Below are 72,089 nucleotides of genomic sequence, written 5' to 3'. Positions count from 1 at the left end.
CCTCGCTGCGGCACGGAATAGTTTAGCATTATTTTAATTGCATTTGATTTGTATGTATATCATTGATTGTTTTGATTTCATTTGTATATAATTGATTATTTGTTTTATTCTTTTGTATATATCATTTAATAATTCGTATCTCTAAAGATTTCAATAGTGCCAAATATAAAAAATGACACATAATTCGTATCGCTAAAATTTGCATGCCTAGTTAAGTTAATTCCTTAAATTGAATTGTCTTTTACTGCAAAATTCGTATCGCTAAAATTTGTATGGTATTTGGTTAATAGATTTTACTCTTGGCGGTGTATTTAGTGTCGTGGGCAGTCAAAGCAAGATTACTTGTGTATTAAAAAAAAATAGCTTGAATTTGTTTTAAGCTAATTTTCGTATAATTTTCCAAGACTATGAAAACAAATTAGACATTTAAGTGTGCGTGGAAACTAGTATTATAGGTGTTTAAGACTATTTATTGTATTTAACTGTAATCGAGTTTTAATAAATAAACTTTAAATTTAAATTTTTAATAAAAAATTTTATACCTTATCTCAAAATAATAAATTAAATAAGAATAATCTACCTATCCAATCTCTTCCCCTCCATCATTCAAAAAATTATTATGTCACGCTTTAATTATATTTAAAATCGATTTTCAAATTTTTTTAACAGTCTCATCCTTGATGACTGGGGGGTTGTAAATTGAATTTCTATTAAAATTGTTTCTACGCAATAGTCCACATGCATCTAATAATTGATTTTTTTTATCAATCCCAATATAATTCCCTAATAAAATAATTTTTGAACCTGACTTAATTAGGTAACATTTTTTAATTAATTATAAATCAGTACAACAGTGGTACAATGTTATTCCATTTGAACATAGTCTAGAAGAGTTTGCCTATTCATTTCACACATGACTCAAGTTTTATGCTCTTGAAAATTGAAAAATTTTAAATAGAAATAATAAACAAGAAAAATGTTTTGATTGCTACACTTTAAACAGGAAAAGAGTCCAATAACTTAAACTCCTAATCTTAAATTGATTAAGCACCCATGAATTTTTAAAGAATACCTTAAATTAATTCATATATTATATTGAGAAATATATATATATATATATATATTATATAGTATTCCTTAAAAAAATTGTATCATTATTACAGACAAAACTCAGGTTGAGTTTTTTTTACTTTAATAAAATTTATTTTTGAACCTACTGACTGGCTGGAATTTAACTTTAAAAAAAATCTCGAATTTCTAGATCACTTCTTACTTTAGCGTTTATTTTTTATTATTATGAGTAGACAAAATCTCGCAGGATAATCCTGCGAGATTTTCCACGTGTCACAACGCTACTGGATTTCAGGGACAAATCTCGTAACTTGATCCTGCGAGATTTGTGCCACGCGTCACCTTCCCGCTGGCTGCTCTCTTGAAATTTCGCAGCTCCAAGCTGCGAGATTTGCTCTAGACCCGCCACGCGTCACTTGTTCGCTGGTTCTCTCCTTGCCACGTGTCGAAGGCTGAGCGGCCTATCAATTTAAATCTCGCAGCATGAAGCTGCGAGATTACGTGAGCATTACTTTGGGAAAATTTTTCTCAATTAGAGTGTTATTTTATATTTTATTTATATTTAATAATATAACGGGAAAAAACTAGTTACATTTTCATGCCCTTTTATTTTTATAGGTTGTGTTTGGGAGCGCATCAAATTTGCATTCATATAAGTTTGAATGAAATTTATCTAATTTTGCATTGAATTTTACAAATTCAAATTAAATATCCAAACTCTAAACTCTCAAACATAGAAGTAGCATATAAATGGACATAGATGGAACTGGCAAAAGCATGCTTGTCATCACTTTGTAACTCTGTAATTCTGTTATTATTCTCAAATGTACAATGCCAGCGTTAAAAGGATTCAGACTTCAGAACAGAGTTACATATATGTACAGCAAAGGGGTGATGTGATTTACACTAACAAGAAACATTGCAGAAATAGTACATGAGAGTTCTGTGTATACACTTCATGCTAAACGATTTCTTCATTTGCCTGCGCTTCTGCTTGAGGACTATTGATGCTAATGAGCTGCAGGTCCCATGATGAAAAGGGCAACCTGGAAAAGCAATAAGACAACGAGTGCCATGATGAGAAAGGCAACCAAGAAAAGCCATAAGACAGCAGCTGCTGCCAGAAAACGTAGCACGAAAATAATGGATCTCGATGACTCTTCCCCGCCTAAAGAATGTCTTCTGCAAGCTGGAACGGCACGGAGCACAATCACACATAAATACTGAAGAAATACCACCACTACCGCTCCCCGTCTCCTGTGTGCCAAAGAAACGAATGGTCAAGTCAAATGTAGAGATTCAAAGGGGATGTGGGGGAAACAAGGGGGTTTTGGTTATCAGAGCGTGGCCCTTGCTTTTGTCTTGCCTAAGGTCACATCCGTCTATGAGAAATCACAAGAGCAGAAAAAAGTATGCAAACATTAATCGAGTTAAGAATAATCTTACCAAAGCCCCCCAAGGGAAACATTGCGGGAGCGATGGCAATGAGCATAAACACAAGTGAACACTACACACAAGATAAATATGGTATCAGGGGACCTAGTGATATGGCACAGCTCTTGGAGACCATTCCTGAAAGCAAGACCCACAAAAAATGCAATTGCAATAAGCCACCATAGCAGAGACACAGAACGCCTTCGGCGTGACCGAAGAGGCAAGTCATCCTCCTCAACCCGTTGATCTTCTTCACCATTCCCCATCTGATCTTTTTCCATTGGTCTGCCTCTTAATTCTACAACAAATTTGATGACATGAGTACTCACCATATAAGATTGGTATACTGGGGACTATATGCTTAATAATCTTAACAGCATGCCCAAACACCAATTAGCACGCTTGCATAAGTGTCTGAAACAGTTGATCACAACTCATTTGCCAAAACAGGGAAATTTAATGGTTGAACCAACATAAAAAAGCAAGGTTCTATGCTACAAAAAAATTTCTCTAATTTAATTAACTCAAAAATATTCCCATCCAACAAACATGCCCTTGATATTCTCCGCCAAATCTACTTTCTGAATATCCATATATATATATATATATATATTTTTACCCACAAAGGTGTTAATTGGGGTCTTGTTTACAACCAAGGGTGGCTATTAGGTGTGGTACACTCTCCCATGTAATTAAGAATCACATCCCACGCTTCACCATGCAATTTAGATATCCATCATATTAATTTATACAGAACAAGATTTGAATTTGTAATCCAACACCAATATTACTGAATTAGACAGGCATAGACAAACACCCAGTAAATCAGTCCAAGAATTTCAATTTTGAAGAAAAGCTAAAACCCCGCACTTTTCCTCAAGATTAACTTTGCACTATAAGATTACATGACATTTTGAATTAGCAACAAGGAATAACTATACTGTACCAACCATTTGCATCAAGGATGGCTCTTAAAATTTCTTGAACAAGCCTTGATGAATGGCAAAGAATATAAACAATCTCTTGAACTGCACATACCTTTAAGACAATAACACAGATCCTAGGATGACCCCTACCATATCGCTAACAACTTTTTCCTAAAATGAACCACAACGAAGAGCAAAAAATGAAAAGATCCCCATTCCCCACCAATAAAATTTCTATAGCAATGAACAAAAATATTTATTAAATGAAAAATAAAGATGAATTTTGAAGCAATACATCAGAATTAATGTTGGGCATGATCCTTATCAATCTTGACGCGTGAACAAATTACAAAACCAAGAAATGCACAACAAAAAAAGAGAGCTAAAATTTTCTAAATATTTAAGTTGCGAGTAAAAAAGATCATTAAATTAAAGCAAGTGTTAAAAAACAAAGCCCCAGAGTAGCTAAAACTAAAATCCTGACCAAATGATCGTAAATTGGGTGATAAAGATATTGAAGAACCGTAAATTTTGTTTAACTCGAAATGGCAAACCCAGCCCCACAGACCAATACTCTTAATCATGACAATCATAAAAAATAAATAAATAAATGCATATCAGTAGTCTTTCTATTGTCTAAACCCTCCTAAAACCCTGAGCAAATCTTAGCAAAAACCCATTTAAGGAAAGACTGAGAACAGAAATCCAATACCTTCTTGCATAATCGATGGGTAATACATTTGAAAACGAGCATCAGGGAAGGAAATGGAATCTAAAGAGAAAGGGAAAATGACAGAAAGAAATGAACAGAGCCACAGAGGCATTGAGCATACGCACCCTTTCGAGTTTAGACGCTGCGAGACGGATCTTTTCCTTCTCTTGGTTTCGCTGCTCAGTGCCGAGTGGCGGTAGAAATTAACGAGATTTTGAAAAGCGCGATTGCGGAAAGAAATGAACAGAGGCATTGGGCCTGCGTATTATATATTTTGTCAATAGCGGGCTGCTCCATTTTAGGGTAGATTGCAAAGAAGTCCTCCAACCTTTCTCATATTAACACTTACCCCTTAAAAATTATTTTTTTACACAAAAATACCCTCAACTTTAAAAAAAAAAAAAAAGATAAGACTGAAAATTTTCTAAAAGAAATAAATCTCTAAACCACATATATATAAACATGAATCACTTTTAAGTCATTATCTGTAATAGGAATTCTTTTAAGAAAAAAAAATTTCATATTTTAAAAGTAAATTCCTAACTATAAATAAAAACATAAATAATTTTTTTCGAAAAAATTATCCTTAGTTTTTAAAAAGCACGTAAAGTATTTGAAAATAAATAAATTCAACTAAAATCGAATGAAACTACATTTATCATTTTAGAAAGTTAGAGCTACTTGACACGAAGAGTACCTCAAAGAGTTGTTCGGATTAGAGTTACTCGACACGAAGAGGGCCTCAAAGAGTTGCTTGGCACGAAGAGCGCCTCAAAGAGCTGCTCGAATCAAAGTTGTTTGGCATGAAGAGGGCTGCTCGGATCGGAGCTACTCGGCACGAAGAGCACCTCAAAGAGTTGCTCGGCACAAAAAAAAAAAAAAAACCCTTAAAGAGCTATTCGGATTGGAGCTACTCGGTATGAAGAGTGCCTCAAAGAGTTGGTCGGATCGAAGCTGCTCGACACGAAGAGAGCTGCTCAAATTATAGCTGCTTGGCATGAAAAACCCCTCAAAGAGTTGCTCGGATCGGAGCTGCTCAGCACGAAGTGTGCCTAAAAGAATTGCTCGGATTGAAGCTACTTGGCACAAAGAGAGCTGCTCAGATTGGAGCTGCTCGGCACGAAGAACACCTCAAAAAGCTGCTTAGATTAGAGCTGCTTGCCTCGTCAGCATTAAGGGCGACTCGGATAAGCCCATGAAGCCGCAAAGGAGTTCAAATGGCTTAGATGACTCAAACACGACTTGTCAACGTTATGAGTGACTCAAATAAGCCCATGGAACCACAGGTGGGCCAAAGTGTGCGAAGCCGCAGGTGTTAGAGATGGAGCCAAGAGACAGCTAGAGACGCGTTGCTAAGTTAGAAAATGCGGTGGAATTATCTCTCATTTAATCTCTTCATTTTAAACTTCCAATTGTGATTAATTTGATTGATTCGTATTTAATTATGATGTAAATTCCAAGCCTATATAAAGAGGGCTGTGGAAAGTGTACGATATATAGCACAGAACAGTGCAAAGAGAGCACAGAGAAGCTCAGGAGAGCTGAGAGGAAGAAGGGAGGAAGAAAGAGAGAGAGAGAATTGTAAAATTTTCCAACGAGTTTTGAATACTTGGTGTGTGCTTTGTGGACATAGGTCATTATTGACGGAACCACGTAAAATTTTTGGTGTCACTTTGATCTGGATGCTCACAAGTTCCTAACAAGTGGTATCAGAGCCGACGGTTCGTAACTCTGGGTGAGCGACATCGTAAAAGTCGAGACGGGAAACTAATTCTCCTGACGTGCTAATAGTTGGAGGACCAAGTGTGTGGCTGAGGCCAATAAGGATCATATATGCTGGGGATGGATCCGAATAGGGTCAAGACATGGGAGGTAGGATTGGTTTGGAGGCACGTGGAATGCAATCTGAGGCACGTAAGACGCCAGTGGTAAGGCTCACTTAAGCGACTGTAGGAGAATTGTCCTAGAAGGGAGACAGTTTCTGTTCAAGAGGGAGTAGGAACTCACAAGTGAGGGGGAGATTGTTGAAAATTCCACTTGTGACCTTGTCCCACATTGAAAAATTAAAGTGGATAATGGGTGCTTATATACATACATGGATGGACACAAGACCTAATTAGCTTGAGCTTTTGGGTCAAATTGGTGTTCACCCATGTGTATCAAGCCCACCCATGGACTCCTCCGGTCCTAACAAGTGATATCAGAGCCTGGTTGGAGCAGAAAATCCAGATTGAAAGTGATCCCGAAATTCAGAACTTTGCCCAGTAGATCAAAATTGTGTTTTGAGGCCACCATCGCATTCATCTCGCCGAGACGAAGAGAAAGGTGCCAGCCGGAGTTCCAAAGGAGTTTAGAAGAGGCTACACGCGCCCTCACGCATCTTGCCGGAGCAAGATGCCACTCCACGCGCCGGCGATGTGCCGCCCGTGTCTTCTTCACCCGTTCCATCTCAACCTTATCTGGTTCACTCCTAGACTTGATCCGAAAGGTGACTCAGACTTGGGTGAACCCAAGATCCAATCCATGAACCGGATCCGACTCGCAGCTTAGAACCGGCCACGCCAGCACTGCAGCATCAGCTGACACGCCATCCAGGCCACACCAGCAACAGTGTGCCACGTCAGCCGGAGGTGCCACGTCAGCAAGCTTGGGCTCCACTGCCACGTCAGCAAGCTTGACCAAGTTTGACCAGGTTTGACCAAAACTTTGATTGAACTTTTCAGAGTCGTTTTGGGTCTGTTTTTCGAGCGACTTGAACCATTTCTAGGGTTTTCGATCGTTCCAGATCCAACCGCACTATCCATTTGAGCTAATTCCATCTTTAGATTGGTGAATCGAGATGTCGAATGAAAAGAGCTCAAAAATTGAAATGTTCAATGAAAACAATTTCAGTTTCTAGAAGATGCAAATAGAAGATTATTTGTTTGGGAAGGAATTGCACTTATCGTTGAAGGGTAAGTCAACATCTATGAACGAGGACGAGTGGGAGTTGCTTGATCGAAAAGCCCTCGGAGCCATCAGAATGACGTTGTCGAAATCTGTGGCGTTCAATATCAAGCATATAACATCCACCAAGTCTCTGATGGATGTGCTCTCTAATATATATGAGCAACCTTCAGCCGCAAATAAGGTACATCTCATGAAAAGACTATTTACAATGAACATGTCTGCAGGTGAGAGTTTTAGCAGGCATTTGAATAACTTCAATGAGTTTTCTGATCAACTCGCCTCAGTCGGGATAACGTTTAATAATGAGATTCGAACTCCACTGATTCTCAGTCAGTTGCCTGAAAATTGGAATGGTGTCGTCACTGCCATCAATAGCTTTGCAGGAAAATCGAAACTTGTATACGATGAGGTTGTTTGCATGATTTTGACGGAGGAAATAAAAATGCAGTCGAACCATAGCTCCAATTCAAGTTCAACCTTGAACATGGAGATTTGAGGCAGAGGAAACAGGCATGGACGATCAAACAACCGCAGCAGATCTAGGCCCAGATGGTTTAAATCTGAAAATCCCAGAGGTACTCAGGACACAGGTTCTCAGAGCACTAAAGTTATTGAGTTTTGGAACTGTGGAAAGACTGGTCATTACAAGAACCAATGCAGGAGTCAGAAGAAAGAATTTGAGACAAGGGCAAAAATAGAAGCAAATATTGCTTCCGAGAATGATGAGATGTTGATATGCTCTTTGGAAAGCAAGCAGGAGTCTTGGGTCTTAGATTCCGGAGCCTCATTTCATGCCACTTGCTGCAGAGATTGCCTAAAGGAGTACACATTAGGTGATTTCGGTAAGGTGTACCTTGGCAATAATCAACCTTGCAATGTAACCGGCAAGGGAGTTGTGAAGATCAATATAAACATGTCAGTATGGAAGCTAAAGGATGTCAGACATATTCCAGACCTGAGAAAGAATTTGATCTCAGTTGGTTAGCTGGTAGATGAGGGATACACGACGAAATTCATTGGCGATGAATGGAAAGTTTCAAAAGGTGTGCTAACGATTGCGCGAGGTAAGAAGAGCGGAACACTTTTTCTAACCTCCAATACCTCCATGTCTATTTCAATTGCGGCAAGAAATGACGACAGCAACATCTGGCACCAACGACTTGGTCACATGAGCGAGAAGGGACTCAGGGTGATGCACTCAAAGGAAAAATTGAGTGGTCTACAGTCAGTGCAGGTTGACATGTGTGAGGATTGTATAGTTGGAAAATAGAAGAGGGTTAGTTTCTAAACAAACACCCGTGCCCCAAAGAAGAAGGGACTAGAACTGGTCCACTTAGAATGTGTTGGGACACATCAGCAAAATACCGAGAATCCTCAGGTGGAGGAACCAGTGGAGCAGATCGTCGCACCATCGTCTCCTACTCCAGCACTGGAGCTTAGGAGATCTACTCGGTCTTATATACTAGATAGAAGGTATATTGATTACTTACTTCCTATAGATGGAGGAGAGCCCGAATGCTACGATGAAGCATGTTAGGTGGCAGATACGAGCAAGTGGGAGCTTGCGATGAAAAATGAGATAAAGTCCCTCACCTCCAACAGAACGTGAAAGTTGCCCAAAGGCTTTCACAACAAGTGGGTGTACAAAATTAAAGAGGAGCATGACGGCTCCAAAAGGTACAAGCCTCGGTTGGTAGTCAAAGACTTCGAGTAGAAGAAAGGGATTGACTACACTAGCATTTTTACACCAGTTGTGAGGATGACAGCCATCAAATTAGTTCGCAGGAATCGAGCAGACAAGAAGATGGCGACTACAGAGGAGCTGAAGTTGTGCTTAACTTCAGTTGGTCTTCATGCTTGAAGACACATATTTTGAGCACATCATTTATTTATGATACTGGTTGAGAAAGTGTCTCTGTCTCCAAGTGGGAGATTGTTAGAGATGGAGCCAAGAGACAGCTGGAGACGCGTTGCTGAGTCAGAAAACGCGGTGGAATTATCTCTCATTTAATCTCTTCATTTTAAACTTCCAATTGTGATTAATTTGATTGATTCGTATTTAATTATGATGTAAATTCCAAGCCTATATAAAGAGGGTTGTGGAACGTGTATGATATATAGCATTGAACAGTGCAGAGAGAGCACAGAGAAGCTTAGGAGAGAGGAGAGGAAGAAGGGAGGAAGAAGAGAGAGAGAGAGAGCGAGAGAGAGAGAGAGAGAGAGAGAGAGAGAGAGAGATAGAGAGAGAGAGAGAGAGAGTTGTAAAATTTTCCGACGAGTTTTGAATACTTGGTGTGTGCTCTGTGGACGTAGGTCATTATTTACCGAACCACGTAAAATTCTTAGTCTCACTTTGATCTGGATGCTCATAGGTTCCTAATAGCAAGTGAGCCCGGAACGGCTCGGATAAGCATGTGGAGCCACAGATGAGCCTAGATAGGCTCGAAAGAATGAACGGTGACTCGAAGGATTTAAAGGTAGCATGGCCAGAACTCCTATGCAGCGGCTCATACAATGCCAAAGGCGAATATTTTTCAAACAAGACTTCGAACCTTGAGGGGGTGCGATTGATATATACAAAAAATATCCTCATTAAATAGGATTACCCTCACTCATTATAACAATTTCCATAAACAAGACAGAGAGCGATTCACGTCTGCGTAATAATGCTCCCATTAAAATCATATCAACACAAGGTCAAACTGTAACGACCCAAATAAAAATGGTCTTTAAACAATAAAAGAAAGGGAAATGGAAGCCGGAAATAGAAGGAAGCAGTCGACTTCGTCGACAAATAAAGGGGACTCGTCGACGAAGAAATATCAAGAGGGGGTTGAGCCGACTGAATTTCATTGACGAAATTAATAAAGAATTGGTCGACCAAGGACGGGCTCATCTACGAAATCCCTTGTTCTATAAATATGGGAAAATCCGGATTTTACTTAAAGATTAAGAAATTTATCATTTCTCTCTCTCCTCTTCAGTTTCCTCTCTCTCTTTCGTCGATTTTGGGCCAGATCTTTGCCGGATCGATAATCCGAAGTCACCACGACGCTCCTGGCGAAGTTCTCTATAAGTCTGCCGGAGCGGATCATCAAGGAAACAAAGTTGGATTTCATCCCAAATCCATGGTAAGACTTTATACTCAATATTTGGATTTTTGATAGTTGAAGAAAGTGATATACGCGTAAAAATACTGAACTTTAATTCTGAGAGTTTTCATTTCCAAGGTGTTAAGTTGAGAACCCTATAGATGCGGGACAGTTTTATTAGGGGCTTTCCAGGAATCAGGTAAGAGGATAAACTAAACTAGTTTTGTTTTGAGAAAATGCATGTATATATATATATATATATAGCATTTGGATTCAGGAAAAATAAATATATTTATATATATGATTTATATTTGCAAAATACTATGAAAATGATCGTATGTTGGATATGTGAAAATCCATTTGCGTGGCATGAGTAAAAATGTTGTGAAATATTGTTTTCTGGGAATGTGGATGATATGGATTTTTATGATGAAAAATCGGCGTGCGGGCCAAGATTTTATATGATTTGCCGGCATACGGGCTGAGCTTTGTGTGTGATCTGCCAGCGTACGAACCGTGCTATGTGGATGTGATTTGCCAGCGTACGGGTTGTGCTATGATTTGCCGGCGTACGGGCCGTGCTATGTGACTGTGATTTGCCAGTATACGAGCTGTGCTATGATTTGTTGGCGTACGGGTCGAGTTATGATAAAATGTGTAATACCGGCATACGGGCAGATGATTTTCATGATATACGTATGTATGCACAATGATATGATTAATGTGAAAATTAATGATATGAGATATCCATGTATCACGATTTTAGTATATGTATATGATATCAGAACCTGGTTGGCTTGGTCTAGGCTAGCACTTGCACGATACCGTTGCTATGTGTCCATGATCTTCGTGATCATGATATTTGTGTTAACGCCGCTATACGGAGTGATGTGAGATTGGATGGTCGATGTGGTTATTAAAGAAGTGTGCTGTGATCGCCCTTGGTATACGGATCAGGTCTGGCAGACCCATTGGACCTACAAACTACTGTTTGACTTGGCAGTGGTCGGCCAACCATTGTCAAGTCTCGCCTTCGGGCCACACAACCCGGTCATGTGGGGGTAATACATGACAACAGTCAGCTAACCTACTAGAATTGTTTTTATGTTATTATTAATATATGAGATGAGATATGTTTATGAAAATGAAATATGTTCTACTATGATTTGATATATACCTGTTTTCCCAAATTTGACAAACAGTTATTGAATATGTTATATATGGTATATGTAGAACACATAATACTTATGTTGCTACACACTGGTATTAGTTTATTTCCCTTACTGAGAGGTGTCTCACCCCTAAATCTTATAAACTTTTCAGGAGCCCCAGATAGGAGAGCGGGAAAAGCCTCGCTGATCTAGTGCAGGTTAATTGCCCTTTTTGAAGGGTAAGTTTTTGTAGGGATAGTTAGATTTTTGTGGGGAATGTCCCTAGATCTGATTTTGGGATGTATATATGGAAATACAGTGATTGTAGTAACTCTGGTGTTGTAATGCATGTTATGATGAGATGTATATGATTATATGTTTTCTGCTGCTTAGGCTTCTGCTATATATTTTGTTAAATCCCTGGTACCCACGGGTCCAGGTGGATGGTAACCTGTTGAACTGGGATGTATGATGTTGATATTATTATTATAAAAAAAAAATGTGGAAAATGAGTAGGTCGTGACACAAACTCCACCGCTATAAAAGGGGATTTGAAGAGGAGGAAAGGCATCTCATTTCAAACCTATTCTTTAATGTTGTGCAAAACCTCTCGATTTAGTCCCTTAGGCATCGGAGTCATCCCTCAGAGTTCACCTCAGGTCCTCCAACTCATTCATATTCTTTCTTTTTCAAGTGGTCGTGATCGAAAAACATCTCCAAAAATCATTCAAATTTATTCATCAACAAGACTTGAATTTGAATTTATACGGATTTTAAAGAAATTCAATGTAATTTGCATTAAGTTTTATCCAAATCTGCACAAATACAAATCAGGGTTCAATTCTATTCTTCTAGACTAGACACATTATATATAAAAAATAAAACTATGGATATGGTAACCATCTTGTGGCTATATTTAAACGCAAGAAAAAAAATTTAAAAAGAAAGTAAATTCAACAAATATTACATAAAATTGTATTTGGAAAATCTATTTTAGATAAGTTAAATTATTTAACCTAAAGGAAACAAACTACATTGAGGATTAAAACAAACCTAGATCGTATATGTGTTATGTGTGCAATACATAAAAGTATGAATAATATAAATTATTGTCTAAATAAAAATATCATTATAAAAATGAAACAAAACATTTTATATATATATAAAAAAAAAAAGCTAAATGAAAAAAATAGATAAAATTACATTTAAAATTTTGAGTTCAAATAGGTTATATATTTCGTCATGCATCTTAGCAAGCTATTGCATGTCACCTACATAATTATTACTTCATTTACTCTTTCTATCTAGGTTCGATATTAAGATTTTGTTGAATAAAAGATTGAATCATAAGGTAATCCCTATAACTATTAAGTGATATATTTAGTCTTTATATTTTTAATTGCACAAATTGAGGACTTATATTTATCAATTTAATTTATTTAAAAATTTTTAATGGTGTCTACGAATAAGAGGGTATGATTTAAGAAAAGACCCGTGAGTCAAGTAGATATGATTGTTTAGAAGATAATATATATAATTTTTAAAATGATTTTATCTAATGCATCACTTCAATCCTTGAAGCCTAAGTGAAAATCCAGCCACGTCACAAACAAACTTGTGTGTGGGACGCGCATTTTAATTTTAAATAAGACCAAACTCCAAGCAAATTAATAGTAATGTCATCTTATGTAAACATTGATAAATTTTCGCGCATTAAATCAGTGAATACAATTAGTTATGTTCGGAGAGGCCTTAATTTGGATTTGTATTGAATTAGGAGAAGATTTAATATAAAATTATATTGAAATTTGTCAAAATTCACTCAAATCTAAATCCAAAGTTTGAAATTCATGTTCTCAAATACGGCGCTGCAAAAGTCCTTAATTTTACTAATTAAAAATGGATGGGACAAAATAAGACTTCACTTAATTTATGGAATGCTTGTTTAAGAGGTACTGACAGTCTGCCTCCCAATTATAAATTCTCATGACTTCTTATCTCTGTAATCTTCTATTTATTCTCAAATGTACATGTATGCACAACACTTAATAGGCTAACTTGAACAGCAAAGGGTGATGTGCTTTATACTAACAAGAAACATTGGATAAATAGAAAATGAGAGTTCTATCTGTACACTTCGCGCTAAACCAATTCTTCATTTGCCTGCTCTTTTGCTCGAGGACAATTGATCCTAACGGTGATGGCCATCGCCCAAGATGAATGCGGCATCTGTATACAACCACAAGAAAGCAGCTCGTACCAGCATAAATTGGATGAAATTATTGAATTTACGTGAATCTTCCCCACATAAAGAATAATTTTTGCAAGCTGGAATGGCAGGGAGCACAACTGCACATAAGAACTGAAGAAATTCCCCCATCAACGCTATCTGTCTCCTATGTGCCCAAAAAAAATGATCATGTTAGAGAAAGATCGCTATCTTTTGTATAGGGATTCGAAGGGGAGGTGGGGAAGCAAGTAAATATGGGTATATTGGATCGTGGCCCTTGCTTCTTTTCTTGCCAAAATCTAAATGGGGTGAATCCGATTTCATCCAGCCTCAGGTCACAGCCATGATTTATCTTTGAGAAATCACAAGAGCAGAAAAAAGGCATATGCAAAGCTAGGAATCAACTTACCAAATCCTACCAAGGGAAACATGGTGGGCATAGTACCAATGAGCGTAAAAACAAGCCAACATTACACACATGACAATGATGGTATCACGGGAGAGATTGATATGGCACAGCTCTTGAAGACCATTCTGGAAAACAAAATCCGCAAAATATGGAACTGTACCAATCAACCATAGCATGGCTGCAATACAGGCGCGACATGACAAAATAGGCGACGCGTCCTCCCCAACCCATTGGTCTCCTTCACCATTCCCCATCTGATTTCCTTCCATTGTCCGCCTCTTAATTCTACATCAAATGTGATGCAATGAGTATCAACCATAGAATGTTAGAAAACTTGGGACTATATGCTTTATATTCTTAGCTCGAGTTTCACATCCCACACTTTCACAGAGTCCAGGTTCTATGCTACCAAAAAAAGAGAAAATCTAATTCATCTTGTTTACAGTCAAGGGTGGCTGTTAGGTGTGGTACACTCTCCATGTAAGTAACAATCACATCCCACACTTCGCATCGCAATTTGGAAATCCACCATATTAATTTGTACAGAACCAATATTACTGAATTAGAAAGGCATAAACAAACACACTGTAAATCAGTCCAAGTGTTTTCAATTTTGAAGAAAAGCTAAAACCCTGTACTTTTCCTGAATGAACCTCAACAAAGAGCAACAAAATGAAAAGACCCCCATCAATAAAATTGTGATAGAAATTAACAAAACTGTTCATAAAAATATTAAAAGAAAGATTGAATGTTGAAGCAATGCATCAGAATTCACAAGAACCATGGTCAAGGAGGCCTAAAATTTAATATCCAACCAAATATTCCTCCAATGGATCGCAATTTTATATTCTAATAAAATTATATGTATTCATGTTGGGCATATTCTTTATCAATCTTGGCGCATAAACAAACGCCAGAACCATGACAATGTAAAATGAAAAGAGAGCTACAGTTTTCTATAAAAGATTATAAAATTAAAAGAAAATGCTAAAAAAACGTATGCCCCCAAGTAGCTAAAACACCAAATTAGGTGATAAGCATATGGACGAACCCTAAAATTTTTCTAACTCAAGATTTTTCATAGAATTGAATATTGATAGCAACAGGCCTAGCCAAACAGGTCGATAGACTCAATACTCTTACTCATAACAATCAGAAAGAGGACAAGGAGACAAAAAAAAAAATATCAGCAGTAACCCTAGAGCAAATCTTAGTGAAAAACCCTCTATGAACAGACTGACAAATATCAAACCTTCTTGCGTTCTTGATTGGTCATACATTCAAAAAAAACAAGCATCAAGAAAAGAAATGCAATCTGAAGAGAAAAGGAAAAATAATAGGAAGAATCGAACAGAGGCATTAGGCAAACGAACCCTTTTCTAGTTTTGACGCTGCGATTCGAATCTTTCTCTTCCCTTCGCTGCTCAGTGCTGAGTGGCTCTGGGTTTTAGAAAAGCGCGAATGCGGGAAAGATAACCGACAATTGGCGCCTGGGTTTTAAATAGCCTCCTACTTGATTTTAGGGTAAATTGTAAACATATCCTCCAACCTTTCCCATATTAACATTTGTACCTACATATTTTCAAAAATGCATAGTAATTTCCTAAAACTTATTTCTTTTGCAATTACATCCCCGATCATGTCATGTGAATTCAATGAATGACTATTAAAATGTATCTAAGGCTTCTCTTCATTTAAATTAGGCAATGTGGGACAAGTGAATGCAAGAAGTGTACACTACAACAATACAATGAAGATTTTAAAATTTTTTTTATTAATTGTTCATTTCGGTTCAGCCCATATAATGACAACAGTTAATTGAACCAAACTAATATCTTATAAATATAAAAATATATTATTTTGATAATTTAAAATAAAAATTTGGGTTGGTTATTTTTATGCTATTTTTTTAGAATTGAAACTTGAATTATGGATTTTGTTAGTATTTTAAGTCATGGGACAGATGGTTTTGAACTTATCTAGGATATTCTTTTAAAATTTATAAATGAATAACTTCTTATGGATGCTTGAATTTTTAATATTTTAATTTTATAATTTGCAATTGATAATAATGAGATAAAAATTATGAATTTATAGTGATTTTAAAATTTTAAACTGTATATAACAATCCAAATCAATTTAATTTACTGTTGAATATTGATCTTAAAATTGATTAATCCAAATTTCAATTAACTATGAAATGTAAAGCCATTCGTTTTCAATAAATGTGGAGCACGCTGCACAAGGCAGTGTCATGCATGTTGTCACGGGCTAAGCTTGTTCAGGGCATTATGCTTGCCTATGACCGCTTATCTCGTGTGTTTGGGATGGGTTTCTATCATGTAAATACTAGTGTAGGGTTATTTTCTAGTATTTATTTTATTGTAAGCCAAATAAGGCAGTATGACTCCTCGGTCACTTTAATGTTTCCTAGTGCTAGAGTGAGAATTGCCTAAAAAGCTCTTTAGGAGAGGGTGAGTGTTTATCAGTCATTGTAAAACTCACTAGCAATTGTCAACGTGCTTAGCCTACTTGCCTCCCTCGCTAAGTATAACATGTCAACGGAGGATTTGTTAATGAATTACGTTTGCTTCAATATTTACTGCTTGGTTGCCACGGCTTTCATGAATTGATTATTATTTCCGCTGCTATCTGATTGAATGTTAATGAAAGTGTTTCGTGGATGAATGTTGGTAAACAAAAGGCTGGCTAGTTAAGCAAGAGTGCTTTAGCTAGCGCCACACGGCCCTTCACAACGGTGTGAAAAAGGCGGACCGTGACATTTGGTATCAGAGCCAAGTTGGTGACACTTGGTGAGAGCCCAAGTTTGAGTTGCTACGTGAATTCGATTGCCTTCGTTGTTGGGTTTGGAAAGCTTTGGTAAGTGACCATGGCACCAAACAATGCTGAGAGGTTCAGCGTGCTGGAAGCACAGGTTGAAGAGTCAACCAACACTATGGCCGCGGAGGTGGCCCAGATGAGAGAACTTGTTGATGAAGTGAGGGGATCACAAAAACATCAAGCAGGTTTGATAGGCGACATGTCAGAGGACTTTCGCCACACTGTGGAAACTTTGCAAGCCTGGATGGCAGATCTGGATGCAAAGGTAAATGTGATGATTCTTGCTATGGGGAACTCCAACACTCCGGGAGTTAGCAAGACCAAGGTGCCAGAACCCAGGACGTATGGGGGTGCCCGAGATGCCAAGGAATTAGAGAACTTCTTGTTTGATGTGGAGCAGTACTTTCGCGTTGTGAGGATGGCCTCAGAACAGGCAAAGGTGGATACTGCGACCATGTACTTGGTTGGTGATGCCAAACTGTGGTGGCGTACCAAGTACAGAGAAATTGAAAATGGAAACTGTGTGATTGATAGTTGGGCAGACTTGAGGAGAGAGCTCAAGGCCCAATTCTTTCCTGAGAACATTGAGTATAATGCAAGGAGAAAACTGAGAGATCTGAGCATACGGGGTCAATCAGTGAATATGTGAAACAATTTTCTACTTTAATGTTGGATATTTGGGATATGTCGGAGAAGGACAAGTTGTTCTATTTTCTAGAGAGGATGAAACCATGGGCAAGAACTGAACTTCATAGGCAAAGGGTTCAAGACTTGTCAACTGCACAAGCGGCTGCAGAGCGCTTGACAGACTACGCTGGTGATGAGACCACTTCGTCCAAACAGTTTGGCGGAGAGGGAAACAGTGGAAAGTCTTTCAAGAATGGCAAACCCAAGAGTGGGGGAGCCGACTCTAAATCATCAACCTCACAGGAAGCTTCGTCGTCTCAAGGGTTCAACACACCTAATGGAAAGGGGAAGAGTAAAATTGAGTGTTTTTTGTGTCGAGGTCCTCATAGAGTTTTTGAGTGCCCTCACAAAGCATCACTTAATGCCTTACAGGCTTCCATTGTAGAACAGGCAGTGGAAGACGATGGGGAAGAGGATGATGCCCCAAGGGTGGGTTCAGTGCGGTTGGTGAACGCATTGGAAAAGCAGGCAAAAACACCGAAAGTTACACGAGCAAAAGGGTTAATGTTTGTGGACTTGAAGATAAATGGGAAGAGTACTTGCGCTATGGTGGATACGGGAGCTACTCATAATTTTGTTTCGTAGTTGGAAGCAGGAAGACTCAACTTATCCTTAGAGAAGGATACAGGAGGCGTAAAAGCAGTTAACTCTGTAGCCCAGCCTACTCTGGGAGTAGCCAAGCAAGTGGCTATAAAGCTTGGACAGTGGGAAGGTCATGCGAATTTCACAGTGGTGCCATTGGATGACTATCCAGTCATTCTAGGAATGGAGTTCCTAATGGGGACGAGGGCAGTGTTGATGCCTTTGGCTGGTTCCCTGTGTCTAATGGGAGATCACTCGTGCATGGTGCAAGTCGTTGCAACGAAAGGAGACGAAGGGAAGTCCCTTTCAGCCATAGAACTCAATGAAGGATTGGGTCAGGGTGAGCAGACACGTTAAGCCACGGTGGTGGTAGACAAAGAAGTAGGCCAAGAGCTGGAGCCTACGACCATCCAAGCGGTGTTGGATGAGGATAAGGAGGTGTTGCCGGATAAGCTGCCTCAAAATTTGCCTTCACGACGGACTGTGGAGCAAGAGATCGAGTTGTTATCAGGAGTGAGACCACCTGCTAAAAGGCCATGTTGGATTGCGCCTAGAGAGATAGTAGAGTTGGGGAAACAACTTGATGAAGTGGAAGTGGGATGTGTTCGCCCTTCCATAACACCGTTGGGAGCATCGGTGTCGTTTCAGAGGAAACATGAAGAGTATCTACGGAAGGTGTTCGACAGGCTGAAGGGAAACAGCCTGAATGTGAAGAAGGAGAATTTCTCTTTCGCTCGGTGGAGCAACAAATTCCTTGGTCAAGTCGTTGAACAAGGTCGTATCCGGAGGGGTATGGAGAAGGTAAGGATGATTCAAGAACGGAAGATCCCCACGACAGTGAAGGAGTTGCGTTCCTTTCTTGGCCTTACTAGTTTCTACAGGAAGTTCGTTAAGGGGTATTCGCGGAGAATGACTCTAATGACAGGACTATTGGGGAGGTATTATTGGCCGCACACGCGGGATGATGTGGTTGATTATACCAAAACTTGTCTCACTTGCCAACAAGACAAGGGGGAGCGAAAGAAGTATGGTACTTTCATGGCCGCACCAAAGTACTGTTCGGCAGAGGGGACGACACAATTGTTCCTTGTGACTTTTGTGAGATATTGGGGTGTTCCCCAAGTTATTATTTGTGACCAAGATTTAATGTTCACTGACAACTTCTTAACAGAGTTTTTCAGGATATTCAGGTCACACCTTGACATCTCTTCGAGTTATCATCGACAGACAGACGAACAGATGAAGAGATTCAGAGAGCTACTAGATGAGTACTTGCGCCATTGTGTCAATGACAACCAGAAGAGTGGCGTGCAACTACTTGATGTGGCTCCGTTCTGTGGCAATGCCCAAAGGTGCTCAACAACCAACAAGAGCCCTTTTGAGCTTGTTACAGGCCAGCTGTCGCTGTTACCTCACACAGTGGGCGAGTCATACAGGCGAAAGAGTCCCAGGGCGTACATCTTCACCAGCGAAGGGAGAAAGAATGCAGAGTTTGCCCAAGCCTATCTGGAGAAAGCTTCTAAGCAGATGAAGAAGTGGGCAGATCAGGAGAGAAAACCGCAATTTCATGTCAATTGCCTCAAGCCATTCAACGCCAACACCAACGACCTGAGCAGAAGTCAGTCAAACAGCGTAGAGTTGAAGACAGTGCAACCTGACAGACATGATGTTGAAGAGATCCTTGCAAACAAAAAGTTCCTATCCTCAAGGAAGAAGCGGCAGAAGTTCCTAGTGAAGTGGAAGTGCCTTGATGATAAAGAAATCAACTGGATTTCTGCGGAAGATTTGAAGCCATTCGTGGACAAAGTTGAAGTGTACCTATCGCCAAAAGTCTACGAGGACGTCGACCGCATAAGTGTGGGAGAATGTCACGGGCTAAGCTTGTTCAGGGCATTATGCTTGCCTATGACCGCTTATCTCGTGTGTTTGGGATGAGTTTCTATCATGTAAATACTAGTGTAGGGTTATTTTCTAGTATTTATTTTATTGTAAGCCAAATAAGGCAGTATGACTCCTCGGTCACTTTGATGTTTCCTAGTGCTAGAGTGAGAATGGCCTAGAAAGCTCTTTAGGGGAGGGTGAGTGTTCATCAGTCATTGTAAAACTCACTAGCAATTGTCAACGTGCTTAGCCTACTTGCCTCCCTCGCTAAGTACAACATGTCAACGGAGGATTTGTTAATGAATTACGTTTGCTTCAATATTTACTGCTTGGTTGCCACGGCTTTCATGAATTGATTATTATTTCCGCTGCTATCTGATTGAATGTTAATGAAAGTGCTTCGTGGATGAATGTTGGTAAACAAAAGGCTGGCTAGTTAAGCAAGAGTGCTTTAGCTAGCGCCGCACGGCCCTTCACAACGGTGTGAAAAAGGCGGACCGTGACACATGTCCATGTGAGCAGCCCATCTCATTTCCTACATGTTTACAGTCGCTCCATACCATCCATGTGAAACTTGCAGCCGCTTCATACCATCCATGTGAAGCTCAGCCGTCTCACATGTCAACCAACACAGATCCACAATCTGCTCGAATGCCTATAAAAGGGCATGTTTACAGTTCAAAAAAGATCATCCCAAGCATCTCCATTTTTCTAGTTTCTTCTATTATAATTAAAGAGATTTGTATACTCCTAATTTAAGAAAGATGTATCATTTGTTCTTTTCTTGTAATTAGAGAGAAATTGTATCATTCCTTTTTCATAGTGGATTCCTTCTAACATTACCTGTGTTTTTTCCTTCAATTTGTTTGAAATTTTTCACGTAAATCTTGGTGTTAATTCTTATTTTTTCATTTCTTATTTTAATTGTGCAATATTACTCCTACCCATTCATTAATGATGGTTTCATATTGTTAAAGTGGTTGGTCCACAAGTAAGAATTGGCTCGCTTTGAGGTAGCTATCTACATTTGTTCATTCTGAAAGAATTGTCTAGCGTTAGGTATATGCATGCAAATTTTAGCATCAAATCGAATTTCAGAAATTATCTACATTTTTTTTTTTTATCTGCATTTTACATGCATATGCAAACTAACTTTTGAAAAGTCGATTTGTGCCTAACACTTTTTTTTTTTCTCATTTTTCAACTGTGTCAGTTTCTTGGACTTCATGCGCTACTTAGCAACACGTCAATCAGCCGTCCCCTCCACGTAGGCTTGACAAAACCTTCTTTATTATTTTTTTTAATCCTAATTTCCTCCATATTTGTATTTTTTTATTTTTTATTTTTTTTAAATATTTTCGTAAAAAAACTACTTTTATATTCCTATGTTAAGGCAGGTATTAGCCACGATGGAATCAATTAATTAAATCACCATGTTTTTCTGAAAAAAAAATTTTATAATATTTTCTTTAAAAATTTTAGCATTCTCTTTGATTTCTGAAATAGATTGTGAATAAAATAATAAAAAACCAATTAAAAAAATATAAAGAAATTCTGATGATAAATCCCCGTCGCATTTGGAATAAAATAAAGAAAAAACAGCTAGTTCAAATAAACAGAAATACGGTTCAACATTCAAATTTCAGGGTCCAGACTTCAAAAACAGTCTGTGACTTTACTGTACAAATGTTCTAATTCGAACCTATATTATTTTATACACTCATTTTGTGTTAATCGCAACTCGCAAGCCAATCTGACGGCTCCGTCGTTTCACGGTACTATAAATGCTACCCTATATCGAGAATCCCTTTCTACCAGCACTGATCGGTCTCCCACGTGCGGCGCGTGCGGCCGGAAAATATCGATTCCGGTGAACAGGTCATCGCCGACATCACAAACGGCGAATAGCTCACCGGCCGCCGCTGCCACTGGAGTCTCCGATCGTAGTCGGCGCGCTTCTCTGGATCAGACAGGGTAGAATACGCTGCGTGGATCCTGATGAAGTCGTCAGCGGAGGCGTCTTTCCGGCTCTCGGATGCGACATCGGGATGTACGGCCCTGGCCAATCTTCTGTACGCCGCCTTGATCTCCTGGCCCGTGGCGCCTGGTTGGACCCCGAGCACTTCGTAGAGCGACAAGTGCGAGGAGGCGATGCGCGGCCTCACGGCGGTCGGGCGCTCGACGGGGGTGCAGGCGGCGGAGACGCGGCTGGGGCGGGATGCGTAGGAAGCCACCGGCAGCGGAGCTGGGCTGAGCGCGACTCGCGAGCCAATGAAGTGAGAGAAAAGGGTGGACGCAGAGATCATGACTTGAATGTTTGACTGAGGCTGCTTTGGATCTGGAGTCTGTTATGAGGTTGTGCACTCTGCAGTGTGGACGAAAAGAAAAGAAGTGGATTTGGGAATGGAATCGCGTGGGTATTTATAGAGGAGGTGCGGATGGGAGAAGGACCGAAGGCTTATCCGCTGGACGACGTGTCACGTGTTAGATGCTGAGTCATCAAACAGTTGGTGTCCAGATGCTCTCTCCATACTACTCGGAATTTAGCGATTTTTCAATTTTCACTGTACAGTAAAAAGTTTGTTGTAGTTTTTAAAAAATTATTTGGTGCATTATTTACAAAATAGTGTGGTAATTTTATTTTTGAAAGAAAAACATTTAGTAGCAACTTTGAAGGCCAGCCTGTTCCAACTGTTCAGTTGACCTACTGTCGACAAGTTGACTGCCGGGATCTTCCAAAATGACATGAATGCACATGGAGTGTGGCCGCTGGCGTGCGATGGGCATGGGGCATTTTGGGGATTTTATTCCTTGATTATCTTTTTTTTAAAAAAAATATATTAAATAATACCTTTTTCTATAAAAATATTTCCTAAAATGATTTTGATGTAATCTCGCTACTTTGAATAGTAAGATTTACTTTTGAGAAAAGGGCTCATGCTGACACGTGGCAAATCTCGCCAGTTCATCCAACGAGATTTGCTTCGAATACTTAAATGTTGGGCCACTTCCCATTTGACGCATGCCAAATCTCGCTATTTGGAGTAGTAAAATTTGCTTCAGATTTGAAATGTCCATCCACCCGGCTATCGACGCGTGACAAATCTCGCTGGATGAACCAGCAAGATTTGCTTCAACCTAAACTCAGTCGTTCTTCCTCCTTCCATACGCAAACAGAGTAGTACCTGTTTGCAGACAGGGAGGAGCAAAGCTGTAGGTTACGGTTGAAGGACTCCGGACGTTTGCGCAGGTGATCGTTGCCACGAGTGGGGTTCAAACCATTGATGGCGTGCGTATATAAACTCGAGATGGGATAATACACATTCTCAATGCTTGGTTCATAAATTTTGAAATTAATTTTATTTGATCAAAAACTTGTTTGATAATCGGAGTTGATTGAGTTTAGCCACGTGTTGACATTAAGCAAATCTCGCTACTTGGAGTAGCGAGATTTAAATGTCAGGTCCATTCTCGCAAAGACGCGTGGCAACCAAATCTCGCAACTCTAAGTAGCGAGATTTGCTTAATGTCAACACGTGGCTTGTAATACCCCAATCCCGAAGGGTCTGGGATATTTACTTTTTACTATTAATTTACAGCGAAAATAAATAAATTCAATTATTATTAAACCAAAGCCCTAATTATTCATATTACAATCATTTATTTTAAAAGAAAAAATTATATAAGAATAAATATATGACATCATACTAATATTTATAATTAATTTTATTTTTCTATCCCCACACGCATGCTTGGTAAGTCTGATTTCCGACATGCCCTTCAGAATTATCTGGAATAAAAATATGATTGGAGTGAGACGACGCTCAGTAAGTAAATAAGATTATTATTAGTGTGTGGCCAAAATGAGCTTTTAAAAATTTTGTAAAATAATATTTAATACTATAACTTCAAAGTTTCTTCTAAAATAAATGTAGATCTAAAAATTTATGCATAAAACTTTTACCATCAACTATAACATTAAAATTTAATAACCATATACTGTGACCGTTAAATTACACTTTTAACTTTAAAACTGTAAAAATATTTAACTATATACATACATATACTTTTCCTTATACGTTTCCTTTAATCGTCATTTAGGCATAAGAATGACAATTTTCATATAAACTTATACTTTTCCTTCAACTTATTAATAACTCTATACACGTAATTAAATATGTATAAACATATATTGTAAAAATCACCTTTAGACCTGTTTGTCGTAAGTCATGTTTACCCCCATGACTGGGTTGTGCGGTCCGAAAACTAGACTTAGCTAGTTGGCCGACTAAACTAAATCAACGTACGTAAACATTAAGTGAGATTTTCCTTATTAAGTCCTGATCCAGAATCAGGTGTGCACTTAGGAGAAATCCACTAACATAAATGACCATTCTGTAAACAGTGTGGGTGCACTCTTATTCGTTTAAACTTTAAGTTGCGATACCGAACATCTATAACTTTGAACTTTCGTTGCCATAAGGGGTTTTAAAACCATTTTATTATAATTTATATAATTTAAAATAATCTCGTGAAAATCTTATCTTTACTCATATTTTCATGAATAATGCAACGTAGAAATAAACTCATGCCACACAATTTTTGTGTTAAAAATATATATAATTTTTTTTTAATAGAAAGAAATGCTGAAAATTTACCCTAGGGGATTAGAACATCTCTTAACCTAAAAATAAATGCAAGTATATTAAAGATAGAACTGGTATAATTAAACATACGTAAAAATAAACTCATGAAAATTTTATGGAACTAAGTAACATAATTGAAATTTACTTACAAAATAAATTCGAGTATGAATTTTTAAATAAAAAAGGAACTAACATAATCAAATTTACTTACCTTCTTCTTTTACCTTGTGCTACGAACACAATAATTATCTCTAAGAAATGAGATCGAAAAGAGTGGGTGAGTGAGAACTTACTCAAAAATTCTCTCTCCACCACAAATTCTTTCATTTACTAATTCTTCTCTTCTTTGGAAAAATTGTTGTGAAAAATGAAGGTTAAGAGCTTCCTATTTATAGGAAAATTTTGAGAAAGAAATGGAATTTATAAAAGTGTGAGGAGATTTGTGAAATTATAATTTTTTTAAAATTAAAGAATGGGCAAGGTATAGGCAATGTATAGGTTGAGTATGGGATGAGGATGGAGGCCATGTGGGAGTGCTTGCCACCACTCCCATTAAATAAATTTTTAATTAATTACTTACCTAATTAATTAATTAATTAGTTAATTAATTATTTTATTATTTTATTATTTTTCTTAATCATTATTTTCATTATTATTATCATTGTTAATACTTTTAAACTGTTTTTAGTATTTATTTATTTTATTATTTATTTTTGAACAAGAATTAAATTTGAATTTTGAAAACTCATGTAGGCCCCACATGGTCTTGGGGGCTTCGCACAACTTCGAGACCCAAATAGATCCTACGTAACTCCAATTATCCTCATATGATTTTATGAGCCCTACACAGTTTCGAAACTCGTGTAAACCTCCACAAGGCTTCGAGACTCATGTGGGCCCCACATAGTCTTATGGGCCCCGTATAGGATACCTATATTATTATTATTTTATCATATATTTCTACAAATTATGTCAGTCAAAACATTATTTTATGTACTTATTTACGTATATAAATAGTGTCTACCCTCTTTATCCTATAAAATTCTATTTTGACCAGGTCGACCTCCAGGGAGCGACTGAGCCGCAATGCTCTCTGTGCACTCGCTTAGACAAGGTCTTTCTTAAACATCAAACACGTAATCAAGGATCCTAACAGAGAAACACTTTCGTTTTGATACTAACTAAATGACCATTGTTATTATTCTTTTTTTTTTTGTTATTACATCCTCCCCTCCTTATAAAAATTTCGTTCTCGAAATTTACAAAGATTTAAATGAGTACCTTGTATAATGTTGTGCTTTTATCATATCCTGCTATCGTCGAAAAGATGTGGGTATTTTTGACATATTTCTACTTCTAGTTCCCATGATGCTTACTCAATGTCATGGTTATGCCAGAACACTTTTACTAGTGAAATCTTCTTTGTGCGCAACTCCTGATCCTTCTTGTCTAAAATCTGGATTGGTACTTCTTCATATGATAGAGTGTCACTAACTTCTAACAACTCATATGTGACGCCCCGATTTTTGTACAATTTTTTTTTCTTTTAATAAATAAATAATCACGTCATAAATCCACAACATCCACAAATCGGCCACGTCAACAATCCTAGTACCATTCATACGACCTGACCCGCATTGGATACCGGGTAAAAAGTATTTTATTAAACAACCTAACAGCGGAAGCAGTATATACACATAAGTCAGAATACAATACTCAGAGTATCAACATACATAAATACACAACACTATCTCATACCCAAAAATAATACAATCCTAGGAAACCACCCCTCCCTAGTCAAAACTCACCCTGTATCTCAGGGTCCCAGCTCCCTATGATCACGGAGCTCTACTACCTGGCCTACCTCTGTTCCCTAAAAAATTTAGATAATTTGGGTGAGACACATCTCAGTAAGAAGGAATAGATTATTTACAGTGTGTGGTCAAATGAGTAAAATTATAATACACTTTACTTTTCAAATCACCATTTCATTTGAGAAAATACACTGATATTCACAAACACATAATCATATAAATATACAACACAAGCTTTTATAAACTTAAAAATCATTTATCAAATTTAATGATTTCCAACACATATTTACACGCGAAGTTCCTGAGAATAGGGAAGATTACCCGCCCATACAGGTAGCTTCCCTTTGCCCTAACACGTTATGCAGTCGGGTATAGCCACATCTGATACCCATCAGGACACTCACCTTACTCAATAAGCCCTCAGGCGGAGAGTTTCACTTCGCTTTAATTATTTATATTATTAACTCACACTGTTCCATTTCTCAATTTTATCATTCTTTATTTCTCAATTTCCATTCTTTCTTTCATTTCTCATTTTAGCCAATTTTATCATTCTTTCACTTTTCATTTCCACTTTACTTTCCGGCTCAGAGTATCCTCGGTATCAAATACCAACATCACATCTGTAACTCATGGCCACCCTGAGGATCTTTCTATACACACCATGCTTCCCCCCATGGTCAAGGTTGTGCGGCTCGAAGGCTGGATCTAACCGCGGTTGGCCGACCCAGTTAAATCAAATATCATATCACATATTGCGTCTGTAGTACGATTGGCCGGCCTAATACCCTGATCCGGACTCAAGGGGCCCAACAACCCTACACAATGGCACAGTCGACTGTCACGCCACACGCTCTAAGAGTCCGTGTGGTTGCACTAACACCACTTGCAACGGTACCGTGCTGAATATCATAACCATCCAACAGGGTTTACCACCATATACCCGCAATCATTATGCGGTATTGGCATTTCATCAATTATATTCCAGTATATCACAATTTAGTTCAATATAAATATTCTCATCATTTTCTATGCACTTTTCATCATCTTGTAATATCATATATCATATTTCATGTATTTTTCACATTTTCCCAAAAATACTCATTTCTCATGCAAATAATTTCCACTCACAAATAAATACCACATTTCATTATTTTCCAATATCAATAATTCACAAAATCCCATTTTCCAGGCAAAACATTTCTACTCATATAATAATACCATATTACATTATTTTTCACTAATCAGATCAATAATTCTCATTTCAATATTTTCTCAGAAATTACACATTATTATATTTTACACTCCAAAATATCACAATTTACAATTACTCAAATGCCACACAATTTATCTGATATTTATATCATAATAATTTTCAGACAAAATATCATATGCTCAATTTCACATATTCATTCAAATAATAATTCTAAAAACACTGCTATAATTTATTCCCCTTACCTGACTTACTGAGAGTCTCCCTAGAATCCCAAATTCTACGCCCTTGGCGTCTGAAATTCAACTCCTGCAATTTACATTTTCCCCAAATTAATTAATCTATTTCTTCAAAATAATACCCATCTAGCCTTCCCTAGATTCCATATACTTCAAATTAATATTTAAACTATTATTTAACATCCCCACTTAATTTTTTGGATTTTGCCTGCGGGTCCCAAAATTACACCCGCGGTGCTCACTCGGGCCCTAAATTCCAGAAATCCTACTTCAACCCAAAATGCTTAATATTTTAGAATTGCTAAATTAATGCTAATTAATTAAAAATAAGCCCCTTAATAATCGCCGCACTCCAAATTTGGAGTTTTGGCCCGACACCCCCACGAGAATTCCGTCCTACTAGACTTGTAGAGAATCATCCCTAGATTCTCGTTGTGGTATCCGTTCGTCAATTGAGCTTATATTTTGCAAGAAATTAAAGAAAAATGGGGAAATGACTTACCCCAGGGAATACACTTACGCAGCTCCTACCACCGATCCGCTCCGATAGAAATGACGGCAGCGGCGAATGGAGTCCAGTGGTATTTTTGGATTTTCGATCGGGCGAAAATCCGTCACGAAATTGAGGAGAGAGGGAGAGAGAATGAGAGGAGAGAGAATGAACCTGCACACGCAGGAAAAGTAAAATAAAAGAAGAAGAAAAGAAATAAGAAGAAGAAGGAAAAGAAAAGTCTTAAAGAAGCCTGAAGCTTCCAGGCTTCAGGAAATAATAATAATAATAATAATAATAATAATAATAATAATAATAATAATAATAAAAATAAATTTTAATTAAATTTTTTTCTTTTTCTTTTAAATCCGATTAATTAATTAGTTAATTAATTAAAAAAATTATTGAATTATTGAATTATTTATTTATTATTTTTATTTTTATTTTTATTTTTGAAAATCAATCCACTAATTTTATTTATTTATTATTATTATTATTTTATTTATTTATTTATTTATTTATTTTTGGAAATCAATCCACTAATTTTTTTTTATATCTCTATTTTTGGGGTTTTTACATCATAACTTATCACATGAGAAGGGTTTGAAACGTACTTCTTTAACATTGAAACATGGAATACATCATGAATTCTCGATAGTGCAGGTGGTAGGGTAATTCTGTAAGCGACTAGACCAATCTTCTCTAATACCTCAAATGGTCTAATATACCTGGGGCTTAGTTTGCCATTTTTCCCAAACCTCATGATTCTTTTCATTGGAGCGATTTTTAAAAATATATTATCCCCCACTTCAAACTCCAACTCTCGCCGACGGGTATTTGCATAGCTTCTTTGTCGACTTTGAGTGGTTTTTATTTTGTCCCGAATGAGCTTAATTTTCTCAGAGGTCCTTTGTATAATCTCGGGACCTAAAATTCGTCATTCGCCAACCTCATCCCAATATAATGGGGATCGACACCTTCGACCATATAACGCTTCATATGGTGTCATCTCTATGCTGGACTGATAATTGTTGTTATAAGCGAACTCAACTAACGGCAGATACTAAATCCAACTTCCTTTGAAATCCAGTACACAAGCTCTCAACATATCCTCCAATATCTGAATGGCTCTCTCCGACTGTCCATCAGTTTGAGGATGAAATGTTGTGCTGAAAGTAAGTCGTGATCCCAAGGCTCTTTGCAAAATCTTCTAGAATTGTGATGTGAATCGTGGATCTCGATTTGATACGATAGACACAGGCACGCCATGTAGTCTAACTATATCTTGAACATATAACTCTGCAAGCTTGGTCATTGAGTAGTTAACTTTGATTGGAATAAAGTGAGCGGTCTTCGTTAGACGATCAACAACCACCCAGATGGTGTTCAGTCCATGGAGTGCTGGAGGTAACCTAATTACAAAATCCATGGAGATGTGCTCCCATTTCCACTCAGGAATGTGGAGTGGTTGCAGTGGTCCTACTGGTCTTTGGTGCTCAACCTTTACTTGCTGACAAGTAAGACACTGTTCCACAAATTGTGCAATCTCCCTCTTAATGTTATTCCACCAAAAAGACTCTCTCAAGTCCCGATACATCTTCGTGCTTCCCAGATGCACTGTATAAAGAGATCGATGAGCTTCTTCCAAGATTGTTCTTTTGATATCTTTGTCATTGGGCACACACAATCTAATTTGGAATCTCAAAACTCCATCGTCAGAGATGTTAAAGTCTCCCTTTGGTCCACTCTGTACCTTACCCATAATCTTCACTAGCTCTGCATCTTCCATCTGTGCAGCCTTAATCTTTTTCGGTAAGGTCTGTTGGATTACCAAATTAGCAGTGAGAGCTTGATGATTTTCTTCCAAATCTTTCCAAGTCCATCATAATTTGATGTTGGGTCACCATTGCCGAGACTGACTTATTCATTGACTTTCGACTTAATGCATCTGCTACCATGTTGGCTTTTCCTGGGTGATAATTGATGGTGCAATCATAATCTTTGATTAATTCTAACCATCTTTTCTGTCTCATGTTTAATCCCTTTTGTGTGAAAAAGTATTTGAGACTTTTATGGTCTGTGAAAATCTCACACCTTTCACCATAGAGATAGTGTCTCCAGATCTTTAGTACGAATACCACAGCTGCCAGTTCCAAATCGTGTATTGGATAATTCTCTCGTACTCCTTGAGTTGTCAAGAAGCATATGCAATGACCTTCCCTTGTTGCATTAATACACACATGAGCCCTTTCCGAGATGCATCACTGTAAATCACAAAATCATCTTCTCCTAATGGAATTGTCAGCACCAGGGCAGTGATGAGTCATTGCTTTAATTCTTGAAAACTTTTCTCACATTCATCAGTCCATTCATACTTCACATTCTTTCTTGTCAATCTCGTTAGAGGACCAGATCTTTTAGAAAACCCTTCCACAAATCGACGATAATATCCTTCCAGACCTAAGAAACTCCTGATCTCATGAATATTCTTTGGTCTCGCCCAATCCACTACTGCCTCTATTTTACTTGGGTCCGTAGAAATACCATCTTTAGATATGATGTGCCCTAAGAATGCAACTCTTTCTGGCTAGAATTCACATTTCGTAAGTTTGGCATAAAGTTTCTTTTCTCTTAGTACTTTGTGTACTAGCCTCAAATGGTTCTCAATTTCCTGGGGGCTTTTTGAATAAATCAAAATATCATCAATGAAGACCACCACAAATTGATCTAGATATTCACGAAAGACCCTATTCATAAGGTCCATAAAGGCAGTAGGAGCATTGGTCAGTCCAAATGGCATGACTAAGAATTCATAGTGACCATATCTCGTTCGGAATGCAGTCTTTGGAACATCTTTTGATTTGATTTTCACTTGATGGTACCCTGATCGGAGATCAATTTTTTAGAAGACTTGTGTTCCTTAGAGTTGATCAAACAAGTCATCTATGCGAGGTATTGAGTACTTATTCTTAATGGTCACTTTATTTATTTCCTGATAATCAATACACATTTTCATCGATCCATCTTTCTTTTTAACGAATAGTACCGGTGCTCCCCATAGTGACACGCTGGGTCTGATGAATCCTTTGTCCAGCAACTCTTGTAATTGTTCCTTCGGTTCTTTCAATTCTACTAGTTCCATTCTGTATGGAGCTTTAGATATCAGTGTCGTCCCTGGTAGTAGGTTTATAACAAACTCGATTTCGCGGTCAGGAGGTAGCCCAGGTAAATTCTTAGGGAATACATCCGAGAATTCCCTTACTATTGGGATATCCTCGAGCTTCAATTCTTCCTTTGGTGCCTCCACCACGCATGCTACGTGTGATGACCCAAAATATATATATATATATATATATATATATATATATATATATATATGATTAAAGCACAATAATAATAAAATAATAAAAATGGTCATTGAGTTAATATCAATACAGAAGTGTTTTTCTGTAGCATCCTTGATTCTATGTTTGATGCCTAAGAAAGACCTTGTCTAAGCAAGTGCTCAGAGACCATTGCGGCTCAGTCGCTCCCTGGAGGTCAGCCTAGTCAAAATGGAATTTCATAAGATAAACAGGATAGACACTGTTTGTACACGTAAATAAGTATATATACATAAAATAGTATTTTGACAGACATAATTTGTAAAAATACATAATAAGATGATATTAATATAGGTGTCATATGTGGGGCCCACAAGACTATGTGGGGTCCACATGAGTCCCAGAACCACAAGACACTGTTTATATAAGTAAATAAGTACATAAAATAATATTTTGATTGATATAATTTGTAGAAATACATGATAACATAATAATAATATAGGTATCCTATGCGGGGCCCACAAGACTGTGTGGGGCCCACATGAGTCCCGAAGTCGTATGGAGGTTTCAACGAGTCTTAAAGTTATGTAGGATGCATAAAATCGAATAAGAGTTATTCGAGTTACGTAGATCCATTCGGGTCTGGAAGTTGTGTGGGGCCCACAAGACCATGTGGGGCCCACATGAGTTTTCAAAATTTAAATTTAATTCTTGTTCAAAAATAAATAATAAAATAAATAAATACTAAAAATAGTTTAAAAGTAAAAACAATGATAATAATAATGATAATAATGATTAAGAAAAATAATAAAATAATTAATTAACTAATTGACTAATTAATTAGGTAAGTGATTAATTGAAAATTTATTTAATGGGAATGATGTCAAGCACTCCCACATGGCCTCCATCCCCATCCCATACTCAACTCATACCTTACCCATCCCTTGCCCATTCTTTAATTTTTTTAAAAAATTATAATTTCACCAATTTCCCCACACTTTTATAAACTTCATTTCTTCCCCAAAATTTTCCTATAAATAGGGAGCTCTCAACCTTCATTTTTCACAACAATTTTCCAAGGAAGAGAAGAATTAGTGAGTGAAAGAAATTGTGGTGGAGAGAGAATTTTTGAGTAAGTTCTCAATCACCCACTCTTTCCGATCTCATTTCTTAGAGATAGTTATAGTGTTCGTAAGGAAGAAGGTAAGTAAATTTTGATTATGTTAGATTTTTTTTATTATTTAAAAAGTAAATTTCGATTATGTTAATTAGTTTCACAAAATTGTCATGAGTTTATTTTTACGCGTATTTAATTATATCAGTTCTATCTTTAATATACTTGCATCTATTTTTGAGTTAAAAAATGTTCTAATCCCCTCGGGTAAATTTTCAGTATTTCTTTCTATTCAAAAATAAAATTATATATATTTTTGACACAAAAATTGTGTGGCATGAGTTTATTTCTACGTTGTAGTTTTTTTTATGAAAATATGAGTAAAGATGAGATTTTCACGATATTATTTTAAATTACATAAATTATAATAAGATGATTTTAAAACCCCTTATGGCAACGAAAGTTCAAAGTTAAAGATATTCGGTACCGCAGCTTAAAGTTTATACGGATCAGAGTACACCCACACTGTTTACAGAGTGGTTATTTATGTTAGTGGATTTCTCCTGAGTGCACACCTAGTTCCGGACCAGGACTTAATAAGGAAAATCTCACTTAAAGTTTACGTACGTTGATTTAGTTTGGTCGGCCAGCCAGCTAAATCCAATCTTCGGACCGCACAACCCAGTCATGGGGGTAAACATGACTTACGGCAAATAGGTCTAAGGGTGGTTTTTATAATATATGTTTATACATATTTAATTACGTGTACAAAGTGACTGATGATTTGAAAGAAAAGTGTAAGTTTACGTGAAAAGGATCATTTTGGTGCTTAAATGACGATCTAAGGAAAACGTATAAGGAAAAGTATATGTATGTTTATCATTAAATGTTTATACAGTTTTAAAGTTAAAAGTTTAATTTAACAGTTATAGTATATAATTATAAAATTTTACTGTTGTAATTGATGACAAAAGTTTTGTGCAGAAATTTTTAAATTTATATTTATTCTAAAAGAAAATTTGAAGTTATAGTATTAAATATTGTTTTACGAAATTTTTAAAAAGCTCATTTTGGCCACACACTAATAATAATCTTATTTACTTACTGAGCATCGTCTCACTCAATCATATTTTTATTTCAGATAACTCTGAAAAGCATGTTGGAAATCAGGCTTAGCAAGCATGCGGGTGGGGATTAGAAAAATAAAGATTGATTAGAAATATTAGTATGATTTCAGATATTTATGTTTGTGTAATTTTCTTCTTTTGAAATAAGTAATTGTAATATGGATAATTAGCGCTCTAGTTTAATAATAATTGAGTTTATTTGCTTTCGCTGTAAATCAATGGTAAAAAGTTAATATCCCAGGCCCCTCGGGGTCGGGGTGTTACACTAGGTACCCTTGACATCCATTCAAGAGTAATCTCTTTGCCTGGATAGCCAACCATATTTGTGGTGAAGGGCATACACGAGTTCTATTGAACTTGTATTCTTGCTCTCCAGGGGGTCTAAACACCATCTCCTTATTATAGCAATATATACTAGCATAACTAGAAGCTAGCCAGTCCATCCCAAGAATTACGTCAAACCCGTGCATACTAAATACTACCAAGTTAGCCGGTAGTATTCTTTCCTCAATACAAATTGGGTAACCTTTAAGTATTTTTCTACATACTACCGAGGTTCCCGTTGGTGTAATCACAGATAACTCAGTTTCTAATGGCTGAGTCTCTACCCCACATATTTTAACATAAGCTGTAGATATAAAGGAGTGTGTGACTCCAGAATCAAATAATACTATTGCTTCCTTGGAGAATATGGGAATAATACCTATCACCAAATCATTAGTATTTTTGGCATCTCCTAGAGTGAGGGCATAGACACGTGCCTGAGTGGTGTTCTGTTGATTGTTGTTTCGAGGTGCCTAGTTGCCTCCTCTTTGTTGATTTTGGTTGTAGTTGTTTTGTGGGCATTCTCGTTGCATGTGACCAGGTTTACCGCACCGATAACAAACCCCTAATCCGGCTCGACACTCTCCCCTATGTAATTTGTTGCATTTTGGACAAGGGGTGCTTTGTGCACTGTTTGGATTTCTCGCTGTTTGCCCTCACCCCACATTGCTATTGTTGTTATTGTCGTCGTTGTTGTTGCTCCTTTTCCAAGGTCCTTGATTTCTACCAGAGTGAAACCCTTATGGCATGGGCCTCTTTCTCTGGTCGAATATCTCTGTACTCCTTTGTAAACTTTTTTTTGCTTTCGTTGTTTTGTTTACCAACTTGGAGAAGTCTTCGAGCTCGAATACTGTTACAATTTCATAAATCCTCGAGTTCAAGCCTTCTTCAAAATTTTGGGTCTTCTTTGATTCATTGGGAACCAAATACAGTGCAAACCGGGATAATTCAATGAATTTTGTTGCATATTGTTGTACGTTCATATTTCCCTGTTTTATCTCCAAAAACTCCCTGGCCTTCACATCTTTGGTGGTTTTGGGGAAAAATCGTTCAAAGAATACTTCCTTAAAACGCTCCCACGTAAGGACGGTTGGATTTGGTTCTTCCTCCAAGAGTAACTTTTTTGAGTTCCACCAACGTTTGGCCTCACCAGTCATTTTATAGGCAGCATATAGCACCTTCTGTTTGTCCGTACAATGAAGGACTCGTAGTATTTCTTCCATTACTTGCATCCAATCTTCTGCAGCAATTGGATCGGCTTTTCCCTCAAAAGTCGGAAGGCGCATTCGATTGAACTATTCAACCGTACAACCTTCATGGGTTGGTGGATCATTTCGATCCTTGGACTTCTATAGAAATTCCTTCATGACTTGTGCCACATCACGCAATATTTATGGACTTGATGAATAGAGTCTTCCACCAATACCTAGACCAGTTCGTGGTTGTTTTTATTGATGATGTACTGGTCTATTCGAGGAGCTATGAGGAGCATGAGATACATTTGAGACGAGTTTTACAGACGCTCAGAGAGAAGAAGTTATATGCAAAATTCAGTAAATGTGACTTTTGGCTCGAGAAAGTTGTATTTTTGGGGCATGTCATCTCAAGAGACAGAATTTCTGTAGATCCCAGTAAGATTGAAGTGGTAATGAATTGGGCTAGACTGAGGAACGTCCAGGAGATCAGGAATTTCTTGGGGTTAGCCGGTTAGTATCGTCATTTTGTCGAGGGGTTCTCAACTTTATCAAGGCCTCTGACACAACTGACGAAGAAGAATGCTAGATTTGAATGGAACGACAGCTGTGAGCAGAGTTTTTAGGAGCTGAAGTAGAGGTTAGCCATAGAGCCAGTATTGATCATTCCGTCTGGGGGTGAGGGTTATACCATCTACAGTGATGCATCCTTGAAAGGACTTGGCTGTGTGTTGATGCAGCATAGAAGGGTAGTGGTTTATGCATCTAGACAGTTGAAAGAATATGAAAAGAACTACCCTACCCATGATCTTGAATTGGCTGTAGTGGTGCACACATTGAAAATTTGGAAGCATTAGCTATACGGCGAGCAGTGCGAGATTTTCTCCGACCACAAGAGTTTGAAGTATTTTTTCACCCAGAAGGAATTGAACATGAGACAGAGAATGTGGTTAGAGTTAATTAAAGATTTTGATTGTACTATCAGTTACCACCTAGGAAAAGCAAACGTGGTAGCTGATGCATTGAGCAGGAAGTCTGGGGTATCTGCTTTGGCAGCTATGGAGATCCAGCATCTGATCATGATGGATCTGGAGAGACTTGGCATTGAGTTGATAGAGAATAATACTCCTGTATGTATCGCCAGTCTAGTGGTACAACCTACTCTGCAGGGGAGAATTAAAGCCGCCCAGAAAGACGATCCAGAATTGGTAGAGGTGATGAACAGAGTACAGAGTGGTTAGGGAGAGGAATTCTGTATTTCAGATGACAGAGCTTTACGGTTCCATTCCAAATTGTGTGTTCCTGCTGATGCTAACATTAAGAGGACTATTCTAGATGAGGCTCACAGATATTTGTATACGGTTCATCCCGGCAGTACGAAAATGTGCAGGGATCTGCGAGAGTTTTACTGGTGGAGTGGTATGAAGAGGGAGATTGCTGAATATGTAGCCCAGTGCTTGACGTGCCAGCAGATAAAAGCTGAGCACCAAAGGCCAGCAGGCCAGTTGCAACCGTTGTTTATCCCAAAGTGGAAGTGGGATCATATTTCCATGGACTTCGTTTCAGGGCTACCGTCAACATCGCATGGTCAGAATGCGATTTGGGTAATAGTAGACCGGTTGACTAAGTCTGCCCATTTTCTCACTATCAAGATCAGCTATTCCCTTAGCCGACTGGCAGAGATTTACGTCGAGGAGATAGTTCGTTTTCATGGGGTGCCTATATCTATTGTGTCAGATCGAGACCCGCGATTCATGTCACGATTTTGGAGGAGCTTGCAGGAGGCTCTGGGGTCTCAGTTATCATTTAGTACGGCGTTCCATCCTTAGTCAGATGGTCAGACTGAGAGGACGATACAATCACTAGAAGATATGCTTCGTGCATATGTATTGGATTTTGGGGGTAGCTGGACTCAGTTCATACCACTAGTAGAGTTCGCATACAATAATAGTTGCCAGTTCAGTATTGGCATGGCACCGTTTGAGGCACTATACGGTAGGAGATGTCAATCTCCTTTATATTGGGATGAGATGGGTGACCGGCGAGTTGTGGGACCAGAACTAGTACAGCAGGCATACGATGTTCGGCTTATTAGGGAAAGAATTAGTGCAGCTCAGAGCCAATAGAAGAGTTATGCCGACAATCGCCATAGGAATTTAGAATTTGACGTGGGTGATCACGTATTTTTGAAGATAGCTCCATTGAAAGGAGTCATAAGATTTGGTAGAAAGGGTAAACTTAGCCCTACGTTCATCGGTCTGTTTGAGATTTTAGAGAAAGTGGGACCGGTGGCCTACAGGTTAGCTTTACCACCTTCATTATCCAGGATTCACGACGTATTCCACGTATCGATGTTGAGGAAATACGTCCCAGATCCTTCTTATATCATCAGTTATGATGAATTGGAGCTTAGTGATTCACTAGTATATAAGGAGGAACCAGTGCAGATTTTGGACAGAAAGGAATAGGAACTACGTAGTAAAAAGATTCCTCTGGAAAAAGTTCTATGGAGGAATCATGCAATAAATGAGGCTTCTTGGGAGCTCGAGGAGCAGATCAGACAGAAATATCAGCAATTATTCCAAGAAGTTTAAAGGTAATTAGAAAATGTGAGTAAATATGTAGTTTTCTTTTGCAGGTACATGTAATACTTTAGTAGTAAGAGGTATTTTAGTCTGAGGAAAATTTTCTTTTGATATATGTAATCTCCCAAGACTTGAGATGTAACTGCAGTATTCCTCCGCCATAAGTGAGGGTAAGTAATAAAACAAGTAGACCATTTTTTCCTAATAGGGGATGATGAATTATGAGAATAGCAAATTTCGAAGACGAAATTTTATAAGGAGGGGAGAATGCGACAACCCAAATGAAAATGGAATTTAGATAATAAGAGGGGGGAAAAATGGAAACAAGAATGGATGGGAAGCTGCCAAGCTTCGTCGACAAACACAGGGCTTCGTTGACGAAGAAATACCGAGAGGGGTTTTGGTGCCGATTGAATTTCGTCCACGAAAACTAAATTTCATCGACGAAATTAGTGGGAATTCGTCGACGAAGGATGCGGCTCATCGACGAAATCCCCTGTTTATATATATATATATATATATGAAAAATCCAATTTTTAAACTTCATTTTAAGCTTCCTCTCCACTCTTTCTCTCCCATTCGGCCCTCTCTCTCTCTCTCTCTCTCTCTCTCTCTCTTCATTTTTGGGCCATTTTTACGCCGGATCGATGATTTGAAGTCACCACGACGCTCCTGGGGAAGTTCTTTCCAAATCTTCCGGAGCAGATCGTTGGTGAAAGCTAGTTGGAAATCATTCCTAAGTTGAGGTAAGACTTTTTAAGCCAAATTTGGTTTTGTGGTAGTTATAGGAAATGATGTATGCATGAAAATACTGAAGTTTAATATTGGGAATTTTCAGTTTCAGGGTATTGAGCAGGAAATCCTACGGAGGGTTAGGCGAGGATATCTAGGGGCTTTCTCAGTAGCCAGGTAAGGGAATAAACTAAAGCAGTTATTTTCCATACAAGTTATTATTAATTATGAGCACATTTAAATGCTATATTTGTTTATCATATATGAAATGTATGTTTGGAAAATACTGCTATTATGATTAAAATGTATATGTATGTATGCTATAAATGATGATTTTAGAATATGAGGTATGACTTTAAAAGACACATGTGTGGCATTTTATGTGAAGTGAATCATGATATGAATGATTTTACGAACAAAGCATATTTTCAGGTATCTTGAAAAAGACGAGCTATGCTATATTGAGTTTGACGAATATATGATAAATGAGTTATTTTCAGAATGTAAATACCTGAAACGATTTCGGCACAAGACCGTATTTATGTTATCGGCACGAGGCCGTATTTACGTTATTGGCGCAAGGCCACGTATTTATGTTATCGGCGCGAGGCCGTATTTATGTTTTTGGCACAAGGCCGTACTTATGGAATTATGAAAGATGCTATATTACCATGTACTATATGTTATCAAAACCTGGATGTTTGTTTAGTTTAGTTCAAGAGTTCGGTATCATAGCTATATGTAGATCAGATATCTACGTTCAGATTAGTGCTAACCATCCCACGAAGGGATGAGAGATGGATAGTCGATGTGACTTTCAGTAGAGTGTGGACGTCCACCTGGCAGTCCGGACCAGGGTGTGGAGGGCCCATCGTACTTACAGACATATTTGACTCGGCAGTGGTTGGCCAGCCATTGTCGGGTCCTGCCTTCGTGTTACATAACCCGTTATGGGGGGTAATACATGACACCAGCTAACTATTCATCCTAAGTATATTTTTAGTGTTACCAGTTGTAACAAATGTTTATGTATGTTATGTTTTATTAATAAATATGAAAGTTTATGAGAATATAACACTTTATGATGAATGTTTACCGATACACGAAATGTACTATATGTGTATAAATTACATTAAATGTTCATGTTACCACACAACTCTATTTAGTTTATTTTCCCTTATTGAGAAGTGTCTCACCCCCAAACTTAATTAATTTTTCAGGAGCCCCTGAGAGACCGGTGGGTCAAGGCCGCCATTGAGTCAGTGAGATTACCCTGTGAGGAGGGTAAGATTTTGTAACGGGGCCAGAGTTATTTTGTGTTGACCCTATAGATATTCTAAAATGTATATGAGCATGTATAGAAGTACAGTTTTATAATGTTATAGAAAGCTCTGGTATTATGCTTTATAGATGGATGTTTGGATTTTATGTTTACTGCTGCGTAGATTTCCGCCGTGTTTGACAGGTGTCCTCGATACCCACGAGTTCGGGTTGACCATTTTTATTTATTATGTTAAATTTTATTGAGGGTCATTATAGTTTATCCTATGAAATTCCATTTTGACCAAGCCGACCTCCAGGGAGCGGCTGAGCCGCAATGGTTTCTGAGTGCTCGCTTAGACAATGTCTTTCTTAGGCATCAAACATGGAATCAAGAATCCTAACAGAGAAACACTTTCGTTTTGATACTAACTAAATGACCATTGTTATTATTCTTTTTTTTTTTGGGTTATTACATGGCTAATCTCGCTACTCCAAGTAGCCAGATTACGTCAGAGTCATTCTGGGAAATATTTCCTAGAAAAGGGTATTATTTAATATACTTTTAAAAAAAAAAAAATAATCCGGGAAAAAACTCGCATTTTGGGCAATGCATTAAATGATGGGAGGCAACATCACTAGTTACTTACTCCACAAGCCAAGCACGGCATCCACGAGATCTCGACTTCGAAGTTCTTTGGACCTAATACGACCGTGTGGATGCTCATTCACAAATAAAATATCAATATAATGACCGTTAATAGTTAATAATCACAGTATTTTACAAATACCACACAAAACCACTTTTGTCACATGATTAAGATGAAATAAGGGATATTTTTTAGAATATTTATAGGTAGTTATAAAAATATTTTTAAGATATATGTAGATAGTTATAGGAATTTTTTTAAAAATTTTTATTAATATATATAGGGATATTTTTTTTGAATATTTATATAGATAGTTATACAAATATTTTTAAAATATACATTGATAGTTATAGGGACGTTTTGGGAATATTAAAAATTAGAGCAAGAAAAGGAATTTCCTTTCTAGTAGTAGATATATGTGTGTGTGGGTGTGTGTGAATATAACTATATAATATTTATATATAACTTTTTAAAACAAAATCCGTCACAAATTATACTTCAAAATTTATAAAATTATTCTTTTTCTCTCTACTAATCACGTGATTGATTTATGGTTGTCTTGACCCTGTGATGTTAGGTATTTATCTTGTATAAAACTTATAAGGACACAAAGAATTTATTTGTTTGTGAATAAATAAATTAACTTTACTCAAAGACATACGAGATTTTAGGGATTTAGAGTTGCCAGTGAATAGAATTTGAGTGCACCCTACTATTCAATATGGAGGATTACTATTTTTTCTCCTAGAGAAAATGAGCTTATAGACATACAATTACTTTAAAAAATAAATAAATAATTATTTTAAAATAAAAGGAGACACATTTGAAATACTTAGTGACAGATGTGATCAATTCAACCTCAAATTCGGTAAGAAAGTACATTTTCAAAGTGCTTCAAAAATCCCAATCATTAAAACATGTACAATTTTAAATTTGTGGAGTATTACTCTAAAAAACATGTTCAAATGAAACAGAGTTGACATAATATAATGCTCAATTTCGATTAATCATAAAATTATTGAACTTGCTTGACTCATTGTACGTTCTGACTAAACTTGATATGACTATAAACTAATATTAAAATATATGGTGTACATAATATTATGTATATATTTTATGACACAATGTAAAGGCCTGAACTCAAGTGGGTTCCTACATATAATTTTTTTAGTGGACGCAATAAATTTCAATTATCTTTATTACCAGAGCACTAATTAGGTTTATTACAAATATATGTCTCAAATATTAAAATTAAAATTTCTAAAATTCTAAAATACACGAACATATTTTAACTTGTATTATGCTAAATTTTTATTTTAATCTACTTTTTCTACTCCCGCCCATGCACTTGTTATGTTAGATTTGTGGTATACTCTTCAGAATTATCTGAAATGTAAAATAGTGATTGAAGTGAGACGACGCACCGTAAGTAAATAAAATTATTATTACTGTATGGTCAAGATGAGCTTTTGCAGTATTATAATTTTGTAAAATATTTTTTTAATACTATAACTTCAAGATTGCATTTAAAATAAATGTAAATTTAAAAAAAATTGTATAAAACTTTTAACATCAACTATAACAGGAAAATTTTATAACTATACATTGCAACTATTAAATTGAACTTATTAACTTTAAAAATGTAATTATATATATGTATATTTTTCCTTATACGTTTCCTTTAGATCATCATTCAGGCACAACAAGGTCTCGTTCACATAAACTTATACTTTTCTTTCAAATCATCAATAGTTCTGCACATGTAATTAAATATGTATATACATATACTGTAACGACTTGCCTAATTTACCATTTATTATTATTTTTCTATAATAACATTTAATATAATAATCTTATACAACTGAATAACATAATCAACATGGATTTATGAATACCACGGATATATCCAAAATACAACTCAAATACCTAAGCAGCAGGAAACATAAAATCGTATACATAACAAAACATCCAACCAACACAATACCAGAGTCTTACTAAAATTGTTATATACATACTCATATCCCGAAATAGCCAAAATGTGTCCTAGGATTACAATCCAAGAATCCATCAGACCCTAACAAAATGACTTATCCTTCCGACAGGTAAATCAGGATTTACTCAGCAAAGCAGGAATCAAACCCAAGACACCTACTTGGGTCACAGGCACGTCCGGGTCTGCCCTTGCCACCCGAGCCAGCGTTCGGCTTCTTTAAATTAGGCGATGTGGGACAAGCGAATGCAAGAAGTGTACACTACAACAATACAAAGAAGATTTTAAATTTTTTTTTTATTAATTGTTCATTTCAGTTCAGCCCATATAATGACAACAGTTAATTGAACCAAACTAATTTCTTATAAATATTAAAAAATATATTATTTTTTTAATTTAAAATAAAAATTTGGGTTGGCTATTTTTATGCTATTTTTTTAGAATTAAAACTTGAATTATGGATTTTGTTTGTATTTTAAGTCACGAGGCAGATGGTTTTGAGCTTATCTAGGATATTCTTTTAAAATTTATAAATGAATAACTTCTTATGGATGCTTGAATTTTTAATATTTTAATTTTATAATTTGCAAGTTGATTACTATGAAATAAAAATAATGAATTTATAGTGACTTTAAAATTTTAAATTGTACATAACAATCCAAATCGATTCAATTTACTGTTGGATACTGATCTTAAAATTGATTAATCCAAATATCAACTAACTATGAAATGTAAAGCCATTTGTTTTCAATAAATGTGGAACACGCTGCATAGGGCAGTGTCATGCATGTCCATGTGAACTGCCCACCTCATTTGCTGCATGCCCATATGAAGCCCATATCATTTCTTGCTTGCCTGCAGCCGCTCTATACCATCCATGTGAAACCTACAGTCGCTTCATACCATCCATATGAAGCTCAGCCGTCTCATATGTCAACCAACACAAATCCACAATCTGTTCAAATTCCTATAAAAGTGCATGTTTGCAGTTCAAAAAAGATCATCCTAAGCATCTCCATTTTTCTAGTTTCTCCTATTGTAATTAAAGATATTTGTATACTCCTAATTCAAGAAAGAGGTTTTTAAAGCTAAATATGTGAAAGGAGGACATATTACTCTTTGCAGATCGCATGGATCGGATTCTTCCTTTTGGAGGAAAGTTCTGCAGGGTATGTCTGAACTGCTAAGTAAATCTAAGTGGAAGGTTAGAGAAGGAGATGTAAAATTGTGGTATGATAAGTTTCTAGATTCGGGACCTTTGTTTGCAAATTGTCCAAATGGTGCACAATCTCATATCAAATTAAAAGATTTGGTTATCAACAATACGTGAGATGTGAAAAATTTGCAGAGGATTCTCGGGTTTAGTAAAGCGGATGAAGTGATGGAAAAGGTGGGAAATCTTAGAAATTCTTCGAACATTCTGTTATGGCTCCTTGAAAATGATGGTTGCTTTAATACAAAATCCGCATGAGATGTTATCAGAGTTAGAGTTCCAAAATTTGATTGGGTTAAGTGGGTTTGGAACAAATGGTTACTGAAGAAAATTTCTATTTGTATGTGGAAGGCTGCTTTTGAGTGCCTGAGTGTTGATGAAAAGGTGAGAAGGGTGGGGGTTTCTCTGGTTTCGGCGTGTAATTGTTGTGAGATGAGGCAATCACAAGATTTGGAGCATGTGTTAAATAAGAGAGACCTTGCTTCTGAGGTTTGGAGGAAGGTTTCGGTGGAGGTAGGTGTTCCTTCCCTTAGGCCTGCTTCTGAGGTTTGGAGGAAGGTTTTGGTGGAGGTAGGTGTTCCTTTCCTTAGGCAACAAAGTTGGAAAGAAAGAGTCCAAATGTGGTTTAATAGGACTTCTAGGTTCTCTCAACTGGGTTCATAGATTGGTTTGATTCCTTATTTAGTAGTTTGGAGGCTGTGGAGAAGGAGATGTATGGTTAGAATGGGAGGAAAATTATAGAGTAGTACTGATGTATGGCTTTCCATTAAGTATTGGGTGGGGGTTTTGAGTAGGAACATGACAGAAATGGTTCAGTTAAAGGATGCTGATTTTTGGGTATTGCAAAATCTGGAAGTGCAAATTGTGAATAAAAGAATTAAAACTATGTAAAGTGTAAGATGGCTAAAACCGAGGCAAAGGAGGTTAAAACTAAATTTGGATGGGAGCAGCCTGGGGAACCTAGGGCCGGTGGGTGGTGGAAGCATCCTTAGAGACCATACATGTTCTTTTGTATTTGGTTTTTCAAAATATTTTGGTTCTTGTTCAAATAATGAAGTTGAATTGAGAGCTGTGTTGGAGGGAATAAAGATTTGCAAACATTTGGGTCATACCTGTATCGATATTGAATGTGATTCAAATATTGTAGTTAATTGGATTAGAGTCAGGAAATGCTCATTGTGGTATTTGTGAGATTTTTGGGAGCAGCTTATTGGTTTATTAGAGGAAGTAGATTTTTCGATAAATCATTCATATAGAGAAGGGAACAAAGTAACAGATGCCTTGGCTCGACAAGGTGTTATGGGGAGGAATAGTTTGTTTACAAATAATAGTCAACTCCCTAGTTAGCAATAGTTTGTATAAATTGGAGAAGATGGGTACGACTTATATGAGGTATGTTTAGCTGATTTTCTTTTGGTTTTTGCTTATGCTTTTTCCTGTTTATCTTTTATTTTGTTTTGTTGTGAGAGGTTTGTTTTGTAGGTCCTGATTTGTTTCGTTTTGTTTGAACTTGTAACCCGGTTTTGGTTGGATATTGGTGTTGTTCTTTGGGAGGTTTTTAATGTTTGTCTTTTGTTATCTCCCATTGATTGTCTTGTAACCACGGTATTCCCTGCCAAAAGTGAGGGGTTATCAATAAATAAATTGAGGTGCCGCCCTTTTTTAAAAAAAAAAAAAAATCATGAAAGAGGTATCATTTGTTCTTTTCTTATAATTAGAGAGAAGTTGTATCATTCCTTTTTCATAGTAGATTCCTTCTAACCTTACCTCTGATTTTTTCCTCAATTTGTTGGAGGTCTTTCACGTAAATCTTGGTGTCAATTTCTATTTTCTCATTTCTTATTTTAACTGTGCAATATTACTCCTAACCATTCATTAATCATGGTTTCATATTGTTAAAGTGGTTGGCCCACAAGTACGAATTGGCTAGCTTTGGGGCACCTATCCACATTTGTTCATTTCGGAAGAATTGTCTCGCTTTAGGTATATGCACGCAAATTTTAGCATCAAAGCGAATTTCAGAAATTGTTCATATTTTTTTTTTTCTTTTCACCTATCTTTTGCGTGCATATACAAACCAATTTTTGGAACGTCGATCCACCTTTTTTTTTTTCTCTCTCATTTTTCAACCGTGTGCGCTAACTGCAACATGTCAATTAGTTGTCCCATCGACATAGACTTGATAAGACATTCTTTATTTTTTTTTAATCCCAATTTCCTCTATATTTGTATTTTTTATTTTTTGTTATTTTTATAGATATTTTTGTAAAAAAACTATTTTTATATTCCTATGTTAAGGTAGGCGTTAGCTAGGACGGAATCAATTAATTAAATCACCATGTTTTTCTGAAAAAAGTTTTTTATAATATTTTCTTTAAAAATTTTAGCATCCACTTTGATTTCTGAAATAGATTGTGAATAAAATAATAAAAAACCAATTAAAAAAATATAAAGAAATTCTGATGATAAATCGCCGTCGCCTTTGGAATAAAATAAAGAAAAAACAGCTAATTCAAATAAACAGAAATACTGTTCAACATTCAAATTTCAGAGTCCAGACTTCAAAAACAGTCTCTGACTTTACTGTACAACTGTTCTAATTCGAACCTATATTATTTTATACACTGAATTTGCGTTAATCGCAACTCGCAGCTAATCTGACGGCACCGTCGTTTCACGGTACTATTAATGCTACCCTATATCGAGAATCCCTTTCTACCAGCACTGATCGGTCTCCCACGTGCGGCGCGTGCGGCCGGAAAATATTGATTCCCGCGAACCGGTCATCGCCGACATCACAAACGGCGAATAGCTCACCGGCCGCCGCTGCCACTGGAGTCTCCGATCGTAGTCGGCGCGCTTCTCTGGATCAGACAGGGTAGAATACGCTGCGTGGATCCTGATGAAGTCGTCAGCGGAGGCGTCTTTCCGGCTCTCGGATGCGACATCGGGATGTACGGCCCTGGCGAGTCTTCTGTACGCCGCCTTGATCTCCTGGCCCGTGGCGCCTGCTTGGACCCCGAGCACTTCGTAGAGCGACAAGTGCGAGGAGGCGATGCGCGGCCTCGCGGCGGTCGGGCGCTCGACGGGGATGCAGGCGGCGGAGACGCGGCTGGGAGGGGATGCGTAGGAAGCCGCCGGCAGCGGAGCTGGGCTGAGCGCGACTCGCGAGCCAATGAAGTGAGAGGAAAAGGTGGACGCAGAGATCATGACTTGAATGTTTGACTGAGGCTGTTTTGGATCTGGAGTCTGTTATGTGGTTGTGCACCCTGCAGTGTGGACGAAAGGAAAAGATGTGGTTTTGGGAATGGAATCGCGTGGGTATTTATAGAGGAGGTGCGGATGGGGGAAGGACAGAAGGCTTATCCGTTGGACGACGTGTCACGTGTCGGATGCTGAGTCATCAAACAGTTGGTGTCCGGATCCCTCTCCGTACTACTCGGAATTTAGCGAATTTTCAATTTTCACTGTACAGTAAAATGTTTGTTGCTGTTTTTAAAAAATTATTTGGTGCATTATTTACAAAATAGTGTGGTAATTTTATTTTTTAAAGAAAAATATTTAGTAGTAACTTTGAAGGCCAGCCAGTTCCAACTGTTCAGTTGACGTCCTGTCGACAAGTTGACTCCTGGGATCTTCCAAATGACATGAATGCACATGGAATGTGGCCGCCGGCGTGTGATGGGCATGGGGCATTTTGGGCAATGCATTGAATGATGGGAGGCAGCATCACTAGTTACTTACTCCACGATCCAAGCACGGCATCCACGAGATCTCGACTTCGAAGTTCTTTGGGCCTAATACGACCGCGTGGATGCTGATTCACAAATAAAATATCAATATAATGACCGTTAACAGTTAATTATCACAGTATTTTACAAATACCACACAAAACCGCTTTTGCCACGTGATTAAGATGAAATAAGGGATATTTTTTAGAATATTTATAGGTTGTTATAAAAATATTTTTAAAATATATTATAGATAGTTATAGGAATTTTTTAAAATTTTTTTTATTAATATATAGAGGGATATTTTTTTTTGAATATTTATATAGATAGTTATACAAACATTGAATGTTAAAAATTAGAGCAAGAAAAGGAATTTCCTTTCTAGTAGTAGATGTGTGTGTGTGTGAATAAAACTATATAAAATTTATATATAACTTTTTAAAATAAAGTCCGTCACAAATTATACTTCAAAATTTATAAAAATATTTTTTTTTCTCTCAACTAATCATGGGATTGATTTATGATGGTCTTGGCCTTGTGATGTTAGGTATTTATCTTGTATAAAACTTTTAAGGACACAAAAAATTTATTTTTTTGTGAATAAATAGATTAACTTTACTCAAAGACATACGAGATTTTAGGGATTTAGAGTTCTACCTGTGAATAAAATTTGAGTGCAACCTACTATTCAATGTGGAGGATTACTATTTTTTCTCCTAAGGAAAATGAGTTTATAAACATTTTTTTTTAAAAAAAAAGGGTGGCGCCTCTATTTATTTATTGATAAACCTTTACTTTTAGTGGAGGAATACCGTGGTTACAAGATAATCAAAGGGAGAAACAAAAGACAAAACTTTAAAGGTCTCCAAAATAACAACACCAACATTCAGCCAAAACAGGATTACAAGTCCAATCAAAACAAAACAAAACAAGAACCTATAAAATAAATATCACGCAACAAAACAAACAAATGATAAACAATATAAAGCATAGACCAAAACCAACAAGAAATCAACTAAACTTACCTCATATAAGCTGTACCCATCTTTTCTAATTTATACAACTCATTGATAACTCTAGGGAATTGACTACTATTTGTAAACAACCTATTCCTCCCCCTAACACCTTTACGAGCCAAGGCATCTGCCACTTTATTTCCTTCTCTATACCAATGCTTTATCGAAAAGTCTACTCCCTCTAATAAATAATTAATTATTTTAAAATAAAATTAGACACATTTGACAGATGTGATCAATTCAACCGCGAATTCGATAAGAAAGTACATTTTCAAAGTGCTTCAAAAATCCCAATCATCAAAACATGTACAATTTTAAATTTGTGGAGTATTACTCATAAATATAATATACGCACCAACTCTAAAAAACGCGATCAAGTGAAACAAGAGTTAACATAATATAGTGCTCAATTTTGATTAATCATAAAATTATTGAACTACCTTGACTCATTTGTACGTCCTTAAAATTTGAACTCGACTAGGCTAAACTTGATATGACTATAAACTAATATTAAAATATATGGTGTACATAATATTATGTATATATTTTATGACACAATGTAAAGACCTGAACTCGAGTGGGTTCCTACATATACATTTTTTAGCGGATGCAATAAATTTCAATCATCTTTATTATCAGAGTACTAATTAGGTTTATTACAAATATATGTCTCAAATATAAAATTAAAATTTCTAAAATTTTAAAATACACAAACATATTTTAACTTGTATTATGCTAAATTTTTTATTTTACTCTATTCTTTCTACTCCCACTCATGCACTTGCTATGCCAGATTTCTGATACACTCTTCAGAATTATCTGAAATATAAAATAATGATTGAGGTGAGACGACGCTCCGTAAGTAAATAAGATTATTATTAGTGTGTGGTCAAGATGAGCTTTCGCAGCATTATAATTTCGTAAAATATTTTTTTAATACTATAACTTCAAGACTGCATTTAAAATAAATGTAAAATTAAAAAAAAATATATATAAAACTTTTAGCATCAATTATAACAGTAAAATTTTATAACTATACACTACAACTGTTAAATTAAACTTATTAACTTTAAAAATGTAATTATAATACTTTATTATATATATATGTATACTTTTTCTCATACGTTTCCTTCAGATCATCATTTAGGCACAATAAAGTCTCGTTGACATAAACATATACTTTTCTTTCAAATCATCAATAGTTCTGTACACGTAATTAAATATATATACATACATATACTGTAACGACTTGCCTAATTTCCCATTTTTTTTCCATAATAACATTTAATATTATTGTAGTGACCTGAAGAATTATAGCATTCTAGTAATAATAAAAGGGAGAGAAATAGAACCAGAAACAAAAGGAGGCCGTAGACTTCGTCGACGACATTGTATTTTGGAGATAATATTAAATAATAAAAAATTCAGGAAATTGCCCAACTTCGTCGACGAACACAGGACTTCGTCGACGAGAAAATACCGAGAGACGGTTCGGGCTGCTTTGAATTTCGTCGACGAACATAGGGCCTCGTTGACAAATTTTGTGAAGGGCTCGTCGACGAACACAGGGTCTCGTCGATGAACTTGGCCCTATAAATAGTGGAAACCCGGGATATTTCTCATTTTTCTCGCCGCTCTCTTTCTCTCCTACGACTCCCTCTCCCTTCTCTCTTTGATTCTAGCCCCACCAGTCGCCGGATTGATGATCCAAAGCTACCATGACGCTCCTGGCGAAGTTCTCTGCGAATCTACCGGAGCGAATCGTTAGGAAAATAAAGTTGGAATTCATCCTAAATTTAGGGTAAGGACTTTTATCCATTTTTTGACTTTCTGGCAATTATAGGAAATGATGTAGGTAGAAAAATACTGATGTTTAGTTCTGACATATGTTGGTTTCAAGGTGTTTTGTAGGAGGCCCTGCGGGTATCAGGCTAGAGTACAGTAGGGGCTTTTCAGAGTTAAGGTAAGGGAAATATGCTATGTTAGGAAATTTCTAAATATTATACAGTGTATTTAATTACGAAAATTATGTATTTAAGTATGGTGTGGCATGTGAATATGAATATGGTAAGAGTATATGTTTTATGAATGCTAGTTTTATGATTTTTATGAATTTCAGTACCATGCGTTTACGAATTTACGTACTATGATTATTTGAACTTCAGTACCATGATTTTACGGATTTTAGTACCATGATTATACGAATCTCAGTACCATGATTATATGAATTCCAGTATTACGAATATGCAGTTCCATGTTATGATTATTTAGATTTCAGTACGTTTTGCAACATCATGGTTATTATGATTACTTCAGAATCATGGTAAAACTGATAAATATGTATAGAAATATATTATATGATATTAGACTCTGTTGGACTTGCAGCTACAGAGCACGGTACCGTTGCTACTGATACTATGTTACTTTATGAGTACAACCACCTATTCAGATAATACGTGGTAAAGTCGACCACCTAGGCCCTTGAAAAGGTTAGGCTCCCCATCCAGATATGGGTTGAGGTGGGCAGGTTGACTGACGGAGTTCAATGATTTATTCCTGGTTAGCCAATCAGGGTAAATCTAGCCTACGGGCTGCACAATCTCGTCATGAGGGGCATGTCATGACATAGATAGCCACAGGGAATAGTTTTAGTTATGATTACATAAGTACAGATTTACAGAAATAGGGACTCTACTTATGTACACTATAAGTATTTTGAATTATAACCATAATAATGTATGTTAAGCAATAGGGAAAAGGGGTGGTGTATTTTGTTATTGTTACTGTACTTTGTTTTTCAGCTATTCATGTTTATGTGGAAATAGATTTCATGATATATATAGATATATATAGTAGCTCATTTGTCACACACTAGTAATAGCATATTTCTCCTTACTGAGCGTTGGCTCATCCCAGTGTTGATATATTTTTCAAGTGATCCAGGTAGGTGAGCAGATCAGACTCACAAATAGAAGGGCTTCAGTAGTGCCCTGACAGAGAGTGAGTATCATTTTTGGGAGCATTTTTGTATTACCCTAGCTAGTTGAGGGTATTTTGGGAATGTAGATATATGTGTATATTTTAGGAAACACAGTAGTACTCTGGTATTGGTTTTGTATTGTATATAATGGTTATGTTTGTATGATTCTGCTTCCTCCTGCTTAGGTTAATACTATGGTATCAGAGCATGTTATTTGCTATTATGAAAAAAAAAATCAATTTATTAAGCAGGTCGTTACAATTATAATCCTGTACAGCTGAATAACATAATCAACCTGAACCCATGGGTACTAGGGATATATCCAAAATACAACTTAGATACCTAAAAAGTAGGAAACGTAAAATCATATACATAACAAATCATCCATCCAACACAATACCAGAGTCTTACTGAAATTGTTACATACATACTCACATCTCGAAATAACCAAAAAGTGCCCTAGGGTTATAACCTAAAAATCTATCAGACCCTAGTAAAATGACTTACCCTTCCGACAGGGTAGAACAGTCAACCACAAATGCTGCGGAGCTCTATCCGCTTTTCTATCGAGGGCTCTTGAAATGTTTATATAGTTAGGGTGAGACACCTTTCAATAAATAAAATAAACTAATATCAGCGTGTGACAACATAAGTATTTTCGTGTTATACATATAACAGTACATAAATCATATTTGATAAAACTGTCTGTATCATATCTGGGAAAAACATAATTTAATATAACATGGTATAACATACTGAATTTCTATACATAAAAATCATCTCATATAACTGTACTGAAATAACACTCCGGATAGATAGTTGGCTGGTGTCATGTCTTACCCTCACATGACTAGGTTGTGCGGCCCGAAGGGAGGACCTAACAATGGCTAGCCGACCATACTAGATCAACATAAATCTGTAAGTATGATGGGTCTACTCCTCAAGGTCCGGATACCAGAGGGATGCCTGTACTACCATAAAACCACATCGACTGCCGATCTCACACTGCCCCGTACGACAAGTGGTAGTACTAACATATACATGATTGTGATCATATAGCTACGGTACAGTGCTTCATGAAAGCCTAAACCAAGTCATTTGGGTTTTGATAACATATAATATATTTCCAAATAATGATATGTGGTTATTTCATAATAATATCTGTCATGTTAACATTTTCATAAATCCTTGCATAACATATCATATAAAATTCACGGCCCTTACGTCGATATATCATATAAAAACTCGGCCCTTACATCGGCATATCATAACACACTGAATCATGAAATCTCTGTACCGTTTAACATAATATTTAGAATATAGTTCTTGTACTGTTATAGAGTTTTTCCTAAAAACTGGTAATACATGAATATTTTAGGAAAACATAATATTTCATCATCATAATTTCCATAGTAATTGTTACTCATGCCACACAAAAGAGGTAATATTCAGAATATAAAATCTGTTTTAAAATCATATTTATGAAATTATACATAAAAATCATATTTCTAATCAACAACATTATTTCCAACATAATTCTACAATATACATATTTACCTGAAATTAAATGTTGTTAAATAATAATAAATATATTTCCATAAGATAGCTGACTTAGTTTATCCCCTTACTCGACTTATGGGAAAGTCTACAAATTACTCCAAAATTACACCCATGTGGTCCCTAGCTCAACACCTTGAAATTGATACCTTCCTAACAAAACTTCAACATTATCTTCCCTAACAGATTATTCTCGGTCCAGCAACACCAAAAACCAAATAAAACTGAAATTAACTAACTTACCCAAATTTTAGGATGGTGCTTAAGTAGGCCTAATCAACGATCCACTTCAGCAGATTTGGAGAGATTCTTCCAAGAAGTAGCGTGATAGCTTCGGATCATTGAACCGACAAAGAACCGGCCCAAAAACTTAGAGAGAAGGGGTGGGGGATGAAATGTAGAGAGAGAGAAGGATTGCATGCAGGTTTTCTCGCTGAAAACCCGAGTTTGAGTTATGTATACACCTACCTTTGTCGACGAGGCCAAGTAGAGAGTTCGTCGACGAACACTTATTCATCGTCAACGAATTTCAGGCCTTGAAATAGCCTTCTCGGTAATTCTTAGTTGATGAAACACGTGCCCCCGTCAATGATCCCAATAAGCCGCTTTGTCAACGAAACCGGGATCCTGCTGTATACCCCTTTAAAAATTTATTTTTCCTCTCCCTTCTTTTATTATTTAATTACTATAATTCACTAGGTCTTTACATATATTGTAAAAACCTCCCTTAGGCCTATTAATCAGGAGTCATGTTTACCCCCATGAATGGGTTATGCGGTCCAAAGACTAGAATTAGTTGACTGGTCAGTCAAACTAAATCAACGTACATCATCATTAAGTGAGATTTTCCCTATTAAGCCCTAGTCCGACCCAGGTGTGCACTCAGGAGAAATTCACTGTCATATAAAATCATTCTGTAAACAGTGTGGGTGTACTTTGATCCGTTTAAATTTTAGGCTACGGTACTGAGCATTCGTAATTTTCTGTATCCTCTGAGCCATAAGGGTTTTTGAAATCATCTTATTACATAATTTATGCAATTAAAACAGTATCATGAAGATCTCATTTTTACTCATATTTTCATGAAATACGAAATGTAAAAATAAACTCATGTCATCTTTACTCATATTTTCGTGAAATATGCAACGTAAAAATAAACTCATGCTACACGATTTTTCGTGTTAAAAATATTTTCTTGAATAGAAATTAATGCTAGAGTAGGATAGTGGAAATAAGTCCGTTAGTTATTTTTAAAGATTAATTAGTATTGAAAGTGTGTAGGCTTAGGAAGTATTAAAATAATTATTATTCTGGGGAGTTGAATTAATGGTTATGTGAAAAATGTGAATTTTAGGGTTTTGAGTGTTGAACGCTGTGGGGCATAGAATTTAGGTATTTTAACGAGATCTCAGGAAACCAAGTAAGGAAATAAATTATAATAGTATTTGTTGAGAATTATTGACTAAGAAATTATGTGAAAACGAAATATGTTATTTTGCCTGAAATTATTATGATTTGATTATCAGATAAAAATAGTGTGGTGTATGAGTTATACTGAAAACATGTTTGAGTTGGGTTGTGTGATTTGCATGAAGGAAATGGGAATATGATACAAATATATATACTGAAAGGTTTTGTGTCGTGATGATTTAAAAGAAACCCAGTGCTCTGTATATACTGAGCTGAAACAAAATGAGAATTGTGTTATTGAGAAACAATGAAAATAATATATGTATATTGAAGAGTTTTTTGAGAAATGGCAAAAAGAGAAATATGGATATGTATATTGGAAAAATAATGAAATGCTTTATTGAGAGATGTTGAAAAATGTGAAATGATTTATATATATTAGCATAAGATGAAATGTGAATATGAAAATGGGTATATTGCAATGTAAATTTTGCAATATGAATACTGAAATGTGATTGTTGGAATGTGAATACTGAATTGAGAATGATGAATGTAAATACTGGAAAATGTGATCATTGCAAAGTGCGAAAACTACAATGAAATCATTGAAATGTGATTAATGAAATGTCAATACCGTATAATGGTTACGGGTATGTGGCAATGATAACCCTAACGGATGGTTATGGAAACCCTAATGATGGGTAGTGATATTGAACACAGTACCTTCGCTAGTGGTGATAGTGCAACCACACAGACTCTTGAAGCGTGTGGCATGACAATCTACTGAGCCGTTTAGTAGAGTTGTTGTGCCTCCCGAGTTCGGATTAAGGCTATAGGCCGGTCAGTCGTACTATAGGCACGGGATATGTGGTATAATATTTTGTTCTAACCAAGTTGGCCAATCGCGGTTAGATCTAGCTTTCAGGCCGCACAACCCTAACCGTTAGGGGAAGCATGGCGTGGAAAAGAGATCCTCAGGGCAACCATGAGTTGCAAATGCGATATTGGTACTGGGTACCAAGGATATTCATGTGCTAGATAGTAAAATGGAAATCGAAAGTGAAAGAATGATAAAGATGAGCTGACATGAGAAATGATATAAATAATGGAAAATGAGAAATAAAGAATGATGAAATTAAGAAATGGATATGAGTGAGTTAATAATATAAATAATTGAGGCGAAGTAAAACTCTCTGCTTAAGGTCTTACTGAGTAAGGTGAGTGCCTTAATGAGTATCAGTTGTAGTCGAACCCGAGTTAATCGTGTAAGAGCCCAATCCGTGTTATATGGAATAAATAAATAGGAGAAGGGTAAAATGGTAATTGAGTAGGCTTCGTCGATGAAGCCAGAGTTCGTTGACAAAGGTCCTTCTGTTGCTCAGCAACGAAATGCAGAGGCTTGTCAACGAGGAGAAGCTGAGAGGTTTTAGGAAATCTAGAAATCTCAGGCTCGTCGATGAGGCCACCGCTTCATCGATGAACTCCCTCCATTGACTCATCGACGAAGATGCCGCCTTATCGACGAGGTTGACTGAGTCAAAGGTGTTATAAATATCCATTTGGGTTGCTTCTTTGCTAAGTAAGCAAGTTTCTCTCCCTCTCTCTCTAAGAACTCGAACCCCACTCTCTCTCTCTCTCTCTCTTTAGTTTTCCTTGTCGTATGTTGTTAGAATCGACAATCTGGCGTTACTACGAGGATTAGGGAAGGATTGATTTGTGGAACGAATCTTCGTTTTGAGCGTTTTTGGGTTTTGACCCAAAATCGAGGTAAGGCTCGATTTTCATTTCCGTTTTGGTAGTTCTGTGGGGAATGAAATTGTAAGTATGTTTTATATTGTGATTTATAGGTTTTGGGAACTCGGTTCACTATTTAGGAGCTATAGAGTTCGGGTTTAGATTTTTCGGGAAAGGTAAGAGGATTCTGTTTATATTGGTTATTTTCGAAATCGGATTCGGTAGAACTGTGGTTCACGGTCTTGTGTGTGTTTTGACTACTCGTTTGGGGGAATCTAACAGGTGAAAATTACGAAATTTTCATGTTACAATTTTGGGGAAAAGGGGGCAATTGGGTTGCATCTCTGGTTTTGTTGGAAAACCGTGGATATATAATATGTTATATATGTGTTATGGAGATGGCCGTGTCTTGACTTGTTTAAACTGTATATTGTAAAATCATGATTTTTAGAATACCAAATGAGTGTGGAATGAATTGTTATATGAACATGCGTGAGTTGTGTTTTGATGAAATGTGATAGGAACGGGGTTCTGAATTGTTCCAAGCTTTGATGTCCTACTTTTGCCAAAGAGTGCACAATACCACTAGATCGGCCGATTTTTACCGAAGGGTGTGAAAACACCACATCTGCACCGATTCAATGCTATGGGGCTTAGGCTATGCCAGGTTACCGGGGGCATAAGCTTTTGTCGAAGGGTGTGAAATATCACTAGACATCTGGCTTAGGCTGAAGGGTGTGACGACACCAGATCGTATTACTTTGTTTCGTTAGTATACTGGAACTGTTTTGTGAAAATACGGGAACTGTATTGAATTGTGTATGTTTTATGTCATGATAACACTCATATGCCACACACTGATATAACCTTATTCTTCCTTACTGAGAGGCGTCTTACCCCTATCGTACGTACATATTTTCACGTCCTTCGAGTAACTAGAACTAGCGTCCTTGTGTTGGGAGCATAGTGGTTGATGTACTGCGTGAAGTACTTGTGCAAGTACTAGGACTATATTGGGTTGTCGTTTTGGGTTTGGCTGACACTCGGGTTTATGTTTTGTATTATGGAGCTTATACACTTTTTGTATAGACTCTGGTATGATACAATGTATGTATAGAAAAATCAATTTATGTTGCGTATAAGTCATGTATATGAATGTGTATAGGGTGTACGGAAACCCCATAGGGTCGAACCCTCATTTATTATTGTATCATTGGTGTTTTGTATGGTACAAAGACATGTTAGGTTACTAATTCACCACTAGGTTCCATTACCGGGTTTGGGTCGTGACAAATCGGGTAAGGTTACAAATGATATCAGAGCAGAGGGGAGCTGCATGTATGAGTGTGCAATCTCCTCTATCCTTAGAAACTTCGCTAGTAAATATGGGTTGTGTAAGAATGAATTTGAGAAATGATTTTAAAGCTTATAAAAGCTAGTGTTTTATATCTATATGATTATGAGTATATATGTTAGTGTCTTTTCTCATATGAATTGATGATTTGAAAAGTAAAATATGTTAAAATTGAACTCATATTGCCACACACTGTAAATAATTTATTCCGTCTTACTGAGATGTGTCTCATCCGAATTATCTAAACTTTTCAGGAAATAGAGATAGACCAGGTGATAGAGCTCCGAGACAGTAGGTAGCTGAGACCTTGATATATAGGGTGAGTTTTTGGACTAGGGAGGTGTGATTCCCCTAGTGTTGTATTGCTTTGGGTATGAAATAGAAATGTATGTATATGGATATTGATACTCTCGGTGTTGTATTCTGGATGGTATATGCGTTATGTCTTCCGCTGTTAGGTTAATATAAATAAAATGTCTATTTATCCGGTACCCAATGCGGGTCAGGTCATGTGAGTGGAATCAGAATTGTTGATGCGGTCAATATGATGTTTGATGTGAATGATTTAATCATTATTGATGATTTTAAAAAATAGTATGAAAAATCGGGGCATCACATGATATATGTTGATTAACGAATTTTGAGAACGAAATTTTGTAATGGGGGGAGAATGTAATAACCCGAACCCAAAAAAAAGAAAAGTAAATAAAAGGAAAAAGGGAAATAAATAAAGAGAAAATAAATTTAAAAAGGGGTATCAGCAGGGACTCGTCGACGAACTTGTTTTCTTCGTCGAAGAATGTCCTTCTAGGTCTCGTCGACGAGTGCACGTGTCTCGCTGACGAGTAATCATCAAAAGTAGAGAAAATTCAGGTTTTTAAACGATTCGTCCATGAACCCGATGTTCTCGTCGACGAATGTCTTTCTTTGGTTCATCAACTAACCTTTTAGACTCGTTGACGTACGCCAGATTATAAAGAGACCTTGGATCATTTTCTTCTGCGAATTTTCTCTCCTCTCTCACTCTCTCTCTCTCGCACTAGGGTTCAGCTCTACCACTTTCTTTCTTCAATTCTAGCTCGAATTTAGCCCAAATCAACGATCGGAAAACACCATGATGTTCTTGGGGTGATTCTCTACAAGTTAGCCAAAGCAGAAACTTGATTTGGAGTTCTTAAGCACCACTCCAAAATTAGGGTAAGTAGGACATTTTTAATATTAAATTAATTATTGGGAGTGTGTGTGTCTGGGAGATGTTAAATGATAAATATTCTGGGGTTGAACTGATCAAGTAAGGATTTTTGGAATGCAGGGTTCCATTTTTGTTTGATTTAGGCAGAATTTCGAGGAATGGGTAAGAAGAATAAATTATACCAGACTTTTTATTAAATTTGAATCGGTTATTTTTGAGTATAGGAACCATACAATTATAGTATGATTTTTTGAATAGTTTAGGCAAATGAAAATAATGATTTTGATTATAACTCATAATTAGGAAAAAACCGTGTGGCATGAAAATAATCCTTCTTAATTAACTGGTTATTAATATTGTACGGTTGTGAATACCATCTACTTGTTAGTGCTATATGGATATGAGTACTGTCTGGTTGTGAATACTACCTGGCTGTGAACATTTTTTAATGGTGAATATGGGTTGATTGTGAATACTATCTATTGTGAACGTAAATGTGCAGTGAGATACGTAGCAGTCATACGTGGGCCACGTATAGTGAAGTACGTAGCTGTCCCATGTGGGCCACGTAGTGGGTAGTACGTAGTTGTCCTATGTGGGCCATGTAATAAGATGATACGCAGTAGTCCTATGTGGGCCACGTACATAAACGTATAATGAAAATACGTAGTTGCCCTATGTGGGCCACGTATGGTGTAGTACGCAGCTGTCTTATGTGTGCCACTACTGGGTTGTATGCAATAGCCCTATGTGGGCCACGTACTATATAGTATGCAGCTGCCCTAAGTGGGCCATGTACTGAGTTCAATGGATTGTATTGTATTCTGTGTGGATGAACTATAGTGTATATGTTTGCAGACTATGTGGGATGATTGATGTGAATGTGTGTGTATACTAGTATGTGAACTTAAATGCATGAATATTTATGGCAAAGTAAATTTCTCCGCCCAAGGGCTTATTGTGAAAGGTAAGTGCCCTGATCGGTATCAATTGTAGTCACACCCAAATCAAAGGGTACTATTACAAACGGTATCAGAGTAGAGGGAAGGTACATGTATGGGCGTGTAATCTTCCCAATCCTTGGAAACTTTCGCTATAAATATTGGTTTTATTTGTGTGACTACAGTCTGTATGTGATTTGTCAGTTGTTGATGATTAATTGATGAGTATATATATATATATATATATGGAATTATTGACTTTTCAGGCCTTTCAGATGATCGAGCTTAGAAAGCTTAAGGGTAAGGCTGAGAATTTTGGGTGGTAGTAAGAACTGAAATATGTATAATTTTGTTTTAGAATTTCTGATTATGTAATATATGTGGATGGATACTCCTTTTTGGGTTGTATATAGTACTTTGGTATTTTATTTGAGATTATTCATTATTTTTTTGCTGCGTGAATGGTATTAGAGATGGTGACTGGTCTCATCATATCTCGAGCCCCACCTGGCGGGTTCGAGGCGTGACAATGTCGGTCAAAGATATTATTTTACTGTGCATATTATTTATGAAGAAGTATGAACAGTAGAATGAGCACAGTAAGAGTCACTATCAAATAGATTATTTATTATGAAAAAAGAAGTTCGAGTACAAGACATCATGTGGGTCCCACATGGTTTTATGGGCCCCGCACAGTTTCGAGACTCATGAGGGCCTCACACAACTCCAATAGTTCTCACACGGTCTTATGGGCCCTACATAGCTTTAGGATTCATGTGGATCTCACATAGCTTCGGGACTCATATGGATCTCACATGATCTTGTGGGTCCCACATGCGCTGGATGTGGGAATGATCACTTGTATTGCGAGATTTATTAAGTGTATACAAGGACATTGATGTAAGACGGAATTGGTCGACCTATGTCTTACGATTCAACTCTCACACAAGCACATACACTCAAAACACACTTCAGTTCGTAACTCTTTGTAAGTACATATGGATTACGTGAAGACTTTCAGTGCATGAAGACCACAATTAATATGCCGAAACAAGTTTAAGTTTGAGACTCGTGTGGGCTCCACCCAATCATGTGGACCCCGCATATGATACCTATTTTTTTATTATTATTATTATTATTATTATTATTATTATTATTATTATTATTTCTACAAATCATATTAGTTAAAACATTATTTTATGTACATGTACTTATTTACATGTACAAACAGTGTCTACCATGTTTATCTTGTGAAATTTTACTTTGATTAGGTTGACCTTCAGGGAGCGACAACTGAACCACAATGGTCTTTGAGCACTCGCTAAAACAAGGTCTTTCTTAGACATCTATTATGGAATCAAAGATCCTAACAAAAAAATACCTTCGTATTGATATTAACTTAATGACTATTATTATTATTATTATTATTATTATTATTATTATTATTATTATGTTTTAATCAGATATACATTTTTGGGGTTATTACACACAATATAAGAAAAGAAAAATACAAAAATTCAATTAGGCTCAACCAAGATCACTAATATTATTATAAATTCAAACTCAACTCTACACACTATTCAAATAATTTGAATTATATTTGACTTGAATTCAAGTTAATTTTTTTAATCAAATCAAATTATTAAATAAGTTGACTGTTGGTTACTTCTCTAACACTATAAATGGAATTCTCCTTTTGATTTAATATATTTATATAATTATTAATAGTTATTTTAAAATATATCTTTAACTACCACAATTATCTTAAAATACCTTTATAAAGATATAAAAATTTTATATAATTACTTACATTTATCGCAGAATATTTTTATAATTATTTAAAATTATTTTAAAATATTCATATACCATCTAACTTTTCTTTATTTTTAATAATTCTTTAAACCTTTCTTAAAATAGAGAGGTGTGAATACTCGAAATAAACTTTTGATTCATTATATATATATATATATATATATATATATATATATATATATATATATATATATATAGAGGGTATTTAAAGTTGCAAAATGAAAGGGAGATCGAGGTGGCGGTCATGGAGAGAAGGGATAAGTTTGAAGGGACAAGGGCAGAGGGGTCAGTGTCGTGATGTCAGCATATGCAGATCGTTAAAAGGGGCGGTTTCGTAGTTGATAATGTTGTTGTCCTAGGCCAACTGGTTTCCGTGTCGGAGGGCTTGTCGTTTTTTAATTTTTTTTTAAACTATCATCTCACTCTGACTCAGCCGTGTCGATCATATATCCTTTTCCCAAAATATAAAATCATACATGAGCATGACACGTGCACGGTCACAATAGTGGTCCAGCGGAAATAGTATCGTACCGGCCTCAAATTTCAACGGGCGGTCTTTTTCTTAGGCCAGCCCAAATTTAAACGGGTCCAGAGGGGCTAGAATCACATGAGAGTGACAGGTGGAAATGAAGAATGCCGTGTCGCATCAAGCGGCCACAAAAGTGACCACGTATTTTGCTTGGCGTCACATTTTCGAAACTACAGCAGTGCATTATTTTTCTAAGACTATGAAGGAGAAAGAGAATCTGCAATTGGCCAACTGCATGCTTCGAAAACTAATAGGATGACCAGTGGAAGAAAGGCATTAGAACTTTCGTATTCCAACGCTTTAGGTAGCCTTTCTCATCCTCAAGCAATTGAAAAGTCAATCTTAACTAGAATTAATCTAATTAAGGATGTTTTTTAGATTGTATCTGCCTTAAATTCGTTTCTCATTTCATGTAAATTCATTGCATAGAAATAAAATGAAAATTGACATAAATTGTTTTTTGATTTGATTTATTTATATTTTTAAGTTATTTTATTTCAATAATGGAATTTAAAAAATTTTAAAAGATTAAAATCTTTATAAATTTATGATTTATTTTTTTTGAAAATGAGAGTTTTCCGTATCAAAAATGTAAGTGGAGGATGAGTGGCTCGTATTTATGAGTGAGCATGATTGGAACTTTTGAGTAAGTCAGTGCACGCTCACAAATGTATATCTAATCCGTGCAAAGACTTCATGATTCTATTAATTTTGTGCATAAAAGCAAAATAAAAGTTTAAAAAGCTATTCATCAAACACAATTGACTTAATCTTTTATTTTTAAGAATAAAAATTTAAAGCAAAAAATAAAAGTTAACTCACCCTATGCTACTAATAATTTAAACCCCGTCTAGGCAGCCTATCTTTGATTTAAATTCACACCAGTTTACGACAAGGATGAGATCATTTCACATGATTGAGCTCCACTCAAATTATTCTTAAAATAAAAAAAATTATATTAGAAATAAAAATGACGTACTATCTATCATTTATTACGAATTATTTGATCTAAACCATCATAAATCTATAACTTAATTAAACCGAATATAAATGAAAGGACCCTCATAATTCATCTAATTTGCTACCAATTATCAAACCATTCACTATGGCAAGCGGAAAATCGAGTCAGACAAGCCTCTCAAATTTCAGCCGGCGGTCTACGTTTTAGCCAAGCCCAAATTCAAACAAGGCCAGAAGGGATAGAACTACGTGAGAGTGACACGTGGGTATGGAGGATGCCGTGTCGCACTAAGCGGCCCACAAACTCAGGCTACCCACGTGACCACGTATTTGCTTCGCGTCGCATCTTAGAAGGTAGAGTAGTCCTATTCTTTCTAGAAACTGGGGAAAAGAAAGAGAATCTGCAATTGCAAGGAAGAAAGAGAAACGAACTTTCACATTCCAAGCCTTAAATTAGATTGTGAATGCATTAAATTCATCTCTCATTCTATGTAATTCATTATATAATATAATAGTGTTGAGTCAAACTCCGGTAAGGTATTATCCGTTTTGATTCAAAATATCACTAATACATATCCGACATTGGATCCCCACATGTTCTCATATAGTTGAAATCCAATCATCCTTTCAAGTCCAAATGTAACAATTTTGGATTAACTTTGAGGAAATATCGCTCGCTTTGACTCACCGACCTCACAAATTTATCTTATAAAAAACATCTAACATAATTAGAATTTGAACCATCCTTATAAATTCAAGATCTTCCTAACACACATTTGAAGTGAGATCGTGACACATAGCAATGAGATGAAAATCGACATCAATCAATTTTTTTTATTTGATTTATTTATATTTATATTTAAAATTTTATCTTAGCTTAAAAAATAAAATAATAAGTCTAAAAGAGTCAAATCTTCTCAAAATTATGATTTATTTTTATTGAAAATAAGAGTTGTACCACATAAAAATTTTAGTGGAAGATGGGTGACTTATATTTATAAATGGTCTACTCTAGCTACCAATGGCGGAGGGAAGATTTAGTTCTTACTCTTAAAATGTAAACTCTTTTTTACTATAAGTAAGAGGGTTAAAAACTTAAAATGAGTCGATAAGTATCTAATATATGATACATCTCTCATACTTTTAAATTAGATTTAACATTAAATAATAATGACTTTTAAAAATAGGTCAGCCCAAATTCTATTGTAGAGACCCGAAAAAATGATAATAATAAAAATAAGCAAGAAAATGAGGAATTGGTTTGGTGCAAGGCCAAACCGTCAACGATTTTGGATGAGTTTAGAAAACAGTCGACGGTTTTGAGTTACCGCGATTAGGTAAGGGTGTAATACCTCAACCCCGAAGGGTCTGGGATATTTATTTTTTACCATTAATTTACAGCAGAAGTAAATAAATTCAATTATTATTAAATCAGAGCGTTAATTAACTATATTATAATAATTTATTTTCAAAAAAGAAAAATTACACAATAGATAATCATCTAACATCATATTAATATTTCTAATAAATTCTTATTTTTTTCTATCCCACCCGCATGCTTGCTATGCCTGATTTCCAATATGCCCTTCAGAGTTATCTGAAATGTAAAATATGATTAGGGTGAGATGACGCTCAGTAAGTAAATAAGATTATTATTAGTGTGTGGTCAAAATGAGCTTTCAAAAATTTCGTAAAAGAATATTTAATACTATAACTTCAAAACTACTTCTAAAATAAATGTAAATCTAAAAATTTCTACATAAAACTTCTGCCATCAGCTATAACAATAAAATTTAATAACCATATACTGTGACCGTTAAATTAAGTTTTTAACTTTAAAACTATAAAAATATTTAACTATATACATAAATATATTTTTCCTTATACGTTTCCTTTATATCGTCATTTAGGCACAAGAATGGTCATTTTCATATAAACTTATACTTTTACTTCAAATCATTAATAACTTTGTACACGTAATTAAATATGTATAAACATATATTGTAAAAATCACCCTTAGGCCTGTTTTCCGTAAGTCATGTTTACCCCAATGACTGGGTTGTGCGGTCCGAAGATTGGACTTAACTAGCTGGCCGACCAAACTAAATTAATGTACGTAAACATTAAGTGAGATTTTCCTTATTAAGTCATGGTTCGGAACCAAGTGTGCACTCAAGAGAAATCCACTAACATAAATAACCACTCTATAAACAGTGTAGGTGCACTCTGATCCATTTAAACTTTAAGCTGCAGTACCGAACATCTGTAACTTTGAACTTCCTTTCCCATAAGGGGTTTTAAAACCATCTTATTATAATTTATGCAATTTAAAATAATCTCATTAAAATCTCATCTTTACTCATATTTTCATGAAAAAATGTAACGTGAAAATAAACTCATGCCACACAATTTTTGTGTTAAAAATATATATAATTTTTTTTTAATGGAACGAAATGCTAAAAATTTACCTGAGGGGATTAGAACATTTCTTAACTCAAAAATAAATGCAAGTATATTAAAGATAGAACTTGTATAATTAAATATGCGTAAAAAAATAAACTCATGGAAATTTTATGAAACTAACTAACATAATTGAAATTTACAAAATAAACTCGGGTATGAATTTTAAATAAAAAAAACTAACATAATCAAATTTACTTACCTCTTCTTTTATCTTGTGTTATGAATATAGTAACTATCTCTAAAAAATGAGATCGAAAAGAGTAAGCGAGTGAAAACTTACTCAAAAATTCTCTACACCACTAATTTTTTCACTCACTAATCTTTCTCTTCCTTTGAAAATTTTTGTGAAAATTGAAAGTTGAGAGCTTCCTATTTATAAAAAAATTTTGGGGAAAAAGTGAAATTTGTAAAAGTGTGGGGAGAGGAGTGAAATTATAATTTTTTTAAAATTAAAGAATGGACAAGGTATGGGTTGAGTATGAGATGAGGATGGAGGCCACGTGGGAATGCTTGCCACCACTCCCATTTAATTATTTTTTAATTAATTACTTACTTAATTAATTATTATTATTATTATTATTATTATTATTATTATTAAGCCATGTTTTAATTTTTTTTTAAGAATTAAATTCGAATTTTGAAAACTCATGTGATTCTTATATAGTCTTATGGGTCTCACACAACTTCGAGACCCAAGTGGGTCCTATGTAACTCTCATAGTCTTCATACGTTTTTATGAGTCCTACACAGTTTCGAAACTCATGTGAGCCCCACATGGTCTTATGGGCCTCACATAGAATACCTATATTATTATTATTTTATCATATATTTCTACAAATTATGTCGGTCAAAACATTATTTTATGTACTTATTTACGTATACAAATAGTATCTACCCTATTTTATCCTATGAAATTCCATTTTGACCAGGCCAACCTCCAGGGAGTGACTGAGCCGTAATAGTCTCTGAGCACTTGCTTAGACAAGGTCTTTTTTAGGCATCAAACATGGAATCAAGGATCCTAACAGAAAAACACTTTTGTTTTGATACTAACTAAATGACCATTATTATTATTCTACTTTTTTTTTTTTGGGTTATTACAAAGGGTAAAACAGTGAAAAAGGTTTTGGTTAAAAATCAAATCGTCGATGGTTTTGCTGTGGGTGAGAGACCTATAAATAGGTACAAACTTATTTTTTTGGGAAATTTCATTTCTCTCTCTCTCTCTCTCTCTCTCTCTCTCTCTCTCTCTCTTCGATTTTTCGCCCGATTTAAGCCCAAATCAAAGGGGAAACATCATTTTGGGATCCTGATGACGATTCTCCGCAGTTTAACCAGAACAGTTTCGTAGTTCAGACTTTTCAGGCACCGCTCCCAAACTAGGGTAAAGAAAATGTTTTAAAGTTTAATTAGTCATTAGGAGTATGTGGGCCTAGGAATGTTGAAATGGCTATTATTCTGGGGTTGAATTAATTAAATTAGGGTTTATGGATATAGGTTTTGTGTGTACATCGCAGGCACGATTTTAGGATCCTTGCAAGCATTTCTCTAGGAATCATGTAAGGGGATAAATTATGTCAAGTATTTTAGAAAGTTTACCGATTAAAATGCAATATTTGTTTACAAAAATTATATCTATGGTTTTTCGGGGAATTCATGCATTTAGAAATGCATTCATGAATTAATGTGTATCTTTGGCAAAACAGGCATTTTGAGTTGAGTAAATTCTAGAAGCGAATTTAACACTATTTTTCAGTGAAACATTTTTTTGAGGCACATATTTTAGAATAATACTCAAACTGTATGACCTGAGTGTGATCATTATATGAAATAGATAAGCATATCAGAATATTTTATGATTATACAAAACATGTGCAACTAGATAATGATTTTCAGAAAATGTTATAAACCTTATAGAAATTATGATATAGTTTAGTTTCAACCGGCCTAGTGCCATGATAGCTCAGTTTCAGCCAGCCTAGTGTCGTGACAACTCAGTTTTAGCCAGCTTTATGTTGTGATCATATATTTATGACAATACTTAGAAATTATGGTATGACATATTTTACGCAGAAATATGAAAATGAGATATGTTACAGTTATAATATATGAAATATACTATATGATATCAGAACCTTGATGGACTAGGTATGTTTTGAGCACGGTATCGTAGCTAACTAGCAAGATCAGAGGAGTATTGTGGAGAGCAAGATACCCCCCATGTGTCCGGCCCGAGAAGTGTTGCGGAGAGCAGGATGGGTTCAGACCAGGTTAGGTGTATAAATCAGTCAATGCAACCACACTTCTTAGATAGAGAGTTGGTATTGGATAGTCGATTGGTCTGTTAAATGTTGCGGAGAGTAGGATAGACCCTAGGTCCGGCTCGTGAAGTGTTGTGGAGAGCAGGATGGGTCCAGACAAGGATGGGTTTGCAGTTGTACTTACAGACTTTACGTGTAACTTAACATGGTAGACCAGCCACTACTAAGTCCAGCATACAGGCTGCACGACCCAGTCATGTGGGGTTATTACATGACGATATATATGAATGTCCTAAGGAAAGTTTTACGTATGTATAGATATATTAGACGATTTACTTACTCAGAGGAATTTATTATGATAAAGAATGTTTATGAAGAAAAACATGTATGTTTCTAAATATATATGTATATATGAGTACAAATTTACATGATTTACCAGTTTAAGTTAATTATTTAAAGGTTATAAGTTATGCTACTCAGAACTCATGTTGCCACACATTGACAATAATCTATCCCGTCTTATTGAGAGGTGTCTCACCCCTATAATCTTTTAATATTTCAGGAGATCCAGGGAGCCAATCTTAGAAAGCTCCTAGCAAGATTAGTTAATGGGGTTTGAAGATAGTGCTAGTGAGACACTAGTATGCATATGTCTATGGATACGTTTGGTATTGCTTTTGGTTGTAGTATTAGCCTGGTTTTGGAGAGGCATGTGTGTATATATATATAATGGTTCTAGAACTCTAGTATTGTATTCAGAATTTATGTATAAGTTTCCGTTGCATGTTTTATTTGAAATATGGACAGATCAGCCAGGTACCCAGTTGGAGTCTGGGATATTATAGTATGTTATCAAAGTTTAATACGTGGAAAAAAATTTTTTTAAAAAATACAGCAGAATTTTCGGGTTGTTACAGTTAGGTATCAGAGCCTAGGTTGCTAGGTTATGTAGACTTTAGTGCACAGTGGATAACAGTACCATAGTATAGGAATGGATCTTGATGAGGATTGGAAATGAATAGATCAATATTACAGTAAGTCGTTATAGGAGGTTAAGATGAGAATTTAGGGTTTAGTCTCACAATATGGATGTAGGATTTTCGTGACGGTTTATGTGATTTTCTTGGAATGCTGATTTTAGAAAAATCATGGTAAACTATCGTTGGTTTTTTTTTTCTAAGTGGTAAGACTGAACCTTAAATTGGGGATAAGGATGTTAAGTTGATTGGTGGTAGAAGAATATTTTATGGTTCATAGTTGGATTAATGTATTAGTTGTGTTATGAAGTTGGGATTCTCAGATTATTTTCGTTCTATTTTAGGATGGACCCTGGAAATAGCGATGCACACGCTGGTGATGGTAATAATGTAGGGCCTTCCAGTATATGCGGAAGTGATTCTAATGCGGTATTGCGCAGTGTCGCCCAGCAAGTAATGGTGGAGATTGCAAGAAATTAAGGGGTACAGGGTTGGCCACCAGCTCACTAGGTCTACTCGATTGAGCAGTTTACTCAAATAAATCCCCCCTCATTCTTAGGAGGAATCGACCCGTTCGTGGTAGAGAACTAGGTCCAGGAGATTGAGGAGACGTTGGCAGTTCTCCCTTGCACTGAGGAGCAGAAAGTATCATTTGCCATTTTTAAGATGACAAGGGAGGCTAAACTATGGTGGAGGTTAGTGAGGTTTCTGGAGGAGCAAAGGTCGATGCCTATAGCTTTGACCTAGAGCCGCTTCAAGATGTACTTCAAACGGTACTTCCCCGCTACTACCAGGAATGTGAAAGCAATAGAATTTCTGAATTTGACCTATGGGCATCTGATGATTTAGCAGTATGCAACTATATTTTTAGAGCTGTCCCAATTTCCCCCATACATGGTGCCGGATGAGGGGAAGAAGGAGAGGAAGTTTGAGGAAGGCCTGAGACAGAATATCTATAAGTAGGTGGTAGCATTCCAGGTCCAGACCTTCTTAAAGCTAGTAGATAAAGCCACAATGATAGAGACTAGCCTAGAGAGAGGTGTTGGGGTGCAGAGTTAGAGGAAGAGGCATGCGCCCCCTAAATTCCGAGCAGGAACCAGTTGGGGCCCATGAAGGAGAGACAAATATAGTGGGGGCCAGAGACAAGAGATGGGGAGCTATGAGTATCAGTGTGATCAGACTTATTCTATTTGCCCTAGATGTAGCAAGAGGTACGTGGGAGAGTACTGAGTGGGAAGGAATGCCTGCTATCGGTTTGGTAGACCTGGCTATATAGCACGAGACTATCATGCGTTGCTGAGTAGTGCACTAGCTCCGTGACAATTCAGGAGAAACAACTAGGCACCCCGGGGCGGCCAACAAAGGAACACTGCCCAGGCGCGGGTTTATGCCCTAACACCAGGAGATGCAGAGGCGGCTGACAATGTGGTGATAGATACTATTACTATGTTTCCAATTAAAGCTATTGTTTTGTTTGATTTAGGGGCAACACATTCATTTGTTTCTCGGGGATATATTAGACTGTATGGAATATAACCTTATCTATGGCCACACCAACAAAAGTAGTAGTGATTTGTAGAAAAGTGCTCAAAGGCTATCTAGTGGATACTCAAGGGAGAGTGCTACTAGCCGATCTCGTAGTGTTGGATATGCACGAATTTGACGTGATTATGGGGATAGACTAGCTAGCCGCTAATTATGCCAGTATTGATTATCATAAGAAAGAGGTAGTATTTAGACCTCTTCAAAAGTGAGAGTATAGATTTATGGGGTCATGCGTGCACTCCTCACCACAACTGGTGTCAGCTATTCAAGCGAGGAGGCTACTCTTGGACAGATGCCAGGGGTATATAGCTTGTGTAAAGGAAATGTCAGGGGGAGAATTGAAACTTGCAGATATTCCAGTAGTGAGGGAACTTTCAGATGTCTTTTCAGAGGAGTTACCTAGATTACCTCCTGATGATGAAATTGAATTTGCCATTGACTTACTTCCAGGGACGACACCGATATCTAAAGCTCCTTATAGAAAGACTCCAGATAAATTAAAAAGAATTAAAGGAGTAATTGCAAGAATTACTGGATAAGGACTTTATCAGACTCTATGTATCGCCTTGGAGAACACCAGTTTTGTTTGTAAAGAAGAAAGATGGGAGGATGAGGATGTGTATTGACTATAGAGAGATAAATAAAGTGACAATTAAGAATAAGTATCCTCTTCCCCGTATTGATGATTTGTTCAATCAGCTCTAGGGAACAAGAGTTTATTCTAAGATTGATCTTCGATCTGGGTACCATCAAGTGAAGGTCAAGGCAGAGGATGTTCTAGAGATAGCGTTCTAAATTGATATGGTCATTATGAGTTTTTGGTCATGCCATTCAAACTAACGAATACTCTTGCTGCATTAATGGACTTGATGAATAGGGTCTTCCATCAGTACCTGGACCAGTTTGTAGTGGTTTTCATTTATGATATTCTGGTCTATTCAAAGAGTGCTGAAGAGCATATAAATCATTTATGGATGATGCTACAGGTGATGAGAGAAAAGAAGTTTTATGCTAAATTCAGAAAATGCGAATTCTAGTTGGAGAAAATTTCATTCCTTAGACATGTGATATCCGGGGATGGTATTTCTGTAGATCCGAGTAAAATAAAGGCAGTAGTAAATTGGACGAGAGTGAGGAATGTTCAGGAGATCAGAAGTTTCTTGGGTCTGACAAGGTACTCTTGGCGATTTGTGGAGAATTTTTCTAGACTATCGGGTCCTCTAACATGGTTGACAAGGAAAAATGTGAAATTCGAGTGGACCAATGATTGTGAGCAAAGTTTCTATGAACTGAAACAATGACTCGTCACTGCTCTAGTTTTGACCATCCCATCTGGAGTGGGTGGATTTGTGATTTATAGTGACGCGTTTCAGAAAGGACGAGGGTGTGTTATGATACAACAGGGGAAAGTTGTGGCATACGCTTCTTGGCAACTTAAGAGTATGAGAAGAACTACCCTACGCATGATTTAGAATTGGCTGCAGTGGTGTATGCATTGAAAATATGGAGGCATTATCTGTATAGTGGGAAATGTGAAATATTTACAGATCATAAAAGTTTGAAATATTTCTTCACATGAAATATTTCTTCACACAGAAGAAGTTAAATATGAGGCAGAGGATATGACTGGAATTGATAAAAGATTACGACTGCACCATCAGTTATCACCCAGGAAAGGCTAATGTAGTAGCTAATGCCTTGAGCCGAAAGTCAGGAAGTGCCTCAGTATTAGTAGTGGTGGCGCAACAT

The 72,089-nt window shown here is 36.5% G+C and overlaps 4 protein-coding genes across 4 annotated transcripts; all 4 read right to left on the bottom strand.

Annotated features, from left to right (window-relative positions):
* Positions 1–1,855: 1,855 nt before the first annotated feature.
* On the bottom strand, positions 1,856–4,386 carry LOC131161440 (uncharacterized). Its single transcript, XM_058117191.1, has 3 exons — positions 4,269–4,386; positions 2,518–2,803; positions 1,856–2,328 (listed from the first exon to the last, which is right to left on the bottom strand). Exons 2-3 carry the CDS (start codon positions 2,784–2,786, stop codon positions 2,082–2,084), a joined length of 516 nt encoding a protein of 171 aa, XP_057973174.1. The 5' UTR covers positions 2,787–2,803; positions 4,269–4,386; the 3' UTR covers positions 1,856–2,081.
* Positions 4,387–13,318: 8,932 nt separating this feature from the next.
* Positions 13,319–15,448, bottom strand: LOC131161439 (uncharacterized). The gene is made up of 3 exons (XM_058117189.1): positions 15,348–15,448; positions 13,975–14,259; positions 13,319–13,731 (listed from the first exon to the last, which is right to left on the bottom strand). Exons 2-3 carry the CDS (start codon positions 14,241–14,243, stop codon positions 13,527–13,529), a joined length of 474 nt encoding a protein of 157 aa, XP_057973172.1. The 5' UTR covers positions 14,244–14,259; positions 15,348–15,448; the 3' UTR covers positions 13,319–13,526.
* A 6,072-nt stretch (positions 15,449–21,520) lies between these two features.
* LOC131161438 (chaperone protein dnaJ 11, chloroplastic-like) lies at positions 21,521–22,373 on the bottom strand. Its single transcript, XM_058117188.1, has one exon. The coding sequence runs from the start codon at positions 22,269–22,271 to the stop codon at positions 21,777–21,779; it is 495 nt and encodes a 164-aa protein (XP_057973171.1). The 5' UTR covers positions 22,272–22,373; the 3' UTR covers positions 21,521–21,776.
* Positions 22,374–46,338: 23,965 nt separating this feature from the next.
* LOC131161437 (chaperone protein dnaJ 11, chloroplastic-like) lies at positions 46,339–47,175 on the bottom strand. Its single transcript, XM_058117187.1, has one exon. It carries the CDS (start codon positions 47,086–47,088, stop codon positions 46,594–46,596), a length of 495 nt encoding a protein of 164 aa, XP_057973170.1. The 5' UTR covers positions 47,089–47,175; the 3' UTR covers positions 46,339–46,593.
* Between the last annotated feature and the right edge of the window lie 24,914 nt (positions 47,176–72,089).

Source organism: Malania oleifera, chromosome 8 (assembly GCF_029873635.1).
Source record: "Malania oleifera isolate guangnan ecotype guangnan chromosome 8, ASM2987363v1, whole genome shotgun sequence".
Lineage (NCBI taxonomy): Eukaryota > Viridiplantae > Streptophyta > Magnoliopsida > Santalales > Ximeniaceae > Malania > Malania oleifera.
The sequence above is the reverse complement of the archived record's forward strand: the minus strand, read 5'-3'. Positions and strand labels throughout refer to the sequence as shown.

Coding starts and splice junctions, on each gene's coding strand:
- LOC131161437 (XM_058117187.1), bottom strand. CDS start 47,088: ATGATCTCTGCGTCCACCTTTTCCTCTCACTTCATTGGCTCGCGAGTC.
- LOC131161439 (XM_058117189.1), bottom strand. CDS start 14,243: ATGGAAGGAAATCAGATGGGGAATGGTGAAGGAGACCAATGGGTTGGG. Junction 13,732..13,974: donor GTTTCCCTTGGTAGGATTTG/GTAAGTTGATTC, acceptor TTGGGCACATAG/GAGACAGATAGCGTTGATGG.
- LOC131161438 (XM_058117188.1), bottom strand. CDS start 22,271: ATGATCTCTGCGTCCACCCTTTTCTCTCACTTCATTGGCTCGCGAGTC.
- LOC131161440 (XM_058117191.1), bottom strand. CDS start 2,786: ATGGAAAAAGATCAGATGGGGAATGGTGAAGAAGATCAACGGGTTGAG. Junction 2,329..2,517: donor GTTTCCCTTGGGGGGCTTTG/GTAAGATTATTC, acceptor TTTGGCACACAG/GAGACGGGGAGCGGTAGTGG.